Genomic DNA, 65925 nt, shown 5'->3' with positions numbered 1-65925 from the left:
AAAGCAGTACATGCTGTAGAAAAAGAAAGTTGCTATGATGATGATGATGACAGTCCCTTGTTCCTAGGCTCAGTAGATGCAGGTTTAGACCCATGGTATGCTGATTTGACTATAAGGGACCAAAAGGTCAGGTTTAAGATAGACACAGGAGCTGATGTCTCAGTTATTCCAGCCCAGACTTACTATGCCATTGCTGAGAGCAACACACAGTTAGCTAAGCCTGACAGACCACTATTTGGCCGAGGTCGCTTGCTTCTATCTGTTTTAGGCAGATACAGAGAGTCACTATGCAAAGGAGAGCAGGTGATACAGGATGATGTTTACATTGTCAATGACTTAAACGTAGCCTTGTTAAGCAGACCAGCAAGTGTTAAGCTTAAACTAGTCTACAGAATAGACAGCATAGACAAGTCAGAGATGGAAGAGTCCTACCCAAAGTTGTGTCAGGGTTTAGGTATGATGCAGCAGCCATACACTATTAAACTCAGGCCAGACGCTATTCCCTATTCCCTGGCCACACCTAGACGGGTCCCCATCCCTCTACTCGACAAAGTGAAAGAGGAGCTAAAAAAAATGGAGGACATTGGGGTCATCTCCAGAGTTGAAGAGCCGACCGACTGGTGTTCGGGCATGGTTCCGGTGCCTACAAAGACTGGCTCAGTGCGCATCTGCGTCGACCTCACCCGCCTCAACGAAGCAGTTCGCAGAGAGAAATACATACAGTATTGCCTTCAGTTGAGCAGACAATTGGATCTCTGGCAGGGGCCCAGATCTTCAGCAAGTTAGATGCCAACAGAGGATTTTGGCAGATTCCATTATCCCCCGAGTCGTCACTGTACACAACGTTCATAACTCCCTTTGGGCGCTTTTACTTTAACAGACTGCCCTTCGGCATAGCGTCAGCCCCAGAACATTTTCAGCGGCGCATGTCAATGATTATCGACGGGCTGCAGGGGGTTGTATGTCACATGGATGATGTCCTCATCTGGGGGAGAGACCAACAGCAGCACGACATCAGACTACACACTGTCCTCAACAAGCTCCAAGACGCCGGGGTCACACTAAACATGGAGAAGTGTGAGCTAAGCAAACGTGAAGTCAAGTTCCTAGGTCATATTCTGTCAGCTGACGGTGTGCAGCCAGACCCAGACAAGGTAAAGGCTGTCATGTCCATGAGAGAGCCGTCCAACACAGGAGAGGTTTGCAGATTCCTGGGAATGTTAAACCAGCTGGGAAAATACATTCCAGGTCTAGCCGAAAAGGACAAGCCGCTGAGAGACCTTCTCTCAAAGAAGTATCAGTGGGTCTGGGGCTGTGCACAACAGAAAGCGTTTGAACACCTGAAAAATGATCTTACATCACCTCCAGTGCTGACACTTTACGACCCCAACAAAGAGCTGAAACTGTCTGCGGATGCCTCTTCATACGGACTGGGTGCGGTCCTCCTACAGAAGGAGGGAGAGCAGTGGAAACCAGTCGCGTACGCATCGCGCTCTATGACAGAGACAGAACAGAGGTACGCCCAGGTGGAGAAGGAGGCGCTAGGATTGACATGGGGTTGCGAGCGTTTTAGAGACTTCCTAATTGGGAGACATTTTGCAATGGAAACTGACCACAAGCCACTTGTCAGCCTGCTAGGTCACCAGGCACTAACTGAGCTTCCTCCCAGGATCCAGCGGTTTCGACTCAGACTCATGAGGTACAGTTACACAATCTCACACACACCTGGCAAAGCCCTGTTTACAGCCGACACTCTCTCACGCTCACCTGTCAGTCAAAACTCAAGTTCAAAACTGACAGACAACGACTTAATGGAAGACACAAACATCTATGTGGATGACAAGACTGAACTGCTTTTCCTTCCGGGAAAAGATTGTCCCACTCTTGACCTAACAATCAACATCGGCACCTCTGTTGTTTCCCCGACTCAGACTGCAAGGAATCTGGGTGTGGTCCTAGATAACAAACTGTCCTTCACTGCAAACATTGCTGCAACAACTCGCTGCTGCAGATACACGCTTTACAACATCAGGAGGATACGTCCCCAGCTGACCCAGACATCAGCGCAGGTTCTGGTCCAGGCCCTCGTCATCTCACGCCTAGACTACTGCAATTCCCTCCTGGCTGGTCTACCTGCATGTGCCATCCGACCTCTGCAGCTCATCCAGAATGCAGCGGCTCGTCTGGTCTTCAACCTTCCTCAATTCTCCCACACCACACCACTCCTCCGCTCCCTTCACTGGCTTCCAGTAACTGCTAGAATCCACTTCAAGACACTGGTACTTGCGTACCATGCTGCGAATGGATCTGGCCCTTCCTACATCCAGGACATGGTTAAACCGTACACCCCAGCACGTGCACTCCGATCTGCATCGGCCAAACAGCTCGCTGCACCCGCACTGCGAGGGGGACCCAAGTTCCCGTCAGCAAAAACACGTGGGTTTGCTATCCTGGCTCCAAAATGGTGGAATGAGCTCCCCATTGAAATCAGGACAGCAGAAAGCTTACACATGTTCCGGCGCAAACTGAAAACTCATCTCTTCAGACTCCACTTCGAGCGATTGAATTACTAACAAAGCACTTATATACTAATAAAGGGCTGGCTTTCCAAAGCCAGTTGAGTAGCACTTGAAATGTTTGGCTCTATGAAACCTGATGTACTTATATGATTCTGTTTTCTTCAAGGTTGTATCTTCCTGGTCGAATCAATCAATCAATCAATCAATGTTTATTTATATAGCCCAATATCACAAATGTTACATTTGTCTCAGTGGACTTCACAGTTTGTACAGAATATCAGTATGACAATACGACACCCTCTGTCCTTAGACCCTCACATCGTACAAGGAAAAACTTCCAGAGAAAACCCCACAGTTTAAAGGGAAAAATGGGAGAAACCTCAGGGAGAGCAACAGAGGAGGGATCCCTCTCCCAGGACGGACAGACGTGCAATAGATGCCGTGTGTAAATTGAAAAGATAATACATTTGCAACATAGGTAGTCCAAATGTTTTGAAATGCATGTGTGTATAATAAGAAGATGAATCCACGAGGATATCCATCCAGGACTTATGATCCAGGACCGCAGCCACGTCTCAAGATCCAGGACTCGCAATCCATGACACAGGACCGCAGGATCATCCATGACTCCGGATCCCGGCGTATATAGACACCAAAAAGAAAGACATTTGGGGAAGCTGGGTTAATCGGAACATGAGAGTACACAGGTATAGACAGAGAGAAGGAAGAAGTAAGATGTCCCCCGACAAACTAAGCCTATATCAGCAAAACTAGGGGCTGAATCTAATCAGCCCTAACTATAAGCTTTATCAAAAAGGAAAGTCTTAAGCGCACTCTTAAAAACGGATAGGGTGTCTGCCGTCCGAACACAAACTGGAAGCTGATTCCACAAAAGTGGAGCTTGATAAGAAAAGGCTCTGGCTCCCATTGTACTTTTAGAGACTCTAGGAACAACCAACAACCCTGCATTCTTGGAACGCAATGCCCTAGTAGGACAATAGGGTATAATGAGTTCTTTAAGGTAAGATGGCGCCTGCCCATTAAGGGCTTTGTAGGCGAGAAGAAGAATTTTAAATTCTATCCTGTGTTCTATAGGGAGCCAGTGTAAGGCAGCCAGAACAGGAGTAATGTGGTCCCTTTTCCTAACTCTGGTTAGTACACGAGCTGCAGCATTTTGAATCAGCTGAAGCGACTTGACTGACTTCTTGGTACACCCTGATAATAAGGAGTTACAATAATCCAGCCTTGAAGTAACAAATGCATGGACTAGTTTCTCTGCATCGTTTTGAGGCAAGATATGCCTGATTTTTGCAATGTTACGTAGATGGAAGTAGGCGGTCCTTGAAATTGATTTTATGTGGGCGTTAAAGGATAAATCCTGATCAAATATAACACCAAGATTCCTTACAGTCTCACTGGAGGCCAAATTAATGCCATCCATAGTTAATATATCTTTAGATAATTTGTTTCGTAGATTCTTCGGGCCAAGTACAATAACTTCAGTTTTGGTCGTGTTTAACATCAAAAAATTTAAGGTCATCCACGTTTTTAAGTCCTTGAGGCAGTCTTGAATTTTATTTAGATGATTAATTTCATCAGGCTTGATTGATAAATATAGTTGAGTATCATCCGCATAACAATGAAAGTTTACAGAATGATTCCTTATAATATTGCCTAATGGAAGCATATATAGGGTGAACAAAATAGGTCCAAGCACTGAGCCCTGTGGCACTCCATGGCTAACTTTGGTTTGCATGGAAGATTCATCGTTGACACGTACAAACTGAGAGCGTTCAGATAGATAAGACCTAAACCAGCCTAAAGCAGTTCCCTGTATGCCAACTAAGTGCTCTAGTCTTTGCAATAGGATATCATGGTCGATAGTATCAAATGCAGCACTAAGATCGAGTAAGACAAGAATAGAGACAAGTCCCTTGTCAGAGGCTATTAGAATGTCATTTGTGACTTTAACCAGAGCTGTCTCTGTGCTATGTTGTGTTCTAAAGCCAGACTGAAAATCTTCAAATAAATCATAGTTTCTTAAGTAATCACACAGCTGTTTTGCGACTGCTTTCTCAAGAATTTTTGAGAGGAACGGAAGATTAGAAATAGGTCTATAGTTGGCTAAAACCTCTGGATCGAGGTTGTGCTTTTTAAGAAGCGGTTTTATCACTGCTACTTTGAATGATTTTGGAACATAGCCTGATAATAAAGACATATTCATAATATTTAATAAAGAAGTGCTAATTAATGGAAAAACTTCTTTTAACAGCTTAGTTGGAATCGGGTCTAAGATACACGTTGATGGTTTAGAAGAGAGAATCATTGAATTTAATTGTTCAAGGTTTATGGCTGAAAAGCATTCTAGTTTACTATCTAGTGTAATATTATTAGAACTTACGTTTCCGGGAGCTGTTGATAACACTATACTGGTCAAAGGCAAGAGGTCATTGATTTTGTTTCTAAGAGTAACAATTTTATCGTTAAAAAAGCACATAAAATCATTACTACTGAGTGCTATGGGAATAGAAGGCTCAGTCGAGCTGTGGCTCTCTGTCAGCCTGGCTACAGTGCTGAAAAGAAATCTTGTATTATTCTTATTCTCATCTATTAATGAAGAGTAGTATGCTGCTCTCGCTTTACGCAGTGCTTTCTTATATTCATTGAGAGTAATATGCCAAATTAAACGAGATTCTTCAAGTTTAGTGGAACGCCATATCCTTTCAAGTTGTCTCGACTTTTGCTTTATTTTGCGGGTTTCGGCATTATGCCATGGAGCTAATCTATGTTGTTTTATTTTCTTCTTTTTCAAAGGAGCAACAGAGTCTAATTTTATTCGCAGCGCATCTGTAGCACTATCAACAACATGATCAATTTGGGGGGGTGTACATTTTGTATAAGTTTCCTCCCCTACATGCAGACATGCTATCGAGTTAAGTATTGGTGGAATCTCTTCCTTAAATTTGGCTATAGCACTAACAGATAGGTTTCTGCTGCAGGAGCTTTTGGCTAATGCTTTGTAGTCTAGTAACAGTACTTCAAAAGTTACTAAGAAATGGTCGGATAAAGCAGGATTATGCGGTTCGACTAATAGTTGCTCAATTTCAATACCATAAGTCAGAACAAGGTCAAGAGTGTGATTATAGCAGTGGGTTGGTTTATTTACACTCTGACAGAAACCAACAGAATCTAATATAGAATTAAATGCAACAGTAAGGCTATTTTTATCATCGTCAACATGAATATTAAAGTCACCTACGATAATTACTTTATCTGTTTTAAGTACCAAAGCTGATAAAAACTCAGAGAATTCTGATAAGAATTCTGAATAAGGACCTGGTGCACGGTACACTGTAACAAATAAGATTGGCTGCAAAGTTTTCCAGGTCGGATGCGTAAGACTGAAAATGAGGCTTTCAAAGGAGGTATAATTTAATTTTTGTTTAGTATTGATAAGTAAACTTGAGTCAAAGATTGCTGCAACTCCACCTCCTCGGCCCGTGCCTCGGGCAATATGAGTATTGATATGGCTGGGTGGAGTGGCCTCATTTATGCTGACATATTCTTCATGTCTCAACCAAGTTTCAGTGAGACAGCATATATCAATATTATAATCTGATATTAAATCATTTACCAGTATTGCTTTAGATGCTAGAGATCTTATGTTTAAGAGACCACATTTAATCTTCCTGTTTTGTTGCACTGTAGTAGTTGTTACATTTACTTTTATTAGGTTATTATGTATGACACCTCTATTAGGTTTTACCTTAAATTGTCCTTGGGCAGACACACACACCGTTAATATTGGGTATTTTATTGGGGTCGGGATTCCTATGGATGACTGCCTAGGAGAGAGCGCAGAGAAGCGTGTAAGACTGCGACTCTGCCTCCTGGTCTCAACTCCAGTTTGTCATGGATTAAGTCCACAGAGCCCTGAAATGTTTGCCGAAATGAGATTTGCACCTTCCAAAGTAGGATGAATGCCGTCTCTCTTAATCAGACCAGGTTTTCCCCAGAAGGCTGTCCAATTATTCACGAAGCCCACATTGTTTGCTGGGCACCACCAAGACAACCAGCGCTGAAATGATGACATGCGGCTATACATGTCATCATTGATCAGATTGGGGAGGGGACCAGAGAAGATTACGGTGTCCGACATTGTTTTAGCATAACTACACACCGACGCCACATTAAGTTTGGTGCATTCTGATTGGCGTAAACGAACATCATTACCACCGACGTGAATAACAATCCTACTGTATTTACGTTTATTTTTAGCCAGCAGTTTAAGATGCGCCTCAACGTCGCCCGCTCTGGCCCCCGGAATGCATGTGACTGTGGAGGCATCGGTCTCTAAATTCACGTGTCTCATAATAGAGCTACCAATAACCAGAGTTGGCTTCTCAGCGGGTGTCTCGCTGAGTGGGGAATATCTGTTAGATACGTGAACGGGTTGGTGGGGACCTGCGGGTTTCGCGTTATGCCCCTTCTGAACAGTCACCCATGCACTTATTGTAAGTCGCTTTGGATAAAAGCGTCAGCTAAATGCAATGTAATGTAATGTAATGTAATGAAATCATCAATAGCATCCCCGCCAGCTCAACATACATGGCACAACTGACAGAGCGACTGCAGGAAGACAGTGTTTGCTCGGAGGTCATGTCATACTGTCAGAGAGGATGGCCTGACCGCAGCCAGTTCACAGGTCCAGTTAAAGCTTACTGGCCTGATAGAGCTGTACTTACTGTACATAATGGACTCCTGCTCATGGGCTCCAGACTTGTCATTCCCACAGCAAAGCGCAACACTGTCCTTGATGCACTGTACGAGGGACATCAGGGGATGACCATGTGCAGAGAGCGGGCCAGAGAGACGGTATGGTGGCCTGGTTTGAGCGGCCAACTAAACGAGCTGGTGAGAAATTGCAAAACATGCATCAAAGAGCGTGGCAATCCTGTGGAGCCATTAATGCCCAGTGAGCTCCCAGAAAGACCATGGCAAAAAGTAGGTTCTGATTTATTCACACTCAACCATGATAACTACCTACTAGTAGTGGACTACTACTCTAGGTATGTAGAGATTGCCAAACTCACTCCCACACGATCTCAGGATGTTATTGTGCATCTCAAATCAATATTCTCTAGACATGGGGTCCCAGAGAATCTTTTTAGTGACAATGGCCCCCAGTACTCCAGTCAACAGTTCAAGGACTTTGCAGTAGCCTACGGGTTCAAACATGTCACCAGTAGCCCTAGGTTCGCTCAGAGTAACGGGGAGGCGGAACGTCACGTTCAGACTGTGAAACAGCTGCTAAAGAAAGCTAAGGATCCGTATCTAGCTCTGCTGGCCTATAGAGCTACACCACTTGCTAATGGCTACAGTCCTGCCCAGCTCCTCATGGGCAGGAGACTGCGCACTCCAGTGCCCCAGCATCCCTCTCTACTCACCCCAGAGCTTCCAGACAGCACTGTTGTGGCAGCTAAAGAAAGGGAGAGGAGGGTGAAGGACACTGCAAATTTCAACAAAAGGCACCGTGTGAGAGATCTAAGTCAGCTCACACCAGGTCAGCCAGTGTGGATTACAGATACAAAGTCTCAAGGCACAGTGGTTTCGTCGCACTCAGCTCCACATTCCTACATAGTGGACGGGCCTTCAGGCACCATCAGGCGGAACAGACACCATCTTGTCCCTTTTCCAGAGACTGTACCACACACACCTCACACTCCAACACCCAGCACACCACCCCAACCAGGTGAGCCTACACTGGGTTCTCCAGAACGCCCTGAGTCACCAACACAGGCTCCCAAGGGGCACACACCTGTCCGTAAACAAACACACGACCTTACCACTAGGTATGGCAGAGTGGTGGTAAAACCTCACAGACTGGACTTGTGAACTGTGGGGGGAGACAAATGAATTTGAAAAAAAAAGACTATGTGAAAAGGGAAGAATGTTGAATAATTTTGTGTTTTGATGTTTAGATCACTTATGCTCACAAAGATATTGCCTGACTCAGTGGTTGTGTTTGTTATTTTTCATGAGAAGCCTTAAGAGTGCAATGTTCTATTTTTTAGTAAATAGCTATGTGATTGTGCAGAAAGAAGTGTGATGACATGTTCTGAGGTTCTTGCAGAGTTTTCAGTTTATCACCTGATTTTGCATTTTCTGAGTCACAGTATATAAATGTGACAGTCTGTTCTGTTTTCTTAAGAAAGGGAGATGTGGTGTTAGCTGTTATGTTTTTATTGTGATAGAGCTAACAGGATGTATGAGACCGGATGTGGTCACAACTGGTAATGCTACTACCAAATGACATGGAGAGTACAAGCCTGAATAAAGTAACCACCATGCTCTAAACCAGTGGTTCTCAAAGTGGGGGGCGCGCCCCCCCTGGTGGGCGCAGAGGCATGCCAGGGGGGGCGCGAGAGAGCAGGAGGAAAAATGGTTATAAAAAAATAAAATAAAAGATAAAAATAAAAAATAAAATAAAAATCATAATTTGAAAAATTATTGATTCGAAAATAATATGATGCAGTACAGTACTATTACGTCTGGGTCTCTGTTTCATTAAAGCTCGGCTCTGTGTGTGTGTGTGGAACGAGCCATTTTGTGTGCTCGTGAGAGAGAGAGAGCGCACCGGTACTGGAGATCGTTGTTGTTAGCTTCTGGTGCTAGCGAGCTACGCTAACGGATATAAGGAGTTTTTTCAACAACAAAGTGGAGGAGAGTCCTCTCCTGTCAGACTGAGAGCTAAAGGACTCTCTCAGTGTTATCTCAGTGGGTCTCAAATGTTTTGGTCACCATTAATGTAAATAATTATTTCCGAGGCACACGTTTATATGATCATTATAGTTATAAAAAAATAAGAGAATAAATGAAAAACAGGTATGAAATACTATATGACAGTAAAACAAGAATAAAGTTTAAAAGGGTGATTTGTAAAATATCCATCAAGAAAAAGTAAATCTGTTTACATTTCTGTTTCATATGGGTGTTGAGAGATGTATCCATAGATCTCTTCCTTTCGCTCTCAAAGTGCACCAGATTGATGCTTTTAACTTCAATATTTAAAAATAAATCTTCCCGGGGAAGCTTGCCCCCGGACCCCCCTATGTGACGTCCACACATCACCTATAAAAATAGCACTTTATCCCTGCTTACCGCTATATGCCGTGAGCTGAATATCGAGCCTTCATTGTAACAGTCGCGGGTACGTTGTGTATTTGCGTGGGGATTGTTGCAGTAGAAAATTCCACTGTAGCGACCGGTACATTAATGGGAAACCCTAAATGTTTGAGCACCCTCTATGAAACGTCAAGCTACCCCACAGCACCCCCAAAATAAATCTCTGGCGCCGCCACTGAGCCTGATTATTCGTTTTGGGGGGACCCAACCTTTTTTTTTCTCCAAAGGGGGGGCCTGACAGAAAAAGTTTGAGAACCACTGCTCTAAACCATCTGTATTACTTTACGCTTACCACGACAATATGTTGTCAAGGATTTGGGGATATTTGTACATTTAGATTGTATAAAGTCAACATAGGGTTAGGGTTCCTAAGAGAACACAGGTATGTGATTCCGATTTTAAAATGAGCAAAAATCTTTATGAATTAATAGGGCTAATAGACCCAATCGACTCTGCTATATGCGACGCTATCCTCCCATAAGTCCTGGGAGATTTTTGAATACATCCTCATGTCTCCACTTCTGCTCCACCACTGTGACAATCTGATCTTCCTCCTCACTTTCTGTCATATTTGATAACTTCTCTGTGCTGCAGCCTCTGGGCCATCTGTCACTTCGCAATCGCCACATCAACTGACTGATTTAACACTCAAGTCTGCTTCTCGGCTTCGTTCACGCAGAATCGTGCATCAAATTCAACCAAAAAAAACATTAAGGATGTTTTCGGGGCCTCACTTGGGTATAAGAGCTACCCCTCAGTTGATTCCCACATTGATGAATTATACATGCCTCGCATCACGCTTCCCACGCTCCAGCTTATGTAATGTCAGCCACGCGTGGAGAAGCGTATGAGTATACGTAACGTGTGTCTATGTGGATGTATTTATATCCAGACTGGGATTGAGGGAACGGTGACTCATTCTCTTTGCTCTTTATTTTTACCCCACAATATGCCCACCCACTCACCCATCGCCTATTTCTAAGAAGAAAACGAGTATTAGTTTAGACATTTCCCAACTGTACAATGTTGACTAGATCTTCTTTGTTCCAAACCAAGGACATTTTTCCCAGAATGATATTAAAAATAAATACAATAATCAGCCTCATGTAGGGTTGTTTTCTCCTATTTAAACAATGCTCCAGGCTGTAAAAGTGATCTATACACATTATTTGAGGAAATGTCCTCTACAGACTTTGTTACTACCAAGAAACATAACACAAATCATTATATAATTCAATCTCTCAAGTTATGTTTTCTTAAATCACTGGTGTTGTAGTATAAAAAAACATCACACAAAGCCTGAACTATAAAAAAATAAAACGGATTTCTATATATTTGGAAATCGAGCAGGCCCAAGGAATGGAAAGTACATTTTTGTTATTTTGGGAAGGGATTTTTAATCACTGCTTATTTTCTGAGACAAAATAATAAAAAATAGTTGATACAGTTTATAATAGTACAACCCAAAGCTAGAGTACATCCCATAGCAGCTATAGCATCTCCAATGCATTTAGCATCATCATCTGCTGCATCCTTCTATTAATACATCTACCTGCAGTGGAGAAACCCTTGTTATAACATGATTAATTAAGTACATTTAATATAAACTATGAGCATTTATGACAACTACTTAAAATTTATCTGCTGAGAATAATTATGTAATATGGTTGAAAGCTTCTGAACAGCCACTAAATGGACCTTGTGGTAACTTCATCACTTCACAAGACATTCGGAATCATTCTATTGGCTGAGTTCAATTAATTCAAAAGTCGAAAGAAAAAAAAAAGTATAATATCCTAGGAAATATTTTGGCTACTGCCACAAAAGGTTGTGTGACAAAGAGGGGGTCGACACAAGAGATTTACCCAAAGCAAACATAATAGGTTCCCTCAATTGAATTATTGACATTTGGTTAATGTGCTTTGGAGGTGTAAGCTGCAAAACAAAGAAGCTAATGCAGGGGAGGATGCCGATGGCTAGCTTGGTGATCCTAATAAGCTGAGCAAACTCCATTGTCAACACAAGGCCAGGACCGGCAGGGTGAGGTGACAGTACATGTTTACTTACATTTATGGATTTTCTTTGGAAAGGTTGGGGTAAGAATGTTCACAGTCAGTTGACTTGCACAATACAGATTAGAAAACAAATTACTCCCACCACCAAAACCACTATATTATTCACTTGCCATGATGCAATTACAAAATAAATCAGGATAGAAAGTGATATTGTAAGCAAATCAGCAGCTCTTAAATAATTTCCATTTTTTACATTCTTGCTTTATCTTCCAGTCCAAGCGACCTACATTACACAAATACGTAATAAATAAAAGTTTTACTGGTTGCAAAAATATTGTTATTGTTTTGGTGACGATAATCGTGCAGTGAAGATCTGATATTGTAAAAGCTCAAACTCACAAGTATACCTTCAAAATTAGAAATTAAAGTAGATCCTCAACATTTTAAATTAAGTTAAAGTATATCCAAGATAATTGTATTCATAAAGTGTACAACTACATGGAAAAAATTGTGCAAGCTCATCCAACACTCGTGCATTTAACACCTGCCAGTTCATCACTGTCTTATTCCTGCTCAGTACAAATGTGGTAATCAGTATTTACCTACCAAACCAAAAGTGGAAAGGTTAGCGTAACGGCCAGTTTCACTGAGAGAAAATACCTGAATCAAAGTGTTCCTATCCCTTCACTGGGTGCAAGTCACAGGATGGCAAACAAAGTTAAAATCAGCAGCTACATCTCAGCATTGGCATGTGACCACCACAGACTGTGTGCTCAGTCATAATGTCAGGACCGTGTCTGGCATGAAGCCTGGGGTCCGGCAGGCTGGTCTGGAGGGGGGCTGATTTCACCATTGTCCCTAGGAATACCATCCTCCCAGTTGGCATTCTAATTGTCAGCTGTGTGCTAAACAGAGGCGGTGCCAAAGAAAGGAGTGGCAAGGGGTGGGATGGGCCCCCTAGAATCTGATGGTGCCCCCTCCTTACTGGAGTGAAACAGTAGTAGGGAGTTGGCTTATATCAGGGATGGAATACTGATCTGGCCACAAGTGTTCAGGCCGAGGGACCCCAAAGATTTGAAAACAAATCATAAAGAACTTTGAAGCAACCACAAAGACACATAAAACCACCACAAAGAGGGAAAAAATGACCAGAAAGAGAAAAAAAGAATTCCAAAAGAGATGTATCATTTTCAAAAAAACGGCCGAAAACAGATGCTTAAAAACTAGAAAGTGATGCATAATTACCACAGAGAAGCAAAGGAACCACAGAGAGACGGGCAATGGAAACAAACGATAAAAGAAAAGCTACAAAGAAACAAAAGACAAAATTACCATTAAAACTAAAACAACCACATATTTATCCTATATAGACTGTTTGTAATGGCAGATATTTATTGATATGTTATGCTCAATTAATAATGTAACATCTTCACATTTTGTACTCATTTCACTTCTATACATCTGTGCCCAAGTCTTGTTTGCCGCCCCCTGATTCACAAGTTCCTGAACCCGCCCCTGTTCTTACATAAGTGCTCTGTTAGGATGTGGAGTTAGGTGAGGCAGTCCTGAAGAGTAGGGGCGACAAAGGTTTTTACAGTGGCAACCCATTATTGATGAGGATGGAGCTTGTTTATAGCACGACTCATTTGGATCAAGAAACCACCAGACACTTTGCAGATATAGCCCAACACATTACATAACAGAGCGGTGTAAAGGAGGAGAGGAAATCCTTTCGTCTTGTGTCTGAAAAGCATCCGACATGCTCGCTGTGCAGCCTGATGCTATCTGAGCTGTGAGACATGCTGCGTTTTATCATCGCGGTGTGTAACGTGTCACCCTCAAACAGACACATCACATCTGATAAGAGGCTCTTATCACAACGTCAAATCGCTTATGTCCATCTGAAAGGAAAGTGAAACTAAAATACCATCAGATGGAAAATAAACATTTTACTCAAAAGATGGATGACATGTCTGCAGCTGTGAACATGTTTGTAAAAGAAGAGATACAAGAGCAACTGGTTTAAATCCCAACAAGTTTACATGTTATACCTCACATTCAGTTGCCCCTAGATGATACCCCTGAAATATATACACTCATTGGCCACTTTATTAGGTACACCTTGCTAGTATCGGGTTGGACCCCCTTGTGCCTTCTGAACTGCATTAATTCTTTGTGGCATACTGTAGACTCAACAAGGTGCTGGAACATTCCTCAGAGATTTTGGTCCGTATTGACATGATAGAATTACGCAGTTTCAGCATATTCGTCAGCTGCCCATCCATGAAGCAAATCTCTCGTTCCACCACATCCCAAAGGTGTTCTATTCTATTGAATTGAGATCTGGTGACTGTGCGTTATCGAGCTGGAAGTAGCCATCAGAAGATGGGTACACTGTGGTCATAAAGGGATGGACATGGTCGGCAACAATACTTACGTAGGCTTTGTTACTGTTCCCTTTCTATCATCTTGAACAGGTCTGGCCATTCTCCAATGACATCAACAAGGCCTTTTTTTAAATAGAACTGCCGCTCTCTGGATGTTTTCCATTTTTCAGACCATTCTCTGTAAACCCTAGAGATGGTTGTGCGTGAAAATCCCAGTCGATCAGCAGTTTCTGAAATACTCAGACCAGCCTGTGTGGCACCAACAACCATGCCACGTCCAATCACTTAAAGCACCTTTCTTCCCCATTCTGATGCTCGGTTTAAACTTCACCAGGTCGTCTTGACCATGTCTACATGCCTAAATGCATTGAGATATTTGAGTTAACGAGCAGTTGAACAGTTGTACCTAATAAAGTGGCCAGTGAGTGCATATTTATTGGTGTATGTTTTCAAGAGAAAAGCTAAAACATCAACAATGCACAATGCAGGTAACACCTCAACATGTCAGGTGTGATCTTGGCGCTGTATGCAAATGAACCAACATCAGAAGAGAAAGGATCTGTTAAACATGTTATAATAAACATAACACTAAAGATTTTATATGGTGAATGGCCCACTCTGGCACAAATGTATTGAATATTTTTGAAAGTGTGTTGTGGTTCTTTGTTAAAGTGAACAGGTTTACATTTTAGCAACCTTTCTCATAATAATACTGAAATGCACACTACTGTACGCCCTGCTACAGTCAATAGACATGCTTCTCCTAAAACTACAACAGGTGCCGGTTACTAGGGGTAAAACACAAAACTGTATTGTATCAAAAGTTTGGACAAAGATGCAATATTTGCTAATATCACAACACTTGCCACAAAACCAATAGGAAGTAAAGATCCTTAAATGTTTTCTTTAAGTGAATCTATGATATCCTTATGTGTTTTTAAAGAATGCATTTTTAACTTATCTCTTGTTTTTTACTGTACTTTGTTTTCTTCAGTTGGTTTTGCTACTTATTTTTTATTGAAGAAAATATCTTTAAATTACAAAGTCGGCCACAAACAAAATTAAATTCCATTCAATTCAGCAGCCTGCAATCAAATGCCCATTTTCCACAATCAGTTACATGTATATCAAATCACAAACAGCAGCTTAAATGGCATTGAATTAAAAAAAAAAAGCCATATGTTCATTATGATGATATGTATTGATATTATCACTATGCATGGATGACATTGACCATTGAACTGATACATCAATGCAGATAGAAAGTGGCATCAAATGGAAATGCTCAAGTAGTACATTAACCTCAAAACTGTACTGAAGTAGTACTTGACCACATTCCATCACTGTAAATGATTCAAGCCTATTATTTACAATGAGTGGCAATTCATTTACACCATTAAGTGGCTATCATTTCCCTGTGAGTTTCCTTTATGTCAGGGGTGGGGAACCTCCGGCCCCCGGGCCGTATACGGCCCGCGAGACAATTTGATACGACCCTCGAGGTAATTTATAAATACACGCAAAAAAGAAATCTAGACCGCAAAATAATTAAACAAGCGAGAGCCTGTTTTTCCTGGCCAAGATCAGGGTCCTTGAAGACAACACGAGCCTAACGTGTCATCACGTGGTATATGTCTCGTTCATGGTCTCGTGCAGTTCTGACGGAGAGCACGGCTCCGGCACTTCAGATAAGGAGCATGCAGCAGTTTTTGCGTGGCTGTGTCTTTAGTTGTGAGCCCGGTGGCGATCTGTCCATCTGTCATACTGATCATACAGTCAATAACTTTGTTGTTATTAGCATCTGGTTAGCTAGCTATGCTAACGAATATAAGAAGCTTTTTCTACAACCATTGAGGTAAAAGCACATCTTTATATGATCATTATAGTTATACAAAAAATAAGAGAACAAAGTAAACGGGTATAAAATACTATATGACAGTAAAAAAAAGTTGTTATTAATAAACAAGAATACAGTTTGAAAGGGGAGTGATTTGTAAAATATCCATAAAGAAAAAATAAATCTCCTTACAGTTCTGTTTCATATGGGTGTTGAGAGATGTATCCATAGATCTCTTAATGTTGCTCTCAAAGTGCACCAGATTGATGGTTTTAACTTCAACATTTAAAAAAAAATCTTCCCGGGGGAGCATGCCCCCATACCCCCCTAGAGGAGGTTAGGTCCCCCCCCCCACACACTTTAAATCATGTTCACATGGATAAGAAACTAAATTGCACACATCTTGTGTCCATATATTTCTGTTTTGGTGGTCATGCCACAACCGTGCACGCATACGCGAGTCATGGCAAGATATCTGGATTAAGAGGTTGCTTTTTCTTTGCACAGCATGAAAGAAAGGCCAAATGAATGGGCTGTGATTTTAATATTTTTAAGCAGCGGTAAATAATTTGTACGGCCCTCGGAGGATGTTGAAAAAATTGAAATGGCCCTTGAGAGGAAAAAGGTTCCCCACCCCTGCTTTATGTCCTCCTACAATGTATGGACTTGCCACCTCAGAGATTTGGAGGCTCTAAATTGCCCATTGGTGTGAATGCAAGTTTCTGTGTGCCTCAGCCCTGTGATTGACAGGTAATCTGTCCAGGAAGACTTCTCACCCAACATGAACATTGATGGACTCCAGCCCCTTTACCTGGATGTCACTTTTTATACTTTTTACTACTTTCCTCGGCTGCAGTAGAAAGGTGTAAACTTTGTTAATAGTATATGGTACCTCACTTACTTGGATACATTATTGAATAAAAACAGTAAAACCACTACACCAACTAGGCCTACAATACATTCTCCCTGTTTAATTTTCCCATCATTCCTCCAGTTGGTGCAGCAGCTCTGCGAGAGGATTCAGAGCAGCCATCAGTCCCGCTGGGCCACAGGTGAATATAAAGCTAATGCCTCGATTTACGGGGGATCATCATTGTGTGGATCGGATATTGAGCGGCTAAATGAGCGATGGGCTGTGTGACTCAGTCGTCAGTCCCAGCAGCTCGGAGGATGAATCACTATGGGGATCCCAGTGGGGAATGATATCTGGACAGCCGGCAGCCACAGAGTGAGGGATGTGATGCTGCTCTCTTGTGGCTTTCAGGGAGAATAACAATTAGTCTGCAGCTTTGAAATACTGCAGCTGTCCGACTCCATTTGTTATTCAAATCTGCTTTACAGCACTGTGAAATTTCACAGCTGGTTGTAACTGATCTTTAATGATCTCTAGTAAAGATAGAGTTTTTTTATTCTGAAGTCATGGTCTCATTTGAAAAACTGGTGTTAAAATCGTAAAGCTGACTTGAGCATGGCTCGAGGGAAACACTGAAAACGAACACACAGTTACATAGATAAAAGTTGCCATCCAAAATACTGTATGTTTTGATCTTGTGGTAGTAGCTAAATTGTAAAAATTGGCTTCACACACAAATTATAAGTAATACAAAAAAAATACCATCTACATACAGTCCTGATTTAATAGTGAATCCTTATTTTCTAATGTTATTACCTGAAAATTATAAACAATTCTAATGTTTGTGTTTTTGTTAATTTGTTTATCAGTTCAGCAAGTTTAATATAGGCTAATTATTTTATTAATTAGAGATTCAAAAAAGCCCAAATATCAGATGTGTACTAAATAATTTTGGAATGTTAAAGTGCTGCCCTCATTTTTAAAGAGTTGATCATGGCCTATATTTGGGATTGTTAAGGTTTCATGGATTCTCAAGTCCTTCCTGACTGGTACGTGGTACCACAGACTCTGGGGTGTTTGCTTACACTGTCGCTAGCTTACAGTCATTGTTGATTGAGTAAATAGTTCATAACCAGGAAGGCAACCACACTTTATCGCCCTTTTATTCATCCACCAGTTGTTATTCCTGTGTATCCTTCTGAACAATCCATTAAAAGACTCATAAGTATAAGACATGTGAGTGGTCTCTGACATCACATCAACAAACCTACTTTTGGAGTGACTGGAAAACTATTAGAGAATAAAATACATTGTGGGCATCCTTTCAACCGTAAACCCACTCAATCCTTACTCGATAGATTTAATTGTGTACACAATGTAGAATATGTTCCATGTTTAGTATATTACAGGAAACAAAGAAAAATCCAGACAGAGCGCAGCTTTATCCAGACAGCAGGCACCATTTGTTGTCTGTGCTTTCTGTACTGCACATTATTAAATCTGGAGTGAGCAGAACCGAAGGCAAGGCAATAATGTGTAGCGATCTACCGGGTCAAAAGCTTTGACCAAGTTCCAGCCATTGTTGAGAGGGTTGTTTCAGGGTGTTATTTTCAAAGCAAGCATGCAATCCCCTTGTCTGCACTCACACGGAACATAATAAAACAAGAGCAGCAAGTGGTTCAGCGGTCAACATTAAGCGGGCAACTATGAGAATAGTGGGGCTCTTTACAGCAGGAATCAATGTCTGGATATGTAAAGTGACAGTATCAAAATGACTGTAAACCATTGCTGGAAACAATATAATGTCCGGACCAGGGAAACTTCAAGGTCCTTTTTTCCATGCCTGTCCTGCAGTTGGAAAGACAATGTCATAATCGATTTTGCCACCTGTAACCTTAAAATCCAGCATTACTGACCATCTTCTTGCTACACTTATTAAAAGTCCACAAAAAGTACACCACTATTCTTAATGTTTTGGTTAACAGGGTTTTCCCAAACAATTATTTCTTTCAAATTAACTGAAAGCAAATCTACTCTTTCTCCCTCATTGAGAGTCCTGCTTGCAGTTGCTAGCTCTAGGTAGACCAATGGAAGACCTGTGCGCTCTAAGATGGCGCGGAACTCTGCAAACTGCTACAATATTTTCAGCATCTGGTGTAATTTCTTTATGTTTGAGGAAACATTGTACAACAATTCAGCCATTAGAATATGACTCAGACAAGGAGTCTGCTAACCCTGCTGAAAAAACCAGCATAGACCAGCATCAACATCGGTCTGTTAGCATGGTTAGTGTAGTTAGCATCTTTTATTTGTTTGTTAGCTTGTTAGCTTCAAACTGGCAGGGGCTGACACAGCATAGGCTCCTAAGTGGTTGTTAACCATACCATAATATCTGTTACCCAGTTACATCCTGTTCAGATATGCATGTGTCTTGTATCATATGCTTTGAAAAATAGTCAAACTTAGCTAGCTTAACAGCGTAATGTAGCCAAAACTGGCCTTTCTTGTGAAACCCCCTCATTTTACTGACTGTGCTTCTGAGACTGACATTGGTAAAACTCATAAGTATTAACTGATATTTTTGAGAATTTGGAGTCCCCGAAAAACGCACTGTGGTAGGCTACTACTTACATTTGTCTGTCCCTCAAAGTGTCAGGCAGCTGAGTGCGATGCAGGGTAGGGATTGAAAATATGGCAGAAGAGTTCATTGATTTGTTGACAAAGATTTGTTTCCCCGTATTTTTCCCGTTTAGTTCCGATAGTTTCTGGGATTTTGCGTTCATACCCAAAAAGAGAACTTAGTTCATGAGAACTTTTACCCCCTTTTTAGTGCCTGCTAGAGAGTTGGTACTTTCCTGGGGAGAAAAAAGTTCCAATTTCTGATTGGCTGGGCGAATTGCAAACCACGCCCCGTAAAACTCGGAAAAGTTTTTTGAAGCCGCCATTGTATTTGCTGGCATTAGCATTATTAGCATTAGCCCCGTGCCCCAACTGAGAGAAAATAACTTATGGCAACGCAAAAAAAAACATTGGAGCGGTGGAGTGATGAGGAGGTGTCGGCGTTCTGGCGATTTACTCGGAAGGCTTCAGTAGAAGCTGCTGGGAGTCCCAGCGGCTTCATTTGCGTAATCTTCCCTCAGGGAATTTATTCCGGTGTGAACGCAATCGGCTCATAGTTCCATGGGGGTACTAAATGCTGGGAACTAAGTGCTGGGAACTAAGTGCTGGGAACTAAGTATGGCTAAGTACTTGGTGTGAAAGTGGCTATTATCTCACAGGTTGGCAGGCTCTGGGCTTCAGATGGCCTGAAAGTGAGGCATGAAGTAACATTAAGAATTGGAATGAGTAGAAAATGGCCGGTTATATAGTGCAGGGCTAATTAGGGAAGTGGAAACAGGTGAGCAGGGGAATGAGACTCTGAAGGCATCTAGTGGAAGGATGGAAAATTGCAGTGCAATGCATAGACATACTGTATATTGTTTTTGGTTTGTATGGTGCAGAGGGGTAGAGTAAGTGAAAATTAGGGGGTAGGGAGTCTAGGGACACAGATTTCAACACAAGGTTTATATTGGTTTATACAAATATGCAAGGCAGGCGCATCTTTTCCAGAATAACAAAGTATATTTATGTGAACGAAAAACTATTACATTACTTGCTGATGGATTATATAAAATGTAAGTTTTCCTGAAATAATCATGCTTTTCATTTGTTCCCAGAGACCACATTGTAAGTCAATGCTAAGGGCTTGGCAGATGAAATTGCAAAAACACAAACGGAGATAGATGTTTCAAATGCAGTTTGATTGGTAGAAATATGTTCAGTTTCTGACGTCTCAATGTCTTCAGTCAAGCCAGCACATTTGTGGGTGAGTATGACATCAGTAGGCTTTCAGATGTAGGCGATTTCTGCGTATTAACTGATATAAAACATACATTTAACAACAGTGCCTGACAGAGCTGCAGAATGAGGCCTTTACATTTGTTGCCTTTTCCAACATTCTGGAAGGTTTAGTATGACATATCTTCCCCAATGACATTTCAAATAAACTGCCAACCCTCTTTAAGGTTGGATAAGAGCATAAACAATATTGTCTCCTCTAAAATACGAATGCAAATGTTCCCAAGTTTCCCAAACACTCATCAAACAGCCACACATACCAAATCCACTATCCCTGGCCTATTATGAATCAGCTCTGCTCTTCCTTTTCTGTCTCATATTATAATAACACTACCAATAGCCGCTGCTGAGTGGAAACAAGGAGCACAATCCCCTGCTCTTCCTCATTAAAGAATAAAAATAACAAAAAACAACATGATAAATAGTTAAGACTTTTATCCTTTTAAATCCGCAAGCATGTTAATTAAATTCCATCATGGTCATTCAAAGCCCTCCTCTGCTCAGCATTGTGAACACATCAGATTAGAAAACTGGTTCTATTGAGATTTGTTAGTGTAGGTTTTGAAAGGCCAGGGAGGAAAACACATCATTAGGGTGGAATAGCAGCGTTATGTCAAATCAGATAGGAGAATAATATCTGAAAAATGTTTTGTGTGGTCTCACAATAAAACCGTGAAAGGAAGTCCTGGCCGTGTCATTACAAACATGACAAAAATAACATATTGGAGGCGTTTCTGGTAATGATACCACCAAATAAAAGTCAGCCAACCTCCTCACAACAAAGAACAATGTTTGCTTCTCTCTGATGTGGCTGATGATGATCCCCTGTGCCACCAGGAGACGAGCCATGAATGGAGACGACGCTGCTTCTGACCCCGAGGACAATAGAAACAGAGAGGCAGTGAATAATAATGCATTCACCAACTGGGCTCTGTGTGCCAGCTTGATGCTGCCTCTGATTGCTTTCACAAAGGGGGCAAACATGAAAGGGAGAAGCACTAATGATTGTGATTGTTTCAATTCACAGACAAGCAGCCAATTCTGAAGCGTTTACAATTAAATCATTTGGATGAGTAATGCCACAGGGATATTTTCTGATGTGGAAAGGAATTCAGTTTGAAAAGTAAAGAAGGTTCTGATAAGTCGTTTCTTTTTTTAATCCCTTAAGCATCCGTTTTAAAATAGATCATCTGATATCCTTAGCCATAAAATATCCATGTCTTAAAATGCCACAGATACATACTTGATTTTGTTTGGCTTTTAAATAGCATTAACATGGCCCATGCGGGCATGAGAAAATGGCTCTATCTGGTAGAAAATAGTAATATCTTAGATATAAGGCCATGGCTCTAGAAGTCAAGTCTGATATACTAGTATGATTACATGCTGTAATGGATGTGGGATCAAAAGGTGTTTTTAATGGGTTTCAAAGGGCATCTTTTTGTCCTTGAGGATGTGACTGTATTTTGGCTTAACACTTTATGACTTATTATACAAGTTGAGGTTAAACTTCTAAAACAAGGGGGAAAAAACTCCCAGTCTTAATTTTCACGATTACACAGCCAAAGTGATGGATAACATTCAAAAGCCAAAAATATCTATTGTGGTTGATAATGGGTACTAATTTAGTAGAATTGTCAGCAGCAGCTGCAGCATATTCATTGTGACTTTGAGAATGCAATAATAAACACAATGTTAAATTATGCTAATCACCGTTATCAGCTCCAAGGACAAACAAATAACCCCCAATTCAACACCTGTCATCTTTTAAGAAATCACTTCTAACAAACAACAGAAAATATGCCGAATTCCTCATTTTAAGGCTGATTGAGGTCGCCATCATGGCTGATTGAAGTCACACCACACAGCAGATTTTCTAATCTTTATACACAAAGCTGCTGAAAGAACTCCAATTACTCTGCTGAGTGTGGACTTAATTTTAAAAGCTTTGACATTTACACCGTCAACTTTTGCTGAGTTTAACTAAATTAAAAGAACATTTTCAGTGCTTAGCTAATTAAGTATTTCCATGTTCTCTCACATCTGAGTAATGATTGGAAAAAAGGGAGGAAGGGGAAAGCCAGTACGGAGAAAGTGAATCAGCAGCCAGAAACTGGAGGGGGAGGAATGATAAAGGACACAGCATGATAATAAAGAATTCAAAACTCCCAAGTGAATATACTGCAAAAGATTTTTACTCCAACTGACTGTTGAGTATTTACAGGAGAAACACTTTGTACATAAATAGGCAATAGTTATAAATATCAGCGGTTTGGCTGGTACAAAATTAAAAAAGGAACATATTGTACATATCTACAAGTGCCACTTTGGGTTTTTGTACAACATTGTCTCTTGTTGGATTGTCCGTATAGTCCCATTCACACGTTATCTGAGCACATGCATCACAGCGGGTCCACAGTAAGCGTCCGGGGGGGGGGGGAATATGTGGCATTTGGACGACAGTAGACCAAAGGGGCAGCTTTAGTTATAAGCCTATGAAAGAGACAGGATTATTGAGCTGGGCGCCTCGCTGTAGTGCGATGGCATTTTTAAAAGTCTAGAGGGGGTTTTTAGTTGCTGGGTACCTCCTTGGATATTGCAGTACACAGTCAGTTACACAGCCACTTTAATGGTGGCTGAATCACATAACCTGGAGTGGAAAAACACAGGACTCATCAGCGTTCACTGTGCTGGGTGTGAACCTAAATAATATCCAGTGGTTATTTTGTTCATATCAGAGGACTTTGTACACTATGGCTATATACAGCTCAGGATGTACAGTAAGTGCACTCATTTAACAACCTTAGTCCATCATTTCTTGCAGTTTCATTGCCAGAAAAAAACAATGTTTTCCAACACATTTTGTAAGAGGAGCTGATCTTCACAGCTTCACTCACAATAGGACCCTTGCCTTTTCGGACACTTTAGGGGTTCTCAAAACAATGTGAACAACCTATGGAAGCCCTGAGAGGCCAAAACAATACAACAAATGTATGGTGATTCATTTTCTAGGTCTGATCTAAACTGTCTTCTCTCCTGATGACGGGATGACTTAAGCAAAGATTAAATCATCTGTGAAACAGGTGGGTTAAAACAAGTTTTGCCAGGATCAAGTGTTTGTTGTTGTCATACTGCACCATTACCTCCTTTAAAAAAAGGACTCAAAGTGGCAGATTAGCATCAGAACTTTACTTCTAACACACGATATATTAAATACATCATGAATGTTTTTAGTTCTCATTCAGAAGAGGACTATGGTGGCCAAAATGCCTAATAAATAAATCATAATTTACCTGCAAAATGTTTTTTCATCCACATTTACACAAATGAAAAAGACTGTCTTTGTAAATGTAGCTTTATGTCTACGAAAAACACTATTTTCAAAAATACCTGTGTACTTATAAACCTTTTTTTCACCTGTTCCTAAGTAACAAACACTGAATAGTTTAGAACAGATTTAGAAAATGGATCACCAGAAATGTTGGCCTCTCAGGGCTTCTGTACAAACCCCTCTAATGAAAAGAAAGAACATTTTTATTACACTACTCACATGCACAACCACACGGTCCAATACCAATTACAACACTCACATTTCTCCTCTGAACCACACATACACGCAAACATGCAGAAACTGCCCCACAAACAGCTTCACAGAGATTTCATTGCTGTGACAGCAGGTGATTCACCAGCAGCGACTCACATTTGGTCCCTGAAATTGAGCTAAAAACATTCAAGCAGGTAGCATGGGTAATGTGCAGAGCGTTCAGTGGACACAAAGGGGAGGGGGTCACATGAATTCTCTTTAAGATTACATTTTAATTTATTGGGGGGATATTAGGACTTTTTGTCAAATGTTTGTATCAAAACACTCGGTAGAACTTTCATCATCTTTTTAAATCCACAATCATCTTTCAGGCATTTCGGTTGCCGCTTCCTTTCTGTGCAATAGCGCCCTTGTGTGGGCTAAGCTGGTGCTGAAGGTGAGCTGTGTCAATTACATAAGCCTTTACCTTTAGAGCTACAGCACACACAGATAACAACACATTTTTTGTCAAATTCATTTAAATGGTGGTTTGTCTGGGGGACGAGCCAATGTGTAAATGTTTCTAAAACTGAAAAAAATGAATACATTTTTTTCAATTAAATCAATTAAATGAAACAAAGATAATAAATTAAGCTCAAGTGTGACTTTTGACACTTTGGCATTGCAACCGTTTCTCCTCCCGCCCTGCTCCCGTACTAGATACACTGTTTTACTTTACCAAGTTATGAGCTTTAAACTTAAATAAATCAGTGTATCTATTTTCAGTGAGAAACTCGTGAGTAAATACAGCAGCTTCAAGCACATTCTTCTTTGCTTTCCCAAAACAAGATTATCAGTGTCTATCATCACTGATTTCTGTGTATAATTACTGTGATTACCGAATGGGGTCATACCAGAGTCGCATCATCGCACACTGTGCTAAAACAAGGCAGTTATTTTCAGTACAATATACAAAGTTAAACTTAAGGAACATGGGTTGATAAAGAAAACAAAGAAAAGAGGAAGCCATAGAAGAATGGCCGTCTGAGCAGCAGAATCCGTCTGACCTTCTCCAGACAGGGGAGGGTCTCCACGGGGGAATTTATGCTGTAGCACTGCAGACAGTGTTAGTAATACTACGGCTCCATTCCAACGTTATTACAGGAAATCTGGACTCACAGACATGGAATTTTGTATGAAGATGTGACTCTCGAGCAGAAAAACAACCCTTCTTAAAACCGATACATCTTAAAACCTGAATAAGATCAACCTGATCTTACGCTAATGAGACCTGTATCAAACCTGCAAACACTTCTGAGTGCTTGTCCAGACCTTTCTGTTTGTTTTAAATGAACATTTCAACAACTATTTTATTTCTTACTGAAAGTTACATTAGAGGTTTGAGCTGGAAGTATTAGAACGTTAGCTTAGCTTAGCACAAAGACTGGAAACTGGAGGGAAACAGCTAGCCTTACTATATTAAAAGAAAATATGCCAACAATCTCTTGTGAGTGCATCTTTAACGTTCTATATCTCGTTTTGTGTAAGTGTAAAAAACAATACTTTGTTGTGGCAGACTATTTCTTAGCTAGCTTTTCACTCCTTTAAGTAATTGTGTTTAGCCAATATATATTCAGCCACATAACCCCTTTTAAATCTGCAAATTGTTGTTTTTAGACTAAACAACCAAGAGATAGAAGTTATATAGAAGTTAGAATTCAAGCTTTTATGTGCTGCTAGTTAAAATCGACTTCCCAATATTACAGTCTTTATGCTGTGCTAAGCTAACAACCTGCTCTCTGTGTAGCTTCATGCTAACCGTACAGACGTGAGAGGATTTTCATCTAACTCTCAGGAAGGAAGTCAATAAGTGTGTTTCCCAATGCGTCGCAATGTTCCTCTAACTCTTATCAGAGTTCTCGTTGGCACAAAATGAATCAAAACTTCAAACCATATCTAGCGTCTATGCTGGTTTTCTTATCCACATCTTCTGATTTCACACGTTCTTAGGCAAAGAGTGCAAAATTAAAAGCTGCAGCTCGCTTCAGTTTTAAAACCATTTGAAGGAAAGGAATGATCATTGATACTCTGAACGTCGTGAAGACCGAGAGGTGAGGCTGATGTTCAATACTGAAGAAAAATGGTGTCATTGCGCAACTCTTGTTCTCATGCTGATCACCGAAGGATCATCAGATCATCACTACAGGTCTTGTCACTGCTGTTTTTTTAAAAATAGTTTGTTTTCCCCTCTACATTTGCAACAGAAAGCCTTTATGAGTCAGCGGCCATGAAGGCATCTGGATGTCCCAGAGAAGGCTTTTGGCACAACAATTGATGAAACTCTGGAAACACCCGGAACATGGCTTTCAAGTCCAGAAGCTGAGGATGGCCGCCTGGTGCTGCTTTCTCACATGAAGACAGCCTCTGAAGAGCGGCCTGACTTTGGCAGTTACGGAGCAGGGGCACCGGGGGGCGCCGTGTCCTGCTTCCAGCCCAAGGTCCAGAGCATTTCTGCTTCCTCTCCTTCCACACGCTCAGCCACCATAAAGTCTCCGACTGGCTCCATTAATTCTCATCTCAAAGTCTGTGCTTCGTCTCGTCCAGGGGGTTTCAATTCACAGAGTTGCCAGGATGCGTGAGAAGGAGATGATGACGGAGAGGGCGGTCTGGCCCACGCCGAACACCAGAGCCTCCAGCGGTGCCATGTCCTTCCCTGCTACGCGGTACACCCCCGCCACCGCCGCGCCTGTGGGAGGAAGAACAAGCACATTCATCAGCGTTAATACACACTGCAAGTAAACAAATGGGTAGATTCACAAACACTATGGAGGAATAAAACTGCCATTCGAGCAATAGAACAGGATACTTTTTGTTGTTATTAGATTCAGGAACAAGGATATGTTGCTGTGTGGTGAAGTAAGGGTAAAACAAAAAATATAAAATAAGTAATAAAAGCAGTAACAGTTAGCATAAAATGGTCTTGGCCACTTTTAATTGTTTTTTTATTTATTTGCTCAGTTGGAAAAGGTCTGTTCTTATTCTGTGTCCTTTAGGTACTTTTCAGTTAAATCCAACAAATACAGGAAATATTTATTATTTATACTTGTGTATTTGTTGGAAATGTTAGGATGTACTTCAGTCAATGCTATTTTGTCTTGCACATGGAGGATGTTATTCTACTGTTGTATACCCCTAAGGGTCTGCTTGCAGGAATTTGCATCACAAAAGAAAGTGAACACAGAGATGTTAGACGTATTTTCAGATTCAGCCTTATTAAACATCCGCTTAGAATTAGCAGGAAAAATACCTTTTAAGTACAGATCTTGTCTGAGAATCATTTTAAAGTTTTCTCCGGTATCAAAGTAGTCCAGTGGTCCTGTAGCTGTCTGTAAATTGTGGGTACAATGTAAACAATAACAGCTAATGGCTAATTGGGAAAACGTTTAATGTTGCTAATTTGACAAAATGAATGCAAATAAAGGCCTAGAAAAAAAACCTATAAAGCCGTTTTGTAACTTAACCTCACCCACATAATCCGTCACATAACAGAAGCTAAAAATAGTCTACGCTATGACTTTATCTTGATTAAATTGTCTCGGCATTAGAGGGTTTCTTTGCTGATGTTCTTACTGTCAATGCATTCCGATCAAATCACACCCACACACCCCTACAACAGTAAAGGAGAAGTTAATGAATTGTATGAGTTGATTGCTTCTTATTTTGCTATAAAAAGTCATTTTAACAATTTGAAAACAAGTACCAAGATTAATATAAAATAAATATATGTTGTCCCTAAAATGAATGAATAATCATGATTCCAGACACATATGGGCAGCTCGCTCTTACACTACATGACCTTTCCTGTCCTTCTGCGTGTGCTCTGCCTCACTTTGACTTGAAGCCAGGCTGGTGTACACACAGAGGGTGAGTGTGTGTGTGTGTGTGTGTGTGTGTGTGTGTGTGTGTGTGTGTGTGTGTGTGTGTGTGTTTGTGTGTGTGTGTGTGTGTGTGTGTGTGTGTGCTCACAGTCAATAGTCTGCTCTCCCTGGTCGCTGCACATTAATAATAAAGTGTCTTTCTATTTTGGGGTCCAGCTTGTGTCTATGATAAAGAGTGATTCATTGAGTTGAGCCAAGAAGAGCTCCTGCCCTACACTCAGATAGATTTAGGGCTATTTACACAACTTGGGATCATCACACGGTGTTACAGTGATTGACACAAATATATACGGTGCATATATAACAGACAGACAAACAATCGTTGGAGTGCATTCAGATAAACAAATACAAAGAAAAACGAGATGCATTGCTGTTCCCATTTGCTCTACATGTGATTTTGCAGTAAAGTGCAGTTTATCAACACCAGAAAAATACAGTACAAATATTTTTGTTTATCATTATTATCATGATTTCTTTCCATTTTGCCCGACCTATGTAATCATGAGACCCGAAATACTGTATATTTCTGGGATTTAGATTTTTGTAATGTGGGGCTCGGTGCCGAATCCAAATACTTTAGTGTTACCAACCAAAAGCTGGTAACACTAACCCTAACCCTTCCATCAAACAGGAACATGTGAATCAGAAATTACCCCTATATTTAATTCAAATGTACTGACATTTCCCCCACTTAAATTAGAAATATTATACTAAAAATATATATCATTTTAAAAATGATAAATGTTATATTATCTAGGCTTATTTATGTTAATGTAATATCAATATCTACATGGTCTCCATGTTCTGTAGTGATATAGGCATCCTGGACTTTCCCCAAAAAGTTTTCAAAACTCTTATATTTATAACAATTAAAATGTGCCACACAGAAGCTGCTATTTTTCAACCAGGAAATAGGCCGAAAAAAGGCACAGGGAAAACTAAAAAGGGTGCAAAACAAAAAATATATAACCACAAATCACAGAGATGCTGATTTGCAATCAACCTGCTGGTTAAAGTAAAGGGGTTTACCTGAAGCACAGGCCCACTTAAGGTGGAATGACCTTTAAGGTGGACAAGCTAATCTCATTTGAATGCCAAGTGGCTTCTTGGATCATTTTCTTCCCTGAATGTGTTAAATCACTGGAGTGGCCTTTAAAGGCCCCTGTCATTTCATATTACAGTATATTATGATTGAATGGTGCATTAACAAAATTAATGGATGAGATTAGTCTTATTTGTCATTGGGTTTTTTGTCACTCTCCCCACCCAGCCTTGCAGGTACAGTAGCATGTTTGCATTAGTAATTAAACATTTCCAGCCCTAATGTAAATGTTAGTTTCTAGACTAAACAACAAAGAGATATGTTCTTAGTATTCAAGCTTTTATGTGCTGCTAGTTAAAAGCCTTTTCCCAATGTTACAGTCTTTATGCTATGCTAAGCTAACCACCTGCTCTCTGTTGCTTCATGCTAACCATACAGACGTGAGAGTGTTATCTCCTCATCTAACTCTCAGAAAGGAAGTGAATAAGTGTGTTTGCCAATGTGTCGCAATGTTCCTCTAACTCTAATCAGAGTTCTCGTTGGCACAAAATGAATCCAAATTTCAAACCAAATCTAGCGCCTATGCTAGTTTTCTTCCCCACGTCGACTGATTTCACACGTTCTAAGGTTAAGAGCGTGTTAAACATTTACAAAGTGGAACATTCAAAGCTACAGCTCGCTCTATATTGGATGATTCAGCGTTAAAACCATTTGAGGGAAACATCGTTTTCAAATTTGTTTCCCTACTCCGACATTACTTATCTTAAAAGTCGATACTTTTCTTGTGTGTACACACCTTGTTAACCCTTTGGAGTCGACCGTCACGCCGGCGTGATCAGATCACATGACCTGTTCAAGCCGGTGCCGCATAAAAACAACAGTCCGGACAACATTGCCGTGTGTTTCTGTCGAAAGTACTGGCTTGAAACTATATGCCAGTCTTTGTTTCATGCAAAAAGACCCAATAAACACGGAGATACGATGATATAAAGTTAATACAAATATATTTCAAAAGTATGAATAATGGAAGCACATATTTGAATATCTTCGCCGTATTTTATCATTTTACGAAACGGAAAATACTGGAAACTGTAGATTCTGCTCAACAGGATGTATTTACCAGGGAGGGGGTGAGGTAATCAGGTAAACGGAGTGATACGAAGCAAGACGAAAAGAGACGAAGAGGGACGGCGGGAAATGGAGAGAGACGAAGATATACGAAGACAGGCGGCGGGAGACAAAGAGAGACGGCGGGAGACTGCGATTGAAGTAAAGTGACGCACAAACATTGAGAATTTAGATATAGTTAGATAGATTTAGAGTTTTGATGATTCAACTATGATGAAGAGAACTCTGAACGTGAGTCAAGCTATGAGCTTGTTTTTTGACATGGAGGAGGAGGATGAGCCTGTGATGTTGCCCTCTTGTCGTAGTTGACAGAAACTGCTTTGAAGCGTGGCACAGATAGAGACAGAAAAAACAGATTTTTGTTCATAATGTGTATATACAGGACTGTCTCAGAAAATTAGAATATTGTGATAAAGTTCTTTATTTTCTGTAATGCAATTAAAAAAACAAAAATGTCATACATTCTGGATTCATTACAAATCAACTGAAATATTGCAAGCCTTTTATTATTTTAATATTGCTGATTATGGCATACAGCTTAAGAAAACTCAAATATCCTATCTCTAAATATTAGAATATCATGAAAAAGTATACTAGTAGGGTGTTCAACGAATCACTTGAATCGTCTAATTAACTCGAAACACCTGCAAGGGTTTCCTGAGCCTTGAAAAACACTCAGCTTGGTTCAGTAAACTAAATCACAAGTATGGGGAAGACTGCTGATCTGACTGCTGTCCAGAGGACCGTCATTGACACCCTCCATCAGGAGGGTAAGACACAAAAAGAAATTTCTCAAAGAGCAAGCTGTTCACAGAGTGCAGTTTCAAAGCACATCCACAAAAAGTCTGTTGGAAGGGGGAAATGTGGCAGGAAACGCTGCACAACCAAGAGAGATGACCGCAGCCTTAACAGCATTGTGAAGAAGAGTCGCTTCCAGAATTTGGGGGAGCTTCAAAGACAGTGGACTGAAGCTGGAGTCCAGGTATCAAAAGTCACTGTTCACAGACGTGTCCGGGAAATGGGCTACAATAGCCGTATTCCCATGGTCAAGCCACTTCTGAACTCAAGACAACGGAAGAGGCGTCTGACTTGGGCTAAGGAAAAGAAGCACTGGACAGTTGCACAGTGGTCCAAAGTCCTCTTTTCAGACGAAAGCAAGTTTTGTATTTCATTTGGAAGTCAAGGTGCCAGAGTCTGGAGAAAGGCTGGAGAGGAGCAAAATCCAAGTTGCTTGAAATCCAGTGTGAAGTTCCCACAGTCAGCGATGGTTTGGGGAGCCATGTCAGCTGCTGGTGTTGGTCCACTGTGTTTCATCAAGCCCAGAGTAAATGCAGCTGTGTACCAAGAGATTTTAGAGCACTACATGCTTCCGTCTGCTGAAAAGCTCTATGGAGATGAGGAATTCATTTTCCAGCATGATCTGGCACCTGCCCACAGTGCCAAAACCACCAGTAACTGGTGTACTGACCATGGCATTACTGTCCTCGATTGGCCTGCAAATTCCCCTGACCTGAACCCCATAGAGAATATGTGGGGTATTGTGAAGAAGAAGCTGAAAGACACCAGACCCAACAATGCTAATGAGCTAAAGGCCGCTATTGAAGCATCCTGGGCATCCATAACACCTCAGCAATGCCACAGGCTGATTGCCTCCATGCCACGCCGCATTGATGCAGTAATCCGTGCAAAAGGATTCCCAACCAAGTACTGAGTGCATTAATGGACATTTTCAAATGTTTGATTGTGTTTTGCTGTTATAAATCTTTTTTTTTTACTTGGTCTGAGGAACTATTCTAATTTTTTGAGATAGGATTTTTGAGTTTTCTTAAGCTGTATGCCATAATCAGCAATATTAAAATAATAAAAGGCTTGCAATATTTCAGTTGATTTGTAATGAATCCAGAATGTATGACATTTTTGTTTTTTTAATTGCATTACAGAAAATAAAGAACTTTATCACAATATTCTAATTTTCTAAGACAGTCCTGTATATATATATATATATATAGATATATATATATATATATTTGTATTATATTTATAATAACACTGTTGCCTTATCAGAATGAAATCCCATGTACATTATTTAAGCTTTTAAATGTTTTGTTGTGCCTACTGTGTCACTGTTGACAGAACTTGAGAAATTAGGGAAAAAAGCCTATGGATACACCTGTTATTTGTTCATAGAAATTGTATATAGGTTCATGCTACCTCAATCAAACTTTCACATTATCATAGTGACATCCCATGCATCTATTTCCAGCTTTCAAATGGTTTCGTTGTGTATGTTTGTGTTACCTATATGAAAGATAATATCATTTTCAAAATCTGTTTTTACGTTTTTTTGTGATTTTGGGTCCAAAATGTTCATATAGTATCTCAAAATGAAAGAAATAACTATCAGGTTATATAGGTGAGGTTGTCCTTAAAAAAAAGATACCAAACATTGACATGCCAAACATTTCTTAATGGGGTTTAGTAAGACAAATCAAAAGTATGCGAAAACGGCCAAATTAGCCCAGGACTCCTGGACCAAAAGCCACCATGTATCACCACATCAAGGTATTGAATTGAATCAAACAATCAGACATTTATATATATGTTTTCAATATCTCTCAGAGGTGCTTGAAGCTTCCTCTGCTGAATAAACCCAAAAGGAAGCTCAACAGGAAAATACAAGAATCTGAAATCCCTCCGTCAGCTCCGGTGTTCCTCTCTTTGACAGGAACACACAAATTGACACACAGCCCGTTCTCGTTCCCTCCCTGTCACCTCCAATCTTCTTCAGTCTGACTGGATGCTGAGTTCTATTGAGGTCAGCCTTAAACCAAAAAAATAAAAAAGAGCGGGTGATGGAGAGGAATAGACTTACTGGTGATGACGCTTCCGGAGAGGGAGGCCAGGAACCCCACGCTGACCAGCACCAGGGTGATGAGGCGGCCCCTCTTGTGGCGCTGCAGCATGACCAACATGAGCAGCCCCACTGCCCCGTGGACGAAGAGCGAGGAGAAGAGACACCACAGGAACACCCAGTACCACATCTCTGATGGGGGGGGGGGGGGACAAAACAGACTCAATAAACACAGAATCAGAACCTAACTTTTTAGCAAGAATCCATTAACTATACACATTGGAGATTCAGAAATGTTTAGTAATCAAAGTCCATTTACTCTATCTACTGTACTAAAGAAACATTTTGAGACATTTTTTTTTACTTCTTCTGCAACTCTATTAAGAGTGACACATTTTACTGTTTACTCCTAGAGTTTAGGATTGACCGATTAAAAGAAGTCAAAGCAACATTGTGGTATAATAAACACCATTTTGAAATAGCAATGGCTGTGAAAAAAAGGAAATATTTGTCATTTCTACAGTTGCGGAAATAGTACTGTAATTTATATGTATTTGTTCATACATTAATGTTTAAACCAGGCCTGGCATGTTTTAGTTGTTCTTTCAAAAATGTTTTTCAAGGCTTCAAGTTACAAGTTAGAATATTCTACTGTGATGGAAGGTTTTACCAATTCAATACAAAAATACATTTATGCTATTTATTGTAATTCTTCTTCATCTAATTTAATCTTAACACAAAAGCCGGGCCTCCATGACGGAGCAATTAAAATGTTGATTTCATTCAATGTTATGTTGGTCATACTGTATAGATTGTAGTGAAAACAAATGATAAAGTCTTGAAAAAATACATTGCAAACTCAACCGAAATCTAAATAATAGTACATTAAAAAAAGCCACAATTAGATTCATTTCACAATTCAGTCAGCCCTGCCAAAGGTAAAATCAGACTAATCAATGGAGTGATTAAAACAAATAGGAGTAATATAGGAGTTTGCACAGCTAAGCCCACACTATTAGCCAAAATTCATGATACCATAGCCTCTGCTGCATAGATTTTCACCTTCATTTAATCTGTGCTCACAAGTCCCCCAACGTTAAAGTAAGTACAAAACTAAATAACTGCAGAGACCCTGTCAGCAAAGAAAAAAGTGATTATTCCCAAGGATTTCCATCACACTTTCATATTCTCCCCTGGATAGGCACAGATGAAATAGGCGCTTTCACACCGGAGTACTTTTCCCGTACTTTTCCCAGAAATAGTTCCGATAGTTCCTGGGATGTTGCGTTCACACAATAAATATCTTTTTTTTGGGGAACCTTTTTACCCCCTTTTTAGTCCCTGCTAGAGAGCAGGGACTTTCCTGGAGAGAAAAAGGTTCCAATTTCCGATTGGCTGGGCGAATTGCAAACCACGCCCCGTAAAACTCAGAAAAGTTGTTGTGAAGCCGCCATTTTATTTCCTTGCATTAGCATAATTAGCATTAGCATTAGCCCAGCACACCAATGGAGAGAGACTAACTTATGGCAACACAAATTAAAACGTGGGATCGGTGGAGTGATGAGGAGGTGTCGGCGCTTCTGGCGGCGATTTACTGCCACCCAAAGTCCCGGACTCCAGGGGGCTCCGGGACTTCGGGTGGCAGTATTCGCCATGAAGTTGTTTGCGGCCTGCCAGTAAGCCCAAAGCAGAAGAAGAAGAAGTAGTGACGTCAGCGGCTTCATTTGCGTAATCCTTCCTCAAGGACTTATTCCGGTGTGAAAGCGATTTACTAGATAGTTCCGGGGAAATAAAAGTTCCGGGGAAAAGTTCCGGGAATTATTCCTGGGAAAAGTACTTGGTGTGAAAGCGCCTATAGTTCCTGTCATGCAAATTCAGAGACATCATTTCTCAGAAAGAATGTTTTTCTGCAACCTGGGACACTAGGCAAAACAGACCTTGTTTGAGAGCATACTGCAACTACAGATCAGGATGCAGAGATACTATCTGAGCTGCACACGTCTGAGAGGGAGGATTTCAATCTACAGCCACCACAACATAAGTCAGGGCTCATCGAGGAGGCAGCCGACCGTGGTAATGGGACTGAGGTTTTGATGCCTCTGAGTGAGATTTTACACGAGCTGCGGCGAGGAGGACATTAGGCAGTAAATGAAAAGTCCTGTCTGAAACAATAGCTTACTGCGCCTTGTGGAGTCAAATTCAACATTTGCATTGCTCGTAAAGTGACGAAACTATACATTCTGATTCTATTCAATTCACAAAATTCAAACAAATTGTCAAATTATTCTTAGAAAATGAACCACTGTGCTGTCGTCTTTACAAGTTATTTGAAGAAAAAGGAAAGTGTCAGAGGTCATTGTGCTTATTTAGTATTTTGTGTCTCTACTGTGACATGTTTTAATGCTTTAACGATCAAAAAGGTCTTGATTTTTCCTCATACTGCCTGTGCTGCAGCACCTCTTTTCACCCTCTGTCTGAAACCACAGCCCAGTCTGCTCTGATTGGTTAGCTGCCCGGCTCTGTCATTATGGGTCCACCGCTTAGAGATGTCCCGCCCCTTAGCCTATCATGTACCTAGTGTTGGAGTGCTAGCAACTAGAGTAGTAGTAGTGGAGACAGAAGTAAACAAATCCAATGAAGTTTAAGAAACGGGGGGTGTTGGTGAGAAACTCCCTCTAGCGTCAACTTTAGGATTTTAGCCTTTGCAGGTCATATACATGCACAAAAACCTACATAACAAACTTCTGGATAGGGAAAACGCAAAAAAACATAAACGGGCTCCTTTTAAATCATTCTTATCCTTTTCTTCCTCATCTCTTTCTTTCTTTCTTTCCGGGCCCTGGCCTTGTCGCACTTTGCCAGCGAGAGGCCTTGCTTTGAACCACTGGCACCGTGGGAGCAAGGAGAAGCCAGCTGGCCATGAGATTATTCTAGAAGAAAAGCAATTGACGGAAGAAGAAACAAATAACCGATTCAGGCCTGTTTTGTTTGGATGTTGAGTTGCAAACAGGAAATGTGACATTGTCGTGTGGTGTAAACGTCTGAAGACTCAATTCTATGGAAACTATTTCCCAAGCCTGAAGGGAGCTCTTTAACCTAGTTGTTCCACAGTTTACTGAGCGCCTACATCTAACTATTGATCCAGCAATCAGCTGTCGAGATGGATGGAGAGAGACGTGACAGCTCGGCAACACAACGGCTCTTTGTCCCGCACAACTGGCCCCGTCAGTCACATCGCCGCTGTCTCTCTTCAACCATCAGCCTCCATCCAGCAGGAGAGGAGGGAGACGTCTGTGACAGGACGGGGATATAACCGCCAGAGAGATAGATCTTTTCTATTCTGTTAATTATGCTTTTGCCCATCCTTCCTTCTCCATCCTCAGACCCGTGACCCAGAAATCAATCAAGTTCCAGCATCATTAATGTTGTCCATCCAATCGTTTGAATGTGTCCCAGAGGAGACAAGAGAGGAGGCTACAGGATGGCCTATGCTATCCTAAGCTAAGACGAATGCTGCAACTAATGATGGTTTTTATTATCAGCTAGCAATTATTTTTCTAGTTTCAAACAATTGATCTACAAATGTATTTAAAACCATTGAATGGAGGCCTTTCCTTTAGGTTAGGTCCTGGTATGGTTGTTGCTGGCACCAAAGCTAAGAAAACATTCAGAACAATTTAAAGGAGGAGTTATACATGCTTGTCTCAGGTTTAAAAAACTGCTACAAAAATATCACACGAGTCCCTTTAGCCCAATGGAAAGTACCCAGAGACACCCCGCCCTGCTCGATTAGGATCCCTCATCAGGTCCCAGTCACACAGGCCGAGCATCTGTCGTCCAACTTAAAGAGCAACTTCCAGGTTAAAGACACCTGTGAATAAATGTGTAGGAAAATGATGAATACACTAGATTTTCAAAAAAATATACAGAAATATACACCACAGTGACATCTGGCGTCGTTTTTGTAAGAAATGTTCACTTCCGCATAAAAAAGCCTCGGCACGTGACCTCCCGCGTGTGACGTAACATGGGGGACACAAGGGCGAGAGCGGCCGGTGTAACGTATTAATAAACATGGATCCCAATGCTAGTTTCGACACAGGAGACACAGAAGAAGTTGAACATGAATATTCGAATGCATATGACGGACCACAACCTTATAATTATGAGCCTGCTAGGCGTCCAAGAGACCAGGAGCAGCCAAGGATTAGAAGAAATAACGGCCATCGGAGAGAAATTGAGCTGTGGTGTGAGGAGAACCAGTGGAGAACTGGGCAGCTATCTTGGTGAGTGACCGGCGTTAGCTACACAATGTTAGCTAACGTCACATCACAACATTGTAAAGTTAGCTATCATATATCAGGCTATAACTAAAGTAGCATTGATAATATAGTAACGTTACTGGCAGGACTGTTGATACTGATCCATAACAGAAACTAATGTGCAAGTATCAGCCATATCTCGCGTTACCTAATGCAACTCCACACTACGGTGCTGTGTACCGGAGGAGAGACGCGAGATACGGCTGATACTTGACGATCTGGCGGAGAAAGGTTGTGGAGCCTCCGTTGATATGTCGTTGTAAATGGCTTGATGGAAAGCAGGTGTGTGTAGTCGGGGAGGGTGCACAGCTGATTGCAGCAGGTGAGTGGAGTTTGAGCCGGGAGCCAGGAGTGACAGCCACCACGCACACACAAACAACACAGACAGGGGGAAACACAAAGGAGACGGCTGGAGCAGTACAGCCACCACAGCGTTGCCTAATGAAACTCCACACTTTGTCTTACGGTGCCGTGTAGGGGGGGGGGGGGGGAGAGAAGTAATACGGTTTCCTGATAAAGCTGTGGAGAGTATGTGCTGAAGGGAGGTGGATGCACAACGCACCCAGGAACGAACGCTAGTTCCGGTCCTTTTTACTGTTGACTCGATGTCCTGACAGGCTGGTATTTGTGCAACCTGCACAAACACAATACTGCACCATGATTACAAATGCTGAAATACAATGTAAAACTACCGAAAAATACCAGCTCCTTAAAACACAACCGCTCTACTCAACTCAACTCCACTATACCCGCGGTCAGAGAGCGGAGATGTTTCCCCTGTGTGATGTAATATGACGCGTTTGACGTATGACCTTAAAAAAAAGCAATTTTTAAGAGCAGAGCTCAAAATTGCTCCTTTCCCTCTGAATTCCTGCCCTTATGTCTCGTAAAACATATCAAATCCTGCATTCACTTTTTTAATTGTAATTTTCAAGCAAGTTTAAGCATAAATGTAGAAAAAATAAAAACCTGCAAGATGCTCTTTGAGCCTGAACGGATGATCACGATGCTCAACACGGGAGCATGTGGGGCCATAGGACGTGTTCACAGACCTCTGTCCTGTCCCGGGACCAGCACCACTAGAGTCCTGCAACACCTACTTTTAAACTTTTATGCTGCTTTTAAACATCTACGCAAAGATTTTACTTATTATTCAAATGTATCTGAAAGCAACAGCATCCAGATACTTTTCAAAAATTAAGATTTCTACGGTGGCTAACAGGTGCAAATGCGCTAAAACGGCCCATTACATTTCCTAAAAGAGCAACGCGTTGCAGTTTCAGAAACGATGCAGATATAAAAACTCAAGTCTGCCAAAATGAAGAAACATCTTCACCAACTTGACAACACATGCGTAGCATTTAGAATACATTCACCAACTTGACGAAACATCATCAGGGTCTACTAAAAGCGCTGCATAAACAAAGGAAAGACAAAAAAACACTGCAAGTTGGCCTCTGTCAAAAATGGGAAGAATAATAATCATATTTGACTTTAAGGGAGTCTGTTAACATAACTCTTTATTAATGAGGCGTTGGAGGCTCCAGACTTAAAGTGGAAAACGTAAGACAAAATATTGGTTGAATAATAATTTTCTTTTACCTTGTAAACCAGTAGGAAATGTGTCTTTTTCTGAATTAATTATGTTTGGTTATTGCTGATAATAATATAAACATTGCACCTTAATTCTGAATGCATGACTTGTGATGGATTAGTATAACTAAATAAAAGTATTACTTTAACTTAAATCAGATATAGTTCATACAGCAACTTTTAGTTTGTAGGGGGGCAGAGATGGAAGAAGTACTCAGATCTTATACTGAATTAAAAGTAGAAGTACCAGATCTGCAATCAAAGTGTTACTCGAGTAAAAGTAGAAAAGTATTGGCATCAAAATATAGAAAATAAAAATAGAAAAGACCCAAACGTTAACTGACTTTTTATGCAGAATGGTCCATCTCAGACTAATACACGTTAAATGTTTGGTACATTTACTTAGTTACTTGACACCACTGGGGGGGCTGAAACTGACATGCAATAATAAGAATAAAATGTCAGTAAAAATCTTTTTTTGGTGGATGATTGGGAAACAGTCACCTTCCCAGCCGGATGCAACGATAATTTCAATTTTTAAACTAACATATTAATGCTTAAACGGATTTCTGTAGCACTTCTTGAAGAATTACACCCTTGATGTAATGTGAGGTTTAAATGATCACAAGTGGGAGAAAGTCTGTAGGCCGAAATGTTTTGGTGAAAAAACATGGCTGGTTATTAACTCCAGCTGATAGAAATGACTCTTGGCAGGTCATTTTTTCCAGTTTAGCAGATGCTCGAAGGGGACATTAGTGCAGGTTGTCACAGCTCAGAAACAGCACCTACTGTATGGGGTGCTACACTCAAGTGCTGTGTCATGTTCAGAGATACAAAAACAGTCACATCACAGCATTAACTTCTGCTAATCCGCGACAACAGAACGAGGTCTTTGTCCGCTCGGTAGCTCTAGAGCTCACCGGTCGACACTGAGGCATTAAAAAGAGCCGGGCATCATGTTTTTTTGGTCACTTGATAAGAGGTCTGAGTTTCTGCATCAGCACGCAGGTCGCTGCAGAACATGAAGCAGGGCTGCAGGATTTCTGAGTTCATCCATGAGGAGGCAGAATGATGGATGTGTCCTGGTCCACAAGGACTGAGGGAGGTGAGGTGTGGCCGGCTGGTAGTGATAAAGCTGGAACTGAATTTATATTTTTGTCCCCAACACGGTGCTGTGAATCCAGCAGTCCCTGCTCAATAAAAAAGGTTTGCAGTCAGTGTCGCTCAGTTCTGGACCTCCCTTGGATCTGAGGCTTCAGGAATTACCAAACATCTTTATATTATTAATCTTAGCCCAATGTGTCATTGTTATTTTGAAGCTGTTTCCAATAAGGGCTTTTAGGCCAAATGTACTGATTGTGTGTCTCTTGCAGTCCTGTGTTTACTATCATCCTAGTTTTTAAAATGAATTGGGGGCAGTGGTACAGGCTGTCAATACAGGTCAGCCTACATTACAACAAACATTTGTTTTGGGACGTATTATCTTCTTCAAAGTAGTTATAATAAAAAACTTGGATGGACCTTGGATTGTTTTTTTTGTTTTTTTAAGTAAAACCAGACAACTTTGCAACTTTTTCGCCTCGTAGGGTTTCCAATCATTATTATTGGGCTGCTATCGCAATCACAACTGGATCCTTGTTTGTTTCCTTATTCCTGGGTATAGCAACTGCAAAGACCTTAAAGGTGGGGTAGGTCATTTTGGAGAAACCAGCTCGAGTGCACTAGAATTTGAAAGTACACAGCCGGAAAAAATCTGCCACTTCCTTACAGAGCCCCTCCTCCAACACATACGAACGCGCACATGACCAATGAGGGCACGAGATAAGTTTGTGCACAGATAGAAGGCTGACAGGCAGGTAGGCCATCCAATCATTTTAGCCGGGCCGGCTAAACCCTAACCCTAACCCTTTTTACAGTACTACGGCTTCCACAGATGACATTTTTTTATGGATTTTTTGTCAAATCAATTAAGATATTCATTGCTATCGGGATGTCAAGAGCATTCCATGGAATATAACAAAAAGTGTATCTCGAGCCGGTTTCTCAAATGTACCTACCCCACCTTTAACTCTATGCTAAATGCGAATAGCTCCTATAAGCTACCATGGGAAAACCAAAGCGCTATCCTCTTTCTGTTTGTTGCACTTCCCTTGTGCCTTAAATTGAGTCATCATTTCCCAGGCAGATTGTACACAGAGGTAAACAGTATTGCATAGTTAATGCAAGGCCTATATCGACATAAGGGCCAATTCTTCTACAACCTTTGGGTCAATCAACATTTACTTCATAATAAAATAAGTAAAATCCAAAAATGGTCTGTTGCCACCAACTTTTCTTCACACAGTTCCATTCATCTGTTTAAGTATGGTTAAAAAGTAATATTTTAAAACCATGGGAACATGACACAAAAACCACAGTACGTATGTGTGCTATCTAACCATGCATAGTTTTCGTCGTTTGTGTGAACCAACCCTCTTCAGTTAACCTTATAGAACCATAAAGCTTGTCAGAATACTGTACGTAATGTTTGCAAGCCATAAACCAAAGGATGTTCCTTTTATGGTTTGCTAAAGGGAAACTTCTGCAAGAACACAAATCATAAACAGGAAATCCATTTGTTTAAAGATAACTCCCCCGGGGCCTGAAAGAAAGGGCAAAGGGGTTTGACGTATATCAAAAGTTTAAATGTGCTTCTGGAGTGTATTGCTGCTGTTGTTCAGGGCTCACACTCTCTGCCCCCAACCCTATCTCATGTTGCAGGAGGTCGTTTTTTAACCTGGCTGTTGAAACATAGGTCTACAGATGGGGTTGTTCTGTGCACCCTGAGTCCCACTCCTCGCAGCTGCTGCTATGCTTCCGCAAACTTATATATGCTCTGCAACCTCCTGCTGACTCAGCACCTAACTTCTTCTTTTTTTTTTTTTTGTTCTAGCTTAATGTGTCTCTCAACACAGGATGTCAGCTGCATTCCATAAGATGGGTCTGTGCAAACTCTGCATGAACACATGTCCGCCCCGGCTCCACTCTCACTCTGCAGGGAGTGATTCAAGAATGTTCTGTTTATGTGACTGAGCAATCCTGTCGTTCCTTTATACATCTTCTCCTTTTTTTACCCTTTATACATTTGGCGGAGAAATAATAATTACAATGTTTGAAACAGATGGTGGGCGGCAATATTGTGCTTGCTGAGGAAGTTGGGCATGCCTGTAGAGGAAGAGATCAAATTCCCACACACTGCTTTTCATGCTCCTACTTTTTTTTCAGTTTAACATGACTGTGTTTTGACTCCTGATTGTTTCCATGGAAGCTCCTTAACACACGTCAAGGTGCCACACCTTTGCCACATCATTTTTATGGTCAATTAAAAGCTGTCATCTCCCTTACAGCTATCAGCCCATCACGATGGTAAAATCTCATATTTGAGGCATATTAATAAAAGGTGTGTAAAAAGCGTCTATTGCCTAGTCCTACCATTCAAAAGCACATAGGTAAAAGCATGGATTTTCACATCAGCCTAATTGTTTCTGGACCATCCCAGACAGATGCCAGAGAGTTGAGGATGCTGCCTCTAATTGCCCCTTGATTACCGGACTGCCAGACAAAGGGAGGAGGGGGGAGGATATGGGAGGGAGGGGGCGACACTTCATTTACTACACATCAAGGCGCATACACGCAGCACAAAGATTAATTAGCCGCATGTTGTGATCACTTTCATGTCACCCATTGTTTCTGCGCGCGCGGACAGAGGAGTGGCATTTTTCATTGTGGCCCAACCGGAATTCATTAGCTCTGGGTGGGGCTGAGGTGTTACAGTTGCCTCCCTCGTTTATGACCAGAGCTCTGCCCTTTCTGTTCAGTAAGCATGTGAGGTGAAATATTACACACGTTGGCTATTCTGCTATAAAATGGACGCGCCTACACAACTATAGCCTACAATACATGCTGAGGGTGAGGGTATGTTTGAGAACAGCTGAAAACACAATAACGGCACCTTGCATTCTGCATACCTGTGAAGTGCTGCAGCGTCGTGCCTTGCACCCAAAGGCTCAGCACTTGCTGCACCGACAGATTAACGGAATAATCCCGGTTCGTTGTCATGTTCATGCCGCTGCTGCCGCTGCCGCCGCCCGGGTTCGCACCCCTCTTTATCGAATAGCTGTACTTGGCTTTAGACGAAGGCATGGAGGAGACCGGGGGGGCATGGGATGTGTGAGGCGGCTCTCCCCGGCGCAGCTCGCCTCTACCGGTGCCTCTGCTTCGGCTTGACGTCCGTCTCCGCTCCGGTAAGGGAAGGGCCGCTGGCTGGTCGCTTCATCCTCGGTGGTGTCGGTGTTGAGGCCATGATGTGGATGGCAGCGCAGCGCAGGCAGGCAGACGCCCGGTCGGCTCGTCCAATGTCGGCTAGCCCGGCTACATAACCCTTAAAGGGCCAGTAGCTGCTTTGAGGAGGGGGGGTTAACAGTTACGTTGACACATTGCCGGCTTGACGTCGCTTCATGAATGGATCCATGATCTGTGATGGGGAAGAAAAGATAGGGCGTTTGCAAAGAAAATGTGCAAAGTAACGTAAACAGGGCATTATTGATATTAGGCTATACATAATAAAAAAAATATGAATAATATTCATCCTGAAACCATTTTATGTATATAGCCTACCTAGTTGTCAACTGTTAAACATGGTTATTAATGGTATTGTTTTACAGTTGAACTGCTTTTAACTGTTGGCAGTTAACAATGTGGTTGCTAAGCGACCAAAGGAACCGTTACTGAGAACAGTCTGTCACAAATATTATATTTCAGATATATTTATATGAAATTGTACATAGGCTACACCTTTCATAAATGCAATGTAATATTTAATGCAATGGATTTCTTGGAAAAAATAGAAATAATGAATGCAAGCTACTACCGGGGTGTTGTCCGTGACGACAGATGGATGCAGGGAGCTTTCCATGGTGCTGATTGGCTGAGCCCAAAACGCCTGATATAATAATAAATAATATGATAGGATGGATGAGATGGATGAGAATGAGAGCAGGGCACAAAGGGATGCCAGTCTTAGTGGCAGGTTGTATACAGTACATATAAACATAATTTACAGAATGTTTAAGTGAAGAGCCTTATTGAGAGATACCCAACAGTAGATTTTTTTTCTCAGTCATCTACAGTAGGATTTAGACTAAATCTAAACATAAATGAAAGCTTTTTAAAACTGTGCGAAGTTTTACACTTGTCTGATATTGTTTTCTCGCGTTGTTGAGCATCATAGAATGTGAAAGAAAAGTTGGATGTGAGAAGCCGGGGAGGAACCTGAGTTATGTAGACACTGAATGTTCTGGAACATTTCTCAGAGGTATAGTATGGAGTATTTTAAGAAGTGTCCCAGTTCAGAGGTATGAGGGCGAGGCATCTGACATTTGACATCTTTTGAGTTTGTAGAATGTTTTTCTTAATTCAAAGGTTAACAGAGTTGGTTTAAATAGCTGCTGGTCCATGAGGGAATTACTGCACACTAACATCTCTCTATAAGTTGAGATATTGTTTTAAGAGGCAATCATATACAGAAACGTTTCGTTTTACAGTGTAGCAGTATGCGGCAAGGTATTGTTAAACTGTTTCTATGATTTTGCAATGATGAATGAATATGTAAAATATCTCAAATAATACAATAATTATTTTTGAATATATGAAGATTTAATTCAAAAACTCAAAGGCTATTCTTAATATGAATAAACCACACCAGGGCTGTTCATACTCCCTTGAGCGCACAACAACAAAAAACATGATTTATTTTTGCAAATTATATATCTTCATAAAGTTATTTTGGTTGGGAAAGCATTTTAGCAGAGTTAAGAAACGTGCTGAAAGTTAAATAAAAATAATGAATGCTTGTAATGTTGTAACAATTTCTAAGAGACAGCAAAATGGTTGTAAGAATGGTTAACGGTATGTGTGTGAGATGGTGGCAAATGGTCGAAACCAAACTCACTGGTATTATCTTTTAGCCATCATGTTTACATTCCTGTATTTCAAATGTAGGTACATAACAAGATGACCTAAAAAATAAACATATTGATGTGTTACCTGTGTATATGCAAGTTGACACACTGGGATATTTTGATGTTGCTGCTCATAATTTTTTAGCCATGAATGTCTACTTGCTACTTATTTGTTTTTCATTTTATTCTAATATAACTAATAGGTGCATTTGTTTTCTTTATCTAGTTAGCTTATTTTTTATTATTGCATGCCTTTTTTTACCTGATATACCAATTTTTCTGTAACGCTGTATATGTCCCCTCTGTGGGACTAATACAGGATTTTCTGATTCTGATGTTTGTTTGTTATACTAATGTAAATGTTAGATTTCAGAAAGCTCTGAGCCAAAGTCCCATTACAAGCTTACAAAACCCTGTTCAATAAAATAAGGGGACAAATGCTATTATTAGAATGCCAGAATGACTTTTGAAATACTTCCTGTTTCATCAGAAACGTTTTAACATTCTCTTGCACCGTTATCTGCCCTCAGACTTACTAGTCTTACCAGAATTTCCCTACGTGGATCAATAAAGGTCCATCTTCTCTTATCTAATATTACATTATGAATCCAAATCCTCAAAGTAACTAAAGGTATAACATAAATGTAGTGGAGTGAAAGTACACTTTCCACCTCTGAACTGTAGAAGATCAAATAGTAAAACATTGAAATACTCAAGTAAAGTACAAATCTTTCAAAAATGTACAGTAGATTTACCTAGAATCAGAATCGGAATCAGAAACAGGTTTATTGCCAGGTAGGTTCGCACATACTAGGAATTTGACTTGAGGTCATGGCGCATACATAAAATATAAAAAACAATAAATCTAATATATTAAAAAAAGTGACTTTACACCACTGCTACTAACCAACATGTATAACATATCACACAGCATAAAGAAGTGATGGATCATTGTGATGTCATTCTTGCATTGTATTTTTGTTTTTGTCATGAATTAACAAAACAACTGAAGAAAGAATATGTGCTACCTCACTGACAGCTAGTCTTTGCATGAACAAACAGACAAGACAGCAAAGAGTCATTGAAGATAATGTTTGGTTTACAAAGTAATTGTCAACCTTTGTTTTCCTCCACCAATTCCTTAGGAAGCCTTTGTTTTCACTTGACACTTTACAGCAAATCCGTCAGCATGTTTCCACAGGTCCTCAATGAGAGCAATTTGTTTGAGAACAGGCTAAACATTTCAACTGAAAAAAAGAAAGAAAACATTTATTTGTGTCACAATCAATGCTTTAAACCAAATGTTTTATGAGGGTGTCACTCTTAAAAAATACATCATTTAATAACTGATTTTAAAAGACAGCCAATGGAATTAGGCAGTAAAACTCAAAATCCTAGCATTGTAAAGTACAGCAATTAGTAATGAGAGGGATCAATCAAACTAAGATATACCACCTGGCTCTATAAGTCTATATCAAGATGTCGAACAAAAGAATAAACATTGTGATTTGACAACCATTATAAATATGAAATGTACATTTTTGGAGGGCATAATAACTACCATGAATGCTGGATTATATCTTACATTTTAACCTTTAAAGAAATGTATTTATTCGGTTAATATTATTTGTTGTCATAAAGTGATTTGATTTAATGCACACAGTAATTCTTATTTTGCTTCAGTTGAAATATTTCTATAAATCTTCTGAGTTTGTAGCATGAGAGGGCTTCACCTTACATCTCATTGTGTAACCTCATTGTCAAATTAACAATTTGAATGGTTTTCCTGAGAAAGGTGCTTTAGGCTGCCACCCGCTACAACCAATCACTACAGTCAATCATTTGTCCCAAGCTCATTAAAATGATCAAATACATAATCATCGCATTTCTTTTCGGAATTTGCATTGTACTGTTCTATAGTCTCATCAGTCATTTGAGTTAGTTGTGGTACAGTAAAGCCAAAGACAATAAAGCTCCGAACTTACTAACTAACTTACCCTGATTTAAACAAATGTTGCCTTGTGGTTGCTTTTGAGCTCTGCAATATGTAGACCAACAACAGTTTTTACATTTTGACACTGACTTGGTCACTGGAGGTTTGTAATGTATTCACCTCTACATATTAACATCCTTGTGAGTTTCCTTACAGTGTCTTTATTATGGTTTTAGTTTTTTTTATCTGCATCACAAGCTAACATTTGCTGTTAACATAGTGTCTGTTTGATTACATTTAGCATCTATACCGAATGAGGTTCAATTTAATTCTCACTCTTACTACAGAAGTTTAGATGTGTAGTGTTGGCATGTTAAAATGAACTGTGTCGAGGCATACGGAGCTATGTGGGTGGAGGAGATGAGCGAGCTAACACATCAATGATCGTGGCAGTGGGATGAAAGAGTCCTTTGACTCTCCCATAGCTATACTGCATCTTTGAATGTATCTCAATTGTGCATTGATTCAAGAACAAAATATGTATTTACTTTCAGTTTTACTGAGAAAATATGTTTTCCCTTAACCCCAAGAGAACCCAGCTCTGTTTTTTTTTAAATGGGGGTTTTGAGCACATGGTAAACCAATCACCAAAGTTATTAACATATCAAAGGCAATATGTGTGGTGCTAATGAACCACTGGCTGAATGCTAAAATACAGGTTGAATAATAATTAGGTCAAAACATGATTAAAGCTCCTTGCTGATTACCATGTCATGAATGTCTTTGAAATATTACCCCAATTGAGAAACTTGCTTTTTCACAGTCATATGATTCCCTCGGTTGGCCAGTAGGTGGATTCCTTCTCCCATTTTTCTAACGTCTCCTTCCCTGTAGTTTTCCATAACACTGCTGTTTTCTTTCCCAACAATCATGTCCATTTTTAGATCACAACAAACAAAAACAATGTTAGTGGGTTAGAAGCTGATTAAAAGGTGAGTTTATGAATTCTTCCAGCTTGGCTTTATGACGAAATGTTCCTGTTTGACTCTTGACTCATTATCTCCTTGTGTGTCACCAAGCAAAGGCTTCACCACATCTGTCACTGCATACTTTTGAACTGTCAGTCACTGCTTTTGAAAATGTGCAAAGTCCATGTGAATCCCCTTTTCCCATGAAGGGGGCCTTGACAAATGTTTTTGTCTCGGATGGGGATTTCTTTCGTGGGCAACATGAGACGTCACAGTATCCCAGGCAGACTCATGCAGGTATTGTGCTCGCCCACAGAGTCCGCCTCAGGTTTTCTAAGGACCTGCAGCATTTCTGACCTATTATATAAGACGTTTTTTCATGTATACATTGAGCCTATTGTGTTGATTTTACCTTGGTGTAATCTAATCTACGAGGTGAGATATTCATCTATTCATCTGTGGGTGCTGTGGTCTTCAGTAATTTAGTCTCTCACCATCTTTCTCGTCTCTGCCCCCCTCAGGCAGATGGCCTTGACTGACTCAAGTTAGTCACCAGCAAAGCCCCCTCATCTGGCTAACATCCCTGTCAGAGTGAGGACATTCACTGGAACCAACCGGCTGTGTGATGACTCAAGGTAGTGCTGCCTTACACAAAGACATGCAATCGTTTTCCAGTCTTTTAGTCTTTCTTTGGATGACTACCTTTTTCGACCATTGACAAGAGTTAGTTCAACTCTCTCAAAGGTCAATATGACGAAAGCACATTTGTAAACACAAAAATTGTCCATAAATAACAATGTCTCCACTTAATTCCACTATAGGTTCTCGAAAGTGATGGGTTTGCAAAAAGGTATATGAACTAAGTTGCAATATACTTCCTCACCACTAGCGGCCAATAATACTCACAGGACCTTTAAGCGAATCACTTGAGAGCTGTGGTTTCCAACACCTTGCAATTTATGTCAATTTTGCAAAAGGATGTAAAACAGAAAATGGTACAAGTGATAACATGTTCTTTAAAATATACATTCAATTTTGTCAGTAACTTTTCTTATGGAAAGAGTTACATTTGCTTGGAAAGTAGAGACAATGCTAGTCTTTTTATCACTGTGATATCGGTTTTTTCACAAAATCTCAGTCGGTCATCAAACAAAATGAGCATGTATTTGAAAGTCAGAATGATGACTTTCCCACAAATGTTTCCATTAATGGTCCATTTAATTGATCTGACTGAGGAAAATACATGTCTTCACTAGAAGTACCAAATAGGAAAAACATAACAACCCTATTGTTCAGTGCAGGTACATAAGTCTAAAGTCAAACAGAGTTCAAGGGGGCAGGCGCTCTGATTCCCTTTTGTAGTGAGAACAAGGAGTTCCCAGAGATGGAATCACAAGCCGGGTTATTGTAGTTCCCCTTTGATGGCTCCATAAAGGCAGGTGTTCACAATCACAGTTTAAACAGATTGTGTTTGAAGTGGCTCGAGTTAAACCGAGCGAGCGAACAACGGTTTGATCTCTCTTTGGCTCTATGAGAATAGCTGCACCTGAAAAACCCAGTGCTTGACCACAACCAACGGCTACACCTGCATCTGACAAAACCAACCCAGAATGTCCTGATCTTTTCATATCCGCCTTTATCTATCCTATAAAAAATCCTAACCTCTCATATAGTTCAGTGCCGCTTTAAGCACTCATTTCATTGGAAAAAATACCCCCCTTTGACATATTCGTGTTTTCAGTTCCTTCTAGTATCCTGGGAAATTACAACAAAATGACACTAATGATTAACAGTATTGGTACTTTATTGCCGCGAGTGGTAAAACTAAGGGTTTATGTGATTATAGGGATCATGTCCCTTTGAAGGGTTACATGAAAACAAGTGTTGAGTGACCACTGATGCTGCTGTTGGAAACCTGGAGCGAGGTTCATATTGCTTCAGGCAATGTCATACTGATGAAAGACAACTTACTGCCTAGTGTTTAGTTAAGGCTCAAGACTGGAGCAGCGTGGATGAGTCAATACGGGGAGGACATGCTGCTTCATGTTGCTGCACGTGGGTGGATCAAGTCTTTCATTGAGAGAAACGTTACCTCAGGGCACAGATTTTCCATTTTGGTCAATGTCAGAACAAGGAGTTAATCATTTATGATGAGGTGTTATTTACCTGTCTGCATTAATAATGTTTAACTTTGATATTTGAAGTGGAACAACAAGACCACATTGTTGTGAAGGCAAAAAGAGGAAAAGGGAGTTTAAACTGCTGAAATGTCTTTGAAAGGAGGCTTAAAGCTGAACATGTAATAAAACATGACTCTACAGGTGTCTTAGGCCTACAAATGGAATAATATATTACCTTAGTTTATTGTGTGAGCATGCTTTTATTAACTAGCACTAAACAGAAAAAATATGATGCATATTTGACCATATTTTGGTAGGGGGATGTTTGGTGACACATGAATGTTTGTCCCAAGATATAAAGAAAAAAAGTCAACCTCAAGATGGGGCCACAGGCGATCCCTGATGTCATGAGAGTTCACCCTCTAGGAAAAATTAATGTATGTAGAAAATATTTTACCAACAATCGAACAAAACCATCAACATTGAGAATGCGCTGTCACACAAGTTTCTATGTTAGGATGATCTTACAGCTATGGTATTTTGAAAGTGGTAGTTGAGTTTGCTTACATTTGCTACTTCATGAGAAATTACACTAACAAATAAGATTGTCAAACTCATGGCGAGGGAAGAGTATCACCAAGGTCAGTGTTGATCAGCCTCTTTTGAAACATGAATGTATGTACAATATATAATGGTCATCCATCTAATAGATGTTGACTAAAGCCGTGAACTGACTGAAAATCTGAACATTTAAAAAAAGATGGCAGGACTGTAAAAAAATGCAGGACTGTAAAAAAATGCTTAAAAAAAAGGTTTAATAAAAACTCGTGTTTCAAAAAAACTACTACTGCATGGTCTGTTTCTGTCCTATAAACTGCAGTGTAGCCAGAAAAGCAGGCAAAATCTGAAACTTCACTTATTCTAACTTAACTCTCCCCTAGAGGCCCATATCCATCCCAGGGTCACTATAACTTGTCTGGAGAGGGGTGGGGGGAAGGGAAAAGGGACAGATGCCAGCAGTATGTGGGTGATGCAGACAAGCTTAACACTGAACTTTCCAGAAGCATAAATGTTCCCGGCACATTTTGAGTCAGTCAAGCAGCCAAAAACCATCCACTCCCAACAGACATATCAGCGTCTGGGATCTTTAGGAGGAGGGAACATAATGACCCATATAAAACGGCTGTCTACATTATACTTAGGCTATCAAGACACTGGGCTGTTTCCATCACAGTCCAGGTAAATAAAAAAATGCCACAGACTGTGTCAGCTTAACACCGGCGGTACTCACTGCACAACAAATGATGAAAAGGCATTTATGATTTCTGCTGTTTAGACGTCTATACAAATTGGGACAAAAGCTCTTGAATAACCAGCAAAGACCTCTACTGAGATAAGAGCCGTTATGTTTTTGATGTAGGAGAGAAGATGAGAATGATTTTGACTACAAATACCTCCTGACTACAAATACCTCTGTAGCAGCATCTGTATAATCAGTTTAGTATGTGTCAGAGTCGTATCAACTGGATAGACTCAAAGGACTCTAGACACATAAAGGTATTTCTGAGATGTTGTGAGCAGTTTGATGCTGTTGTGTTCCTTCTTTGACAAGACTAAAATATCTTTATCATAAACACAAGCTCCTGTCTAGACTTAATCTGCTGTAGATCTGCAAGAAAGAAAAACAGATGATGAAGAGTTAAACAGTGAAATATAGCTAATTGAGTCCATCTGATTAATTGTTTTTACTTAAACCTATGCAATGCACTGATAAATACATGGGTTCCCCCCCGGGATTTAAGTTATTGAAGGCAAACTGCTTTATACTTTTGTCTATGTTTTTGCAAGAATTGTGCAAGTCCCTGTTTTATATGTTCTATCTTGCTAATGTGACAGACGGGGTCACTCATCTCCGAAATGCCATTTCCACTGATAAGCTATATCCTCAGAGATAAAACTCCACCACATCCTGTCTGCATTTTACAACAAGAGGAAGACTGTGTCCCTTTAAGAGTGGCTTTTCAATTTTTTTTTTGCTGTGGGTGTGTAGCTTTCTTAGAGTATAATATATGACTCCATGCAAATATTTATACTTAGCTGCCTTAAATGAGTCATCCTTAAGGCCAGCAGCGGTTAGACTAAACAACATTTATGTTATTCCTCAGAGCTCTGAGTGGAGACCTTGATCCTCCTGAGGTATCTGTGTGTCACTATTCCCATAATCTGCTCCATTCATTCCTAAAATACATGGATAAAATCAACAACCTTACATGAACATTATTGCTTTTCTCTGTGAAATCCATCGGAAAAGCCCCAGATGAAACATCACCCAATTAAAAACATGCAACCCTGTACCCCCAACAGCGATGTTTCCAATTCTAGTTTAGCAAAGTTCGAAACTTACTGGAATGTTGGTTGTGTATTTTGATTTGCAAAGCCAAAAAGAGCAAACTTGTAAGAATATTGAATGTAGTGTGTTTTAACATAGCCTACGGTAAAATATAGCTTCCCAGGCTAACTGGCTAAAAGGTCTATAAAGTAATAAAGTAATAAAGTGGTTGGCTAACCTAGTGACTTTCCAGAATAATAAGAGAATGTATGTGAATACCCCCTTGACAACAACTTAACATTAGCATATCGGTAAACGTAAGCCAAGCTAATTTTCAAACCATTTTCTCTTGCAAATGTAAAGCATTAAAAATATGAACATCAAAGCATTTGCTATATTATAAAAAAGCTTTGTGTTGTATTTAAAAACACATTTCTTTTTATCTGATAAGCTTTTAAATGTTAGAACAATTAATAGTGGCGTTTATTTAAAAATATATAGAACGTAATGTATTATAATATAATGTGGCCTAGGAACAATGCCTGATGCTGCTTCTCGTTGTGGCTTCTAAAAAGGTCATCGTCGGCTAGTGACAGATGTTACAATAAGCTTCGATCTTTCTTCATTGGACTGTGTTTTGGCCAACATGTACTCATTTAAGACCCTTTACTTCAATCCGTTGAAAACATTGAAAAAATAAGGTAAACATGAGCTTTCAAACTGACAGGATTCTGCCGTTAGCATTAGCATACTTTAGCTAGCTAAAGCTGGAACAGTCCAATCGTAGCTCATTGGTTAGAGATGAGACACTGCTTGTTGCTGTAATGCAGAGTTCCTATGAATAATGGCCACAGGCGTGTGCTGAGATCATTACGTAAGCTTTTGCCTCAGGACAAACAAAACATCTATTTCACAGAAACAGACTAGTTTTATTTTCGTATCAAAACAGATGTGCTGGCAGGGAAATATTCCTCTGACTGTAATTTCCTTTACAGAACTCTGATCCGTTAGTGTTTCATGCCTGGCCAGTTTAATCAAAAGGGGAGTGTGGGGGAAGGTGCAGTGTGTAATTCCAGGTGAGACGAAGATTTGTTCAAGCACGAACTAGGAAAGTACTCCTATTTATTATTAAATATAATTTAAGAAAACAGAAAAAAACAGCATGGTTTGGATGTCGGTAAAGATTTATTGTAGATGTGATAAATTGATGTTGAAATGGGTCAACACATCAGAATAAATAATGGAAAATTAATCCATGCTGACTTTAATCTTAAAATCTAGGTAACCAACAGTTGATTCACACAAACCCTTCATTGATTCTGAGTAAAAGAAACCTGAGATCGAGGAGGTAAAATGTATGAACCACTAATGTGTATTTTTCTGGAATAGATAGATCATATTAAGGGTGTTATGATTTTTGTTTCTGAGTAAGGTGTCTACTTCTGAGGTTAAATTACATCTTTACCTGGATTGTATGAAACTTGAGGGCATTTATAGAGATAACAAAACTGAACGATCTCACTACAGTAGGCTTCTTTGTTAAAAACCTCAATTCACCAGTGTTTTCCCTTAAATCCCTGAGAGGCATGTACTAACTGGACAAACAACCACCACCGGTACCTCCATAAAAGGCTGCTATACAAACTTCATTGCACAACACAGCTAAACCCAGAATTGCCCAATACCTGAACAAACAGTAAGGAGAAGAAGTAAGAACAAGTTTCCATTGTATTTGTCTTTGTGGTGACGAATGAGCGACTGCTCCTAGTTAAACACTGTTCTTCTTTGGGATTTCGTGCCCAGGAAGCTGATGTCATTGGGCGCTGAGTGGAGAAAATTACAGGGCATCACCAACAACACTTGCTAACATGGATACACTGCAGGGACAAACAATAAACAATGTTGACATTGGATGCATCGCTGTCCGTTGAGGGTGGATTTATTTTCAGTTTCTTTCTCAAACTTCGCAAGTTTTCTAAACGCTGTGTTTAGGATGCAAATGAGGCATACAGTACAATTTAAGTCATCTGAATATAACATTTTAGATGAACCCAGGATTAAAAAATTTGTTTCATAAATGTTACATTAGGTAAAAGGGTAAAAGGTTTTTTAGAATGGATGTATTGGATATTTCTTTGTATCTCTTTAGGAATCAGAAAATACTGTCAACAGCCATGAGAAAATACAATTTATCCAATGTGTTAAGGAAAAAAATGTTCTATAAATCAGGCTATGACTGATAAATGAACAATTTAGGGCAAATATAATGTAACTTATACCACCATGAAACCTTCCCAGCTGTTACTTCTATTAGGATAATGCATTTCTGTTCTGAGTTTTCAGAAAATATTATTTATAGAAATGCAAATAATGTTAAGAGAGCTCTACAGATAATCTACACATTACGCAAAATAATCACCTAAATGTATCTTGTGGTCGTTTTCTTTCCATTGAGAGAAAGTAGCCCACACTCTGGAAATTGACCAGTGTATGAAAACAATGTTTTTGCCAAAAAATGGAACACTAACAGTAGTACATTTCTATTTATAGTTGTAATGTCTCCCAAGTGCTATGAATAGCTGTCTGAGTATTTCATAACACACATTCAGTAATAAACTGTTGTTGTTGTTGTTGAGTGTTAATAAAGTGACAGAGATATGTGTCAGTTTCCTGAGCTACAACATGGCTTAGGTATTTTTCACATTCAAACATCTGGATCTAATTTAGGACTATGCTCTCATCTGGTCCTGCTCCACTCGTATAACCACATTTAATCATCATTAGTTGTTTGTAGAATTGTTTTCCCTGTCTATCTCTTTGTATTTTGTCTGCCACTTTATAGGCTGCTGTTTTGGCCAAGTCTCCCTTGCAAAAGAGGTTTCCAACCACAATATTTACCTGGTTCAATGAAGGTTGAAAAGATAGACAATATGTGGGATGTGTCCAATGTCCTACTAGTTTTTTGTAGACGACAAGAGGGTTAGCAGCTTTTTTTCCCCCTGAGGCTTCTTTTTTAATCCTGTGTTTGGAAAACATTGATTATCTGCTGTCCTAAGCTGCACAACAGTTTACACATGATATCACTCCAGTTTCATCAGAGGAAAAATCATCTTTGTGAATTTCCTCAAATATTTATAACAGGTTCAGATACAGGCGATGCCCCTTCTCACTTTGCCCTTTATTTACATGCATGTGGCAGTATAGCCTGGGTTTTGGTGTCATTATCCATGTTGTTTGCACGACTTGATGGGTCACAGTTCAGCGGTGGAGCTTCAAATGATGAAGGGGAGACCTGGCAAGGATGGCTGCTTCTTCCATCTGCCTTACCTGTGTCTCTTGTGGCTGATCCAAAACTCACAGACCCCTCGGCGTCTTTCATCAGCAAAGAGCACAAAGTACCTTCATGGATACCTCAGCCTTAACTGGAGGACATAATAGGTGTACACACAAAGGACACGCCATACTGGGCTTTTACAATCTCCCTCAGAGAGTATTAGAGACCCACAGGCTTTTTGATCGGGTTTGGACAGGAGGCAGCATACCAGGGCCTAAAACAGGGTTGGAAAATGTTTTTTTTCTTTGGGTGTATATGTGTGAGAATTGAGAAATTCCTGGCCATAAAACACCACGCTTCACCATCTGATTTGTTTAGCAGAGGCATGCAGGCCTGATCCCAGGGTCGCCACACTTAAAAGCTGATGTGGACAGCAGCCGAGACGAGAGAAGAAGACACCGTGAGTGCGTGGCTGCATTGATGTTTATGTGTCTTCTGGTTTGTCTTCGCTCTGCATGGCTGCCACTTCTGAGTCAGGCGGACCAGAGCAAGAGTGACTCAGGATCTGAGGTATTTGGTTTTATTCATTCTCACAAAGCGAGAGATCAGCTGGTGGGACACAATCAACAAGCCCCCCTGGAGGTATTTAAGCTGCTTTTTGCACCACAGTTACAGAAGTGTCCTCTTTGCCAACTGAGGAAAAGTTGATCCATCAACAGAGCATAGAACGGTATTAGCTGCTGATGAAACCTTTGATTCTTGCAAAGATCATAAACCACAAAAAAGCATGTGTCACCTAGGTGCAGGTTTCTTAATAAAAATAAATAAAAATCAGTGGTGAACACAAGGTTAAAGAAACAATTAAGAACAGTGGAAAAACCCAAAAGAGTGAACAAGAAACCAAAGTGGCGTACAGCACTTGATATGCCAATCAATCAAGCAATCTCACCCTAAAACACAACACTCTTCAAGCTTTTAATGATAAGTCTGGCCATTTTCTATTGTCCAATTAAAAGTCATGTTATGTGTTCTTTTATTGTAGTGAACCTGGGTACTGTATTTGATTTAGTTTTAATCCACATAAAACCTTCTTTTGATGTTAATACTCACTGAATGTGTAATAATCCGCAGCTAAAATAGTCGGCGTTTTTACTCACACTGCAGTGGCTGGCTATTGTATGAAATTATAGCCTTTTTTTTTTTATAGAATAACTGGATTTTTGTGTTAAAAATATTGAGCAAACTAACGGGTTTGGTTTACTTTGTTAGGAAGTATTTAGAGACATGGTTGGTTTTTGGTATTTCATGGGATGTGATGCCAACAAGACAAATGCAGAATAAAGTCAGCCTTTTCCTTAAATATATTTAAGAGACATGTATATTTATACTGTATATGCACATCCAAAGCCAAAATCAAAGAATGACAGTAATTCCCAAAAGTAATCAGAACCCTCAGAATACAGGAAGAAAAGACACGAGTGAAACAACTTCCAAACTTTGGTCATTAATAAAAACAAAAGAAAATGCCAACTAAATCTTTGAACCTCATATGTTTCACATGGCAACAGTGCCATGTTTAACACAGCAGCAGTGCAGTAACTATGTACCCAGATGCCCATAATAACAGGGTTCCCATCACAAATGGCCCCCTCTTTTCTTTAGATTCAGAGATGGATCCCGCCTCGTGGCTCACCATCCCGGCAGCACATCTTTACTCCATGACACTCCTGAACCCCAAGCCACAGAGCTTCCACCAGTGAGGCCCCATGGAAATATTAAACTGGACACGGCGAGGAAGCCCAGCTTTGTGGTCATGGTGGGGGAATATGATTGGATAAACACACAGCAAAGCCTCAAACCAGGTTCGCTCAGAGCCCGGTGGTGATGTGACGAGAGGCAGGCAGTGAGGTTTTATCCAGCAGTGTGGTGGCTGGGTCTGATCAGCAGGGCACATTGTGTTCCTGGAAGCTCTGCAGGGTCTGCACAGAGTCTCACAGAAGATGGAAAAAATACATTTATCCATGTAGAGCAGGCCAGGCAGCAGTGCCATCCTCAGTCACTGTTTATTAAAAACAGGCCTAATTATCCAGCCCTGACTGCCTGCCTGAGCTATTTCAGTCTGCAGAGAGCAGGTGACTTGTGTTACAGCAAATTGGGTCGTGTGCTCGCACGTCATCTATGCTCTAACCTGAGCCTGCCCCTGCTTGATTTTCAATTAAAGGCCAATCATTAGTGCGTTTGTTCCTGTTTGAATGTGCAGCCTCCTGACATGATCTTTGTGACGGCCTGCGGTGCCAGTGTGCACGGAAAGCTATACAGAAAGAGCATTTTGCTCTTTTTTAAACCCTAGATCTAAATGGATTCAGCAAGGGAATATACAAGTGGTTGCCATGCTTTTCGGTACACATAGTTAAAGGTAATACAATCTAATACAGTCAAAAATAAAATTTGAATGACCCTTCTTGGGTTTCTCCCTTCCTGTAGTGTGTTGTATAGGTTTTTGTGCACGTGAATGTTCTGCAAATGAATTGGCTAGCACTCCAACACATCGTACTTGATAGGCTCAAAACAGAGCCGGCCAGCTAACTAATCAGAGCAGACTGGGTTCTGGTTTCAGACAGAGCGTGAAAAGGGGTGCTGCAGCACAGGCAGTATGAGAAAAATAAAGAGCTTTTTGAACATTAAAGCATGCTAAAATGTCAAATTAGAGGGACACAATACAAATATGAGCCTGAACATTTGCATAACAGGGCATCATACTGAGAGGTGTGTCTAACTCATATCATATGAGTTAACCATGCAAACACCTGTGAGTATTTAAAACAATATAATTCAACAGCACCATAAACTGCAAGCTCCACAAACTAGCAAATGCTCACAGTAGCTGAACTTCATACCAAAATCTCTCTGAAAAGATTTACTGATTGCAGTGATTCCATTTGCATTCATTTATTTTGCAAGAAAAAGTTGGTTTGTGACTGAAACAGAAAAACAGAAATAAGCAGTCGAAATGTTATCTTCATGTTCAAGCTCCCTAGGCAAAAAAGTATGGTAAAAGAGCTCTTTCCAAAATTAAATCAACCATCTAATACAAATATAGTCTATGTGGTGAAGTTTATGGGCGGGTAAAAACATTAATGTCAAAGTTCATCGCCCTTTTCTCATAAAGCAGACATTTTTGGGGATGTAATTTTAAAGAAAAAAGTGAAAAACAGTGAAAAAATTATTTAATTACTTATTTACTTATTCCAAAAATGTTTTTATATTAGAATTTGGATGGGAACTCTCTTTTGTCTCCATCCGCAGCACTAAAATAAACTCATCAGTCTTCCAAAATAAAATGTCTGCTATCTGTTTCTCATCATGGGTTTTACTTCTTCTCTCACTCTGATGAGCTCATTTGCATGTTATTATCCCGGCGTCTTCCATGGGATGGAATTACATTTCCATTGCAAATCGTAGAAACAATTATCACTTGGCTGCACAGTGACAATTCAGCTCCGTTTTCCTTAATGGCGACATCCAGAAGAAATAGGATGGAGAATTTATTCTTTATCCATCCCATTTCTCCGATTCTTTCTTTGTCTTTTTTTATTCTAGTTTTTGTGCTTCTTGCTCAGAGATACATTTGTTTACTCAACGAGGAAAGCTCATTAACTAGTCATTATCCTGCCTTTGTCAGAGTAAACCGTGTGAGTCACAGGAGGGTTTTTAACAGATTGGTGTGAAAATTAAATATTGCAGACTGCTCTCAACAGATGTTAGCCTCTCATTAGCTGTAATCACAGATACATTTAAAAAAAATCATATAAAGGAATCTCGTGGAGGCATTTTAGTAATTAAAAAATTGAAAACAACAATAATTATACATAAGGAAAGTTTACTGATTTGACAAATGATAATGTTGCAGTGGCAAGGTGTGATGTTGATAATATTGTTAAATAATATGTTTCTAGTTCTATTATAAAATAGAAGGATCCTGATTTTTTTTTTTTTTTTAATTCTGCCCACCACAATAAGATCTCTGAAAAATGTAATAAATGCACCTTTTTTTCACCAAAGTGATGAATATGTTACTAAACAATAATAATAATATATAATAATAAATAATATATATACCATATTTTAGTCTGCCCTAAATTAAGGTATTTAAGGTATCAGGAATGGTATAGAAATATTTGAAATCCATAATTAGGTAATTGTATATATTACTGTTAAAGGATCACTCCCAAAAATAAAATGAAAATGTTAAAAATGACTAACAAAAACTAAAGGAAATCATCCCTTTACCTTTATGCTTTACTATAATACAAGTTATGGTCAGTTTAAGAGTTTTGAACAGTTTGATAATTTTATTTTGTACTAATTATACAGCCATACCCTGAAAATGTTTTGTTTTATTATAGAAATGAAATTCTTACAGTACAGTTGTCTATCACAGATACTACGTCTCCACTTTCACTGAAACTACTACCGGAGCCGACATGTGTCAGCTGATGACGGAGATGAACCTCTGTCTGTGTTTGGACAGGCTCCTCACAGTGTAGCTGTAAAGCTAATGGTTGCTTTTTGCTATTTCAGGTGGAGCCACAGACAGTCTCCGAGGTCAGACGGAGACGGAAGCTCCTGAACACACCGCTGCTCCCTTTCCTGCCGCTGACCATTATCAATACATCTCCTCAGACCCAGCTTTAAAACTCATCCTAATATCGGCCTCGCAGTGAAGCCCTCTCTGACTTTTTGGTCTTTTCTCAAATTCTGTGTATTGTTTTATTTGTTATGATTCTTAGGATGATTTTATTGGTCATCCTTGGTTGTAAGGGTCTTATAAATGTTTTACCAGAAGCCTCCTTTACTAAAAAGTTTAAGTCTAAGTTGTGGGCCAAAGAACGCTATCACCGGTGATTTAGATTAAGTCTACCACACGTCAGATTGCAACGTGAGCTAAAACATTTAAATAACATTTCACGAAATAACCCAAACATATCCCAAATTACAAAACATTAAACCAATTAGATTAGCCTACACGACCATATAATGTCAGTTATGCTGGATGGATTCGCAGTCATCTACACAATTTTTTTTTTTTATCTACAAACAAAAAAAACATTAACCTGGACTCTGAGAAACTGTGATGGATATTTTTCGAGTACCTTCTGACACAATTGAATGGAGAAATAATCCCAAATGTATAAAATCATGAATGACAGTCATACATTGGTGATTATTTTTGTTTGGAAGTAGCTATAGACGTTTCCTAGGCCACAATTTACACATTAGGCTGTCTTGAAGACAGTTCAAAGGTTTAACGGTGCAACCTGATTTTTCCTGAAAGTACTGTAGCCCTAAGCATTTTCACACAAACTTAGAAATGGATTTAAGAACCAACAGGTCCAGTTCATGTCAGTATTTCAAGAGCTTTTTGTGTGGACCACAACAAATAAAGAAAAAAGACATGAGCCTTTCGATAATCTTTTTTCATCTCCTGAACGTCCTCCAACAGAAAATATTTCCATCAGTTACCCCACAGGGCTCGCTGCTGTTTCCACACACATCTTGCTCCATGTTGAATCCCTGATGACAAAAACCTAGACTCAGTAAATCTTTAACTGACGGGTTGGCTAGCCTCTTGTCAAATGATGAACTGCTCACATGTAATGTCTCCTGGAGTAAGTGGCAGTCTGTGAGCACTGGACCAAAGGCTCCATCATGAGGTAATGCTTGTACAGTTTTTGTATGAAAGGAACCAAAAGACCAGTGCGTCCCGCTGAAGCTTTCACTATGATCAGACTGTCATTAACAGCAACGACACTATGATCATCTGTCACAGCTAGCTGTATCATAGGAAAAGCAATGGGATTTCTCCATTGGATTTCGAAATATTGCAGAAAATAAGCTTGGTGGCCAACACACATTCATGACAATGCGATTTTTGAAGCGTGAATTTAAACAGAAGTAAAAGGCTATGAAACAAACAACATCACGGTCGCATGGCTGCGCATTACCACCGCTAAGCTAAAGGTGGTCTTGTGTCAGTCTCATTAAGTCACTTGTTAGCAGCCACCGTTATTATGACGCTCCGGACATTGACCAGTTAGGTAATTACAGACATTATTTCAGGTTGTAGTGAAAATCTCTTCAGATTGTGATAAATATAGACCTTATTTTAGACACAAACACGTTCAATTCGAGATGAGGGAACCGGAAGAGGTAAAAAAGTTATACCGCGTTTAAGGACTCGTTTCTCTCTCTTAAAAATGTGTCTCTCCTTTCTGTTTCTTCCTGTTTGTTTAGCATCTCTCTGGGTCTTTTTTAGACCCTAACATGTTGCTTTTTTTCTCATCGTGGTTGTTTATTCCTCTTAGAGGTTATTTTCTGTCTTTTTTGGTTGTGTTGCATTTATTTGTGTTTTTTTCACATCTCATGATTTCTCTGTTTCTCTTTGTTGTACTTTGGTGTTTCTTTCTGAACGCTGGTTACAACTGTTACTGTTTGTGTGTCGATTACCCAAATAAGAAATAACCTGTGAATCAGTTATTTCAAGAGTTGTGTTTCTGTAGTTTTGTTTTACTTGTGAGGATGCCGATTCCACTCTTTATGCTCAGCTAGGCTAATCGCCCAACCGTCTCATCTGGCTTTGGAAAGTAAATATTTCAACACAACTCTCCATTTAAAAGTATATCCCGCCTTGAAGCATTGCAACAGCGCTGATTAGGTGAACGTGAAGTTTGCAGTTTTACAGTATCTTTTGTTATCAAGTAAAATTTCACAAGCTGTTATCCCTTAGTGCCATTTTAAGCTGATAGCGTGCAAAGTGTAGCGTTTAAAGTATTGAGAGAAAACATAACCATAATCCTATTGACATGCTGACCTTTGATTGGAAAAAGCAAAAGAGAGAGCGAAAGCATAAATAATCTGTTCCATCAATCTCTTTCTTGTGCTTCTGCTGAACTTTGCCATGGGAAAAACATAAAAAAAACAAGGTTTTAAACGTCATTTTGGGTGCTGGAAAAATAAAAACCTCATGAGTAAACAAACATTGGCCTCCATTCATCATCAACACGGCAGTGCCAGATTTGACATCTGAGTGACGTTGGAGCAAAGGGTTAGTGGTCTGGTGTCTACCTTTCAGCCTGGTGCATGTTCACAAGTATCGACTGAATCCTCCTGAGGCGCAGAAAGAACAAATGTGGTGTTTTTTTTTAACAGGAGACGTTCCCTTAACAAAACACTCGCTGTCAGCTCAGCGTCCCTCAGCAGCTCTGAGAACACGTCGAGCTGTCAGCCCGTCTGTGGATGAATCCCCGGGGATTGTCCGGAAGACGAGATGAGCGTCGGATACGTGACGAGTGCAAAGGTCGGAGGTCGTAGGGGCCTGCAAAGTTTGGCTCTTTAAATGTAAACTATATACACTAGTGCTGCCTCGCTGACGCCACACATTCAGTCATGCGAACCTGCAGACATCTTAACTGTGTCGAGGGCAAGCTGTTTTATTCATGGACAATAAAGTCAGAGGTGATGAATGACAATCTGTGTTGTGTGTATCATGATCAGGACTGGATTATGAGACTGACCCCTGAGTACAAACAGGTAAAAGGCTCACACCGCTTCGACAACTAGACTGTGCATTCGTTTTGTGCGTCTTTTTGGTCATTGTGTGATTATTTTCCAGCTCTCTTTGGTCTTTTGCCTCTCCTTGTGTTGGAATTTTGCACGATATTCGTTTTATATGTGATTGCTTTACATATCCGTGTGGTTGTTTTGCCACTTGGATCCATTTTGCTTATGTTGAGTAAACTTTTCGTCTCTGTGTCACCACAGTGTGTCTGTTTGCCCTTTTTGGGGTCTCTATAATTGTTTGTCCTTATGGGACTTTGACAGTACTTTGTGGCCATTGTACCTACTGGTATCATTTTGTTTTACATTTATCTGTGGTCATTTTGCATCCCTTTTCATTCATTCTTCAAATGTATTTTGTGTTTGTGTTCATTTTGCATCTCTGTGGGTATGTGTGTCTTTTTATTAAGTTAGCATCATTTGTATTTCTTTTGTGTCTCTGCCATTTTGCATCTTTCAGTGTTCTTTTTGGTTCACTTTGATGGTGGTTTTGCATACATTTGGTGTAATTCTGCAACTTTCATTGGTCTTGTTATGTCTCTATGTGGGTGTCTAGTTGTCTCTTTGTTGTACTCCTGTAGCTCCGTGACTTCTCAATGCCTGTGACCAGTAATCCTATTCAGTAACCCACCTATGATCACCATGCTTCATAGCTATATCTGTGTGTCAGTGTAAAGGAGTCATCAACAGATGTCACCTCTTTTCTGTCTTTAGGCCTTGTGAGTCAACATCTCATTGAGGAGCATAGTGACATATGTCTTGCTCATTCTTTGCGTGTCCCCTCCACTGTCCCTTAGGACTTTTTTTTTAACAAGGCTGGGGAATACCTGATCTCTCTGGTGCTGTAAGTGGTTAACTCTCAAGTTTCACTCTCTGCTGGTGGTGAGGCAATTTCCCAGAGAAACGTTCTGTCCTCAGTGGAAACCAGACACTCCTCAATCCAGGCTGAAGAGATTGAAGCACGCAGATGGATCATCTTTCAGCTCCCACGTCTGACTAGAGGTTTACCTGATAGAACACGCCAGGTTTAGTCTTGTCAGTGCTCTACTGTAGATTCAGCTTGAGTACCTCAGGTAGTTTAATTCACACCCCATAATGACCTGTCTTCATCTCATACACATTCTAAGGTGCGTTCGATAGATTAGAGAGAGATCCAACAGAAAGGTGCAGCGAAGACATAAATGCCCATCACCAAAATACTAACATCATAAGATCACAGGAGTTACTACATTGAAGCCAAGGTCATTAGTAGGGGTTTATTTTAAACGTTCTAAAAAATATCTGTCAATCAACATTATTTCTTTAGTATAGACAAAGTCATTGCAAAATGGAAAGGTAGTGTTAGGTGCTGTTGACCAGCATATTTTAATGTAGTCATTGGTTTGCCGTTGGTCTAAGTCAAAGCTAGTGACACTTTAATGTGTTGTAATGCACAACTTTCAAGCTTCAAAAGTGTAATCATCTGGAATTCTAAAATATACATTTATTAAATACGATTGTTATGGTATTTTTATTTCTTTGGAAACCTCTAAATACAAACAAAACCAGTCAAAATAAATGGTTTTCTTGTCTGACACACAGCTGGCCTTTAGCTCAGTTTGGCTTGTCATGGTTCAACAGGTGTTTTTACCATCAGACATTACAGTCTCTACAACACACTGCTGGGTTTCAGCCTTTGAAAACTCTTCAGCCTCCATCTGCAGGGACAATTCTAAACTAACTAATTGAAGAAAAAGCTCCACAAAAGCTTTAGGTCCACTTGAAAGATGCTTAGTTCTCCTTGCATCAGTGCCACATAGTAACAAAAGCGTTATCAATTTATGTTTCTTTCTGTGGAGGTAAATATTGTATGTTTAACTCCTCTAAATGATTGATTAATTTATTTTACATTCAAAACATATACTCAACTTTTCAAATGATGCATTGTTGGAGATGAAAGACCCCATATACTCTTACAAATGTGTTATAAATAAATAGTAAAATGAGGGACCCTTAAGTCACGAAATAATCTTTACCATTTACCCTTCTGCAAGGGGAAATTCTACATAATAGGTATTTTCAATACAGCTTGAAAGTAGATCTTCCAGGTACTTTTTCTGTACTTTTTGTTGAATGTGCTGTAGGAGTTTTTATTGTCCAGAGTATTTTTACAGTATCTGGTTTTTATTTGTAAGCTTTAGTTCATGATCATCAGAACTGCGCTGCTAATAAATTAGCCACCTTTTTGTTTCCCATTACATCTCTGCTGACATTGCATGTAGTGGATTTACAACCTCCACTCTGCAACTTTTTTCAGATGTAACGCCCCTCTGGCATCACACCAAAAGTCTGGTTCCTGAAATAAAGCAGGAATCTTATGCTTCAGCACAATGGGGATGTTTTATTTTTCCGGTGGAGATGCATACGCAGGGTGTGTGTGGGTTTCTTGTGTGTGTGTGTGCTTATGCATACGTTCACAGGTGTTGGCAACACTAACACCAGATGCCACACCAGAAACATGACTTGTGTTAAGTAAGGGGATTTCTGGAAGTGAATGTTTAACACCAATGAAAGTCTGTGACCCGGTGATCTGTGTGTTACTTTCACAGATCAGAG

At 40.1% G+C, this 65925-nt stretch overlaps 1 protein-coding gene and 1 long non-coding RNA gene across 2 annotated transcripts; one reads left to right on the top strand and one right to left on the bottom strand.

Annotated features, from left to right (window-relative positions):
* Window positions 1–20341: 20341 nt before the first annotated feature.
* tmem170b (transmembrane protein 170B) lies at window positions 20342–43272 on the bottom strand (the record flags this gene model as incomplete). The annotated part of the gene is made up of 3 exons (XM_079654899.1): window positions 20342–26962; window positions 33197–33367; window positions 43098–43272. 3 exons carry the CDS (start codon window positions 43270–43272, stop codon window positions 26832–26834), a joined length of 477 nt encoding a protein of 158 aa, XP_079511025.1. The 3' UTR covers window positions 20342–26831.
* LOC307022216 lies at window positions 43235–61558 on the top strand. Its single transcript, XR_013803325.1, has 3 exons — window positions 43235–43373; window positions 48512–48625; window positions 60295–61558. It is a non-coding gene; the product is annotated as an uncharacterized lncRNA (long non-coding RNA).
* Window positions 61559–65925: the final 4367 nt, after the last annotated feature.

The sequence above is a fragment of the Notothenia rossii genome (genome assembly GCF_949606895.1).
Source record: "Notothenia rossii genome assembly, chromosome: 10".
Lineage (NCBI taxonomy): Eukaryota > Metazoa > Chordata > Actinopteri > Perciformes > Nototheniidae > Notothenia > Notothenia rossii.
Note: the sequence above shows the minus strand (reverse complement) of the source record. Positions and strands in the feature narration are given on the sequence as shown.